General features: G+C 38.6%; 2 protein-coding genes across 2 annotated transcripts; one reads left to right on the top strand and one right to left on the bottom strand.

The window, feature by feature from the left end:
* Positions 1 to 30,908: 30,908 nt before the first annotated feature.
* Positions 30,909 to 33,134, top strand: LOC127132530 (putative GEM-like protein 8). The gene is made up of 4 exons (XM_051061494.1): positions 30,909 to 31,128; positions 31,202 to 31,270; positions 31,389 to 31,663; positions 32,746 to 33,134. The coding sequence occupies exons 1-4, from the start codon at positions 31,053 to 31,055 to the stop codon at positions 32,926 to 32,928; spliced, it is 603 nt and encodes a 200-aa protein (XP_050917451.1). The 5' UTR covers positions 30,909 to 31,052; the 3' UTR covers positions 32,929 to 33,134.
* Positions 33,135 to 33,251: 117 nt separating this feature from the next.
* Positions 33,252 to 34,261, bottom strand: LOC127132521 (kunitz trypsin inhibitor 5). The gene has a single exon (XM_051061484.1). The coding sequence runs from the start codon at positions 33,963 to 33,965 to the stop codon at positions 33,351 to 33,353; it is 615 nt and encodes a 204-aa protein (XP_050917441.1). The 5' UTR covers positions 33,966 to 34,261; the 3' UTR covers positions 33,252 to 33,350.
* Positions 34,262 to 72,089: the final 37,828 nt, after the last annotated feature.

The following is a 72,089-nucleotide window of genomic DNA, read 5'->3' as shown; positions in this document are numbered from 1 at the left end:
GCACAAGTTAATTTTCAGCTTAAAATTTAAGTGATTTTAGTTTAAGCAATTTTCTGACAAACATTGATTTAAGTTGAGAAAGTGTTGCAAACTGTTGTTGGAATACTAAGTACAATAACATATTGTACTAGGATAAATCGAAACACTTACTCAACTCAAAAATCACTCGGAGTGTTTGTGCACACCAAGTGTTTGCAAAATTGCCTAAGCTAAAGTTGCCTTAAGTTTGCATTGTGTTTCAATTTGGTATTTTGACTCATTGGAACTAGGCTTGCAAATAAGTGAACTATATAATTGATTGTGCTTTGTGTGTAGTGAATTGTATCTCTTTTAATCCAATATCCATTAGCTTAACGCATATCCGGTTTTCCAATAACGGTTCGTTTTAGACTAATTTTCCTCGGCCGCTTCCGCATCTAAAAACAATTTTAAAACCAATTTTTCTTTTAAATTGGTAGCGCCGACTAAAGTTTTTAATTGGGATCTATTCAACCCCCCCTTCTAGATCCGTGCCATAGTCTAACAAGTGGTATCAGGAGCTCCGGTTCACTCCGTGCTTCAAAAATACAACGTTGATAGAAAATGGCTAACGAACCTAAAGGGGCTTACAATAGAGCTCCCGTTTTCAATGGTGAAAATTATAGTTATTGGAAAGACTGTATGCGGGTGCACATAAATTCCATAGATAGAAAAATATGGAATGTTATTCTCAATGGTCCAATTGAAATAACCATGACCAATGAGAATAATGAAATAGTGCCTAAGCCTGAAGCACAATGGACCGATGATGATGAAAAGAAATACAACTATGATTGGAAAGCCAAAAACATCTTAATCTCCTCATTAGGGGTAGACGAATACTATCGTGTATCCCATTGTCCTACTGCTAAGGCCATGTGGGATTCACTTCAGATTGCCCATGAGGGGACGAACGATGTTAAATTGGCTAGAATCAATACACTAACGCAAGAGTTTGATCTCTTTTTCATGGAGCAAGGGGAAACCATTGCCGACATGCAAAAGAGATTCACTCATCTAATCAATCGATTACATTCACTAGGTAAACCTATTTCCAATGATGTTGCTACTAATAAAATCTTAAGATGTCTTAACAGGGAATGGCAGCCAAAAGTGACCGCCATCAAAGAGGCAAACGATCTTACCATTTTGGACTTAACAACATTGTTCGGCAAACTACAAGAGCACGAACAAGTTCTATTAAGCTTGGAACAACATGAAAGGAAAGATAAGAAAGACAAAGCCAAGGTGAGCGAAAAGAAATCAATTGCTCTAAAGACTTCCTCCTCAAAGTCTCAAGCAAAAGAGCAAAGTGATTATTCTACGAGTGACGAAGAAGAAGAGGACAAGAGTGAAGATATGGGGCTGTTCGTCAAACGCTACAACCGTTACGTGAGAAAGAACGGCATCCAACATTCCGAGAAGAACTTAGTTAACTTCCGGAAGCAATCTAGGTTCTCCAAAAATGATGACTCCAAAGGAAAAACAACTAGAGGGTCGTGCTACAAGTGTGGAAAGCCGGGTCACTACAAACCGGACTGTCCGATGAATAAAAAGGCAAAAGAAAGAGATTCATACAAATCACATAAGAAACCATCAAAGCCAAGGAGGGCATACATTGCTTGGGAAAGCGATAGCGACTCCTCCGATGATGAAAGCTCAAGTGATGAAGATGAAAATGCAAATCTATGTCTCTCAGCTCATCAAAAGAATAAGAAGAAACAGGTACGACATGCTAAGTATGAAAATTCCTCTAGTATGTCTCATCATGAACTGCAAACTGTTTTTGAAACTCTCCACTGTGAAGCAAAAGAAGCCTTTAAAAGGCTTGCCTCAAATAAGAAAATTTTCTCTCATTTAGAACAAAAAATTCAAGAATCCGAAAGGAAACTTGAGGCACTTAAGGCTTCTATAGTGGAAAGCACAAAAACTAGTTATGAGGACCTTAAAAGTAGAATGATGAACTTTGGGTGTGATACTTGTTACATTTGGCAAAGTGAAGTAAGGAACCTAAAAGCCAAACTTAACAAGGCTCTTGAGCCCAAGATTACTTTTGCTATTGATAAATCTAATTTTCGAACAAGTATGGTTAATCCATATCAAAAGTACAAATATATTATAAAGGATGAAGATAGCAAAAGTAATCAAAATGAAAAGTTCTCTTGTCTTTATTGTTGCAAGAAGGGTCATTCCATTGCTAAGTGTAGATTTAGGAGATTTCTAGTTCCTAAAGGCATGTATCAATGGATGCCCAAATGCAACCAATTTGCTTCTCACCACTCAGGACCCAATAAGCCATTGGGTACCTCCTTTTGTTAATTATCTTATCACAGGTACAATGCCTCGAGACTACCGAGAGAAGATGGGTTCTCGATAGTGGATGCTCAAGGCATATGTCAGGAGACATATCTCTCTTCATTGACTTCGTGGCTAAGAAGAAGGGATATGTAACTTATGGTGACAACAACCGAGGAGCAATACTTGGTAAAGGTAGTGTAGGTAATCCCTCTTCCACTACTATTTCTGACGTATTGCTTGTCGAAGGTCTTAAACATAACCTACTTAGCATCAGTCAGTTATGCGACAAAGGATACAATGTATCATTTTCAAAAGATTGTTGCAAAATTGTGCATACTGATGATAAGAAGAGTATGTTTAATGGGCTTCGTGTGAACAATGTATATATGCTTGACTTAAATGAAGTATCGTTAACAAGTGACAAATGTCTTGTAACAATGAATGAAGATTCATGGTTATGGCATAGACGTTTAGCACATGTTAATTTCGACTTACTTAACAAAATAGTCTCAAAAGATCTAGTCCTAGGTCTCCCCAAAATTAAATTCACCAAGGATCACCTTTGTGATGCTTGTCAAAAAGGGAAGCAAACGAGGATCTCTTTTAAATCCAAAAACATCGTTTCAACAACGAGACCTCTCGAGCTTCTCCACATGGATTTATTTGGGCCATCTAGGATTAAGAGTCTAGGAGGAAACTATTACGGTTTCGTAATAGTGGACGACTACTCTCGATTTTGTTGGACTATTTTCTTAGTAAGTAAGAGTGACACATTCGCCGCCTTTGAACGATTTGCTAAGCTTTCTCAAAATAAACTAAACACAAATATTGTTGCAATTAGAAGCGATCATGGAGGTGAATTTGAAAATCACCTATTTGAAGAATATTGCGGTAACCATGGCATTGATCATAACTTCTCCGCTCCACGTACTCCTCAACAAAATGGGGTTGTGGAGCGTAAAAATCGAATTTTGGAAGAATTGGGAAGAACAATGATCAATGAAAGTGGCTTACCAAAATATTTTTGGGCCGACGCCATTAGTACGGCTTGTTACGTTTTGAATAGGGTGCTCATTCGCCCCATTCTAAACAAAACACCGTATGAACTTTTAAAAGGGCGAAAGCCAAATGTTTCTCACCTTCATGTCTTTGGTTGCAAATGTTTTGTGTTAAACAATGGAAAAGAAAACTTAGGGAAATTCGATTCTAAAGCCGACGAAGGTATCTTCCTCGGATACTCTCAATCTAGCAAAGCATATAGAATTTACAACAAGCGATTACTTACAGTAGAAGAGTCTGTGCATGTTACCTTTGATGAATCCAATCCGAGAAACGTCGGAAAGGATAATGTTTTTCATGGTGCAGGTACATCTACCAAAGACATACTCAATGATGGCGAGCCGGGGATTGATCAACCCGACACAATCAAAATTGAGGAGGACAAAGATGTACACCATGATGAAACAGAAGTAGATCATCCGCCTTCAAACGATGATCTTCCTCAAGCTTGGAAGTCTTCCAAAGACCATCCAATCGACAACATTATCGGAGATATCTCAAAGGGTGTAACAACTCGGTCTAAGATAAGTAATTTCTGTTATCACTTCGCTTTCGTTTCGCAGATGGAACCTAAAAACCCTAAAGAAGCCCTACTCGATGAACACTGGTTTTTATCAATGCAGGAGGAACTTAATCAGTTCACCAGAAATGAGGTTTGGGACCTTGTCCCTCCTCCGCGAGATCATCGAGTAATCGGCACCCGATGGGTGTTTAGGAACAAGCTGGACGAAAACGGGGTAATAACCCGTAATAAGGCGCGTTTAGTCGCGCAAGGGTATAACCAAGAGGAAGGCATCGACTATGAGGAAACTTATGCGCCGGTTGCCCGACTCGAGGCTATACGCCTTCTCCTTGCCTTCGCTTGTGCAAAGGATTTTAAGCTATTCCAAATGGATGTTAAGAGCGCTTTCCTTAACGGTCACATTAATGAAGAAGTTTATGTCGCACAACCTCCGGGTTTCGAATCCCATGAGCATCCTGATCATGTTTATAAACTAAAAAGGGCCTTGTATGGTCTCAAACAAGCTCCTAGAGCTTGGTATGAGAGACTAAGCAAGTTCCTACTAGATCAAGGTTACTCAAGAGGAAAGGTTGACACAACCCTCTTCATTAAACGTCAAGGAAAGCACTTGATACTAGTGCAAATTTATGTGGATGATATCATTTTTGGATCTACTAACATGAAACTTGTGAGAGAGTTTTCTGACCTTATGCAGGGTGAGTTCGAGATGAGTATGATGGGGGAGCTCACATACTTCCTCGGTCTACAAATCAAACAGCTCAAAGAAGGAACCTTCGTGAGCCAGACAAAGTATTGTTTGGACCTTATCAAGAGATTTGACATGGCAAAAGCTAAAGCCATAGACACCCCCATGCCTACGTGTACCAACTTGAACAAAGACGAAGACGGTAAGGAAGTAGATGTAAAACGGTATAGAGGTATGATTGGTTCACTCCTTTATCTTACTGCTTCTCGTCCCGATATTATGTTTAGTGTTTGCATGTGTGCAAGATACCAATCATGTCCCAAGGAATCCCATTTAAAAGCCGTTAAACGGATACTTCGATATTTATCCGGTACTCCGAAGTACGGACTATGGTATTCCAAAGGTAATGATTGTTCTTTGGTAGGTTTTTTCGATTCCGACTTTGCCGGTTGCAAATCGGATAGGAAAAGCACAAGTGGCACTTGTCATCTATTCTCAAACTCTTTGGTTAGTTGGCATAGCAAGAAACAAGTTTCTGTCGCTTTGTCAACCGCCGAAGCTGAATACGTTGCAGCCGGTAGTTGCTGTGCCCAAATCTTATGGATTAAGCAACAACTATTGGATTTTAACTTAAAACTGGAACGTATTCCCATATTTTGTGACAACACGAGTGCTATTAACCTAACCAAAAATCCTGTGCTACACTCTCGCACTAAGCATATCGAAATTCGACACCACTTTCTTCGGGATCATGTAGAGAAAGGTGACATCGTGTTTGAACACGTAAACACTGAAAATCAACTAGCGGACATTTTCACTAAGCCGCTAGCAAATGAACCTTTCTTTCATATTCGCCGAGAACTTGGCATCCTCGATATTTCGGAACGGGCAGTCTAAACTGCTGTTTACATTCTCACATCTTAAGCCTTAATACTGTACTTCTAACAAATCTCTGTTGTTGCAAGCACATGTCTAATGTTCACTAAGTCACTGTGGTATTAAGGTGATATCGTTCCTTTCTCTATATCTATGCTAAAGCTCATGACTTCAAAATTTCATCTCAAAATGATGTGGTTTATATATATATTCCCTTAATATATCCATTTGGTTGTGTATTGCTGTATATACTGTTGCTTATGCATCAAACTAGTCATTGCATGTGGTAAACAGTGGAAAATGAAAACTTGTACAGTATGAGTCGACCGCACCAGGGTTATGGTCGACGCATGAAAATTAATTTCTGCATATTTTCAAAAATCAAACAGTATGCGTCGACGCATACAGGGGTATGGTCGACGCATCGCTCGAAAATTCCGTTTTTCTGCAGAAAAATTTGAATCATCACTCATGCATTTCATCATTAAATGTGCAATTACATTCCATTACCTTTCAAACTACCCACTACTTTGTAACTTGCACCTACCTAGTGGCTTTTGCTCTTTGATCTTCCATCTTCCCAAAACCCTAAACCTTTACACTATAAATTGGGAAAAACCCCTCTCTTGAAAAATCACTATCAAAACCCTCATTAAACCTTCTCTATACATCCAAACACTTGGCTTCAAAACCCTCTCAAATGGCTTCTTCATCACGCAGACCTTCCGGCAAGAGACCACGTGAATCATCCGGTGTATCTCTTCCCATATCTGCCGTATCTCTCGTTCCACCTGCTCGTGTTGAAATCTTCAACAAAGACATAGGTAAACGAGGAGTTGTGCCACAACATGCGTTCTACAAGCTTACCGCTGAACGCATGCAACTCGCTCGAATCGTGGGCCTATTGCAGCATCAAGGCTTCCTAAATTTCTTGGAGTGCAATTCTCAATATAGTGAAGACCTTGTGCGAGTCTTCTACTCCGGTCTTCATGAGAACTTTCGGGGACACAAACTCTCCTCCAAAGTTGGCTCTGCTAAGGTATCAGTTAAATCAAACTTTTGGAATAGATATTTTGATTTGTCTGTGGATGATGCTGGAAACCCCCTGCCTGAGGTGACTGATTCTCACCACATTGATGGCTATGAGTTTAAGACTGCATTAAATGACATGTTGGAAGAGCCATATCCTGACGAGTTTGTGCAGAGTGACCTGTTCCCACGAACCGTCACTGCAGGCAAACTGGGCGCCGGGGAAAGGATTCTCCACTGGATTGTCTCACGCATCCTGCGGCCCAAGAAGGGCGGTCTCTCTAGAGTCGAACAGCCCGAAGTTCATTTGCTTTACATTCTGAAAAATAAGATAAAAATTAACTGGCCATACTACATTGCCAGTAGAATGTATGGCCTTCGGGATTCCGGACGAGGAACCGCTCTTACCTACGGATCCTTCATCCAAGAAGTCCTCACATCTGCCAATGTTAGTCATCCATCCTTCGCGCTCAAATCAATCTCACCTGACAAAGAGTTTAGCACAAAAACCATGTCTATGATGGGCTATCTATGGTGCAAGGAGCAGAAGAAATACAAGTTTGTTAGAAGAGGATATGTTTCTCCAAGGGTTGATAGTGATGAAAGTGAAGAACAAGATGATGAAGTGGAAAGAGAACAAGAAGACGAAGAAGAGGAAGAAGAAATAAGGCACAATGATGCTTACATTGGTGGAGACGCAAGTCCTTCACCAGTTGGCTTGCATGATTACTCCGGCTCTGCTTGGGTTCAGCAGCCGGATACATATGAAGAAGATGCTCCAAAATGGGGTGGCTGGGGTGAATGGCAACATTCAGGTTGGACAACACAACGTGAATTTTACCAGCCATATCACCAGGTTGAGGAAGAACTTCCTCCATCCCCTCCACATCAAGCTGATTCTTCAGAGCTGTTGGAGATGATGCAAAGCATGCAACTTGCCCAACAAACATTCATGCAATCCCAAGATGACCGACTTGCTCAAATCAACAGTCAACTTCAAACCCAAAATGAGCGGCTCGAAAATCTCTCCACAAGCTTAAATGAACGATATGCAGATTTGGATCGGCAAGTCACCGGGAGTCTTAGGCATCTGGAAGGTGTCACCGATTACCTAGAAACTCTGGCTGACCCCAGCAGAAATCCAGGCGTATGCTACCATCCTGGACACCGTCACTTAAGACAATAGCCACTCATATGCACTTTACATCTTGCTTGTTGTTTTTGCATGTATCTTGTTGTTGTTTTGCCTGTCTATGCACCACAACTTCTTTATGTATTCTCTCATTCTTAATTAATGACTACTGCTAAGAAATGATATTTGTGTGATATTATTTCGTTGGTATCTACTACTGCCTGTGAATTTATCGTTGCAACCTTGAATAGTTACTCTGTCTCTCTTTTTGATGTTGTCAAGGGGGAGAAAAATGCTGACATTGCTGACAAACTAACAGTCTGACAAACTGCAAATGGCCTTAGATTACAAAAGAAAGGGGGAGTGTGCAAAATGTGTTAATACTGCATGATGTTCGTCACGCTGAGTTATACGGGTTGTCATCATCAAAAAGGGGGAGTATGTAAAGACAAAGTCTCATACAACATACGATGTCAAGTTTCGATGATGACAAAAGACCACCATGCAAGTCTACGAACAAATGCATCACATTACCCACCATATCCTTTTTCACGTTATCCTAAAGCTACTATAATCTTTAAAGACATATAAACAAAGCGTGATCATGACCAAATATGTGAAAATCACTAACCACAGCTTTTTTGCAGATTTAAAGGCTTTGAGTCGACCATAGGGGTCAGCTCAAAGCTCACGGGTCGGCGCAAAGGCTCTAGGCAAACTGGAGGAAGTCAGCGCAAGAACCCTTTGCGTCGACGCATAGGGTCGACGCTTAACTCACGGGTCGGCGCAAAAATCCCTTGCGTCGACGCATGCAGTCAGCGCGTACCCCACGGGTCAGCGTGCGCTGACCCTATGGTCGACCGCTCGCGCGCAAACTCAGTTTTCTGAGTTATTTCAAAGTTTAAATTTCTGTTCTGTCTGTTTGGTTTTGTCTGCTACTATAAATAGAAGTAAAAACACTTCTATTAACTAACATTTGAATTTTTGAGTACAAGTGTTCAAGGAAACAAGAAAGAGTGAAATAGTTGTCAAAGATTCATCATCTTCATCTTCAACAGTCCAAAATTCATCAACTGCACACAATAACTTTTGATGCGATTTGTGACAGTTTGAAGGTGATAAGGTTCGAGGTAGCGATTGAAGAATCGGGTTCGAGTTGAAGTCTTGACAGGTTCTTTCTTGAATAAAACCATTAGGGTTTTATCCTCCAATACCGGTTTGCGTTTGGGGGTTTTTGGACGGATTGCTTCCTTATCATTCAGCTGAGCGAAGGTAACTGATAAGAGAGAGTCTTCATCAGTTTAGTAGCGGAGTCGGTGATTGAGCAGTGAAGAATCCGGGTTTGATTGTTCTTGTTCGTGATCAGCCGGGCCAAGGGATTGAAGAACGGAAGGTTCATCAACGAGCGGCAGGAAACGGAGGTCAAACATCAACAATCAAAGGTCTTGATTCATCTTGAATCAAGGGGAAAGGAGAAGAAGTATCATTCAACATATTGCGAAATTCTGTTGTTTACATACTCTGCACTCCTTGTAAAAACGATTAAACATCACAGGTTATATCTATTGATCAGCTCAATTCTATTTTTAGAATTGAGGGCAGACGTACCCCGAAGCGAGGACAGCGGGGGAACTGCCTCATCAAATCTCTGTCTTCTTTAAATTTTCTGCACAAGTTAATTTTCAGCTTAAAATTTAAGTGATTTTAGTTTAAGCAATTTTCTGACAAACATTGATTTAAGTTGAGAAAGTGTTGCAAACTGTTGTTGGAATACTAAGTACAATAACATATTGTACTAGGATAAATCGAAACACTTACTCAACTCAAAAATCACTCGGAGTGTTTGTGCACACCAAGTGTTTGCAAAATTGCCTAAGCTAAAGTTGCCTTAAGTTTGCATTGTGTTTCAATTTGGTATTTTGACTCATTGGAACTAGGCTTGCAAATAAGTGAACTATATAATTGATTGTGCTTTGTGTGTAGTGAATTGTATCTCTTTTAATCCAATATCCATTAGCTTAACGCATATCCGGTTTTCCAATAACGGTTCGTTTTAGACTAATTTTCCTCGGCCGCTTCCGCATCTAAAAACAATTTTAAAACCAATTTTTCTTTTAAATTGGTAGCGCCGACTAAAGTTTTTAATTGGGATCTATTCAACCCCCCCTTCTAGATCCGTGCCATAGTCTAACAAGTGGTATCAGGAGCTCCGGTTCACTCCGTGCTTCAAAAATACAACGTTGATAGAAAATGGCTAACGAACCTAAAGGGGCTTACAATAGAGCTCCCGTTTTCAATGGTGAAAATTATAGTTATTGGAAAGACTGTATGCGGGTGCACATAAATTCCATAGATAGAAAAATATGGAATGTTATTCTCAATGGTCCAATTGAAATAACCATGACCAATGAGAATAATGAAATAGTGCCTAAGCCTGAAGCACAATGGACCGATGATGATGAAAAGAAATACAACTATGATTGGAAAGCCAAAAACATCTTAATCTCCTCATTAGGGGTAGACGAATACTATCGTGTATCCCATTGTCCTACTGCTAAGGCCATGTGGGATTCACTTCAGATTGCCCATGAGGGGACGAACGATGTTAAATTGGCTAGAATCAATACACTAACGCAAGAGTTTGATCTCTTTTTCATGGAGCAAGGGGAAACCATTGCCGACATGCAAAAGAGATTCACTCATCTAATCAATCGATTACATTCACTAGGTAAACCTATTTCCAATGATGTTGCTACTAATAAAATCTTAAGATGTCTTAACAGGGAATGGCAGCCAAAAGTGACCGCCATCAAAGAGGCAAACGATCTTACCATTTTGGACTTAACAACATTGTTCGGCAAACTACAAGAGCACGAACAAGTTCTATTAAGCTTGGAACAACATGAAAGGAAAGATAAGAAAGACAAAGCCAAGGTGAGCGAAAAGAAATCAATTGCTCTAAAGACTTCCTCCTCAAAGTCTCAAGCAAAAGAGCAAAGTGATTATTCTACGAGTGACGAAGAAGAAGAGGACAAGAGTGAAGATATGGGGCTGTTCGTCAAACGCTACAACCGTTACGTGAGAAAGAACGGCATCCAACATTCCGAGAAGAACTTAGTTAACTTCCGGAAGCAATCTAGGTTCTCCAAAAATGATGACTCCAAAGGAAAAACAACTAGAGGGTCGTGCTACAAGTGTGGAAAGCCGGGTCACTACAAACCGGACTGTCCGATGAATAAAAAGGCAAAAGAAAGAGATTCATACAAATCACATAAGAAACCATCAAAGCCAAGGAGGGCATACATTGCTTGGGAAAGCGATAGCGACTCCTCCGATGATGAAAGCTCAAGTGATGAAGATGAAAATGCAAATCTATGTCTCTCAGCTCATCAAAAGAATAAGAAGAAACAGGTACGACATGCTAAGTATGAAAATTCCTCTAGTATGTCTCATCATGAACTGCAAACTGTTTTTGAAACTCTCCACTGTGAAGCAAAAGAAGCCTTTAAAAGGCTTGCCTCAAATAAGAAAATTTTCTCTCATTTAGAACAAAAAATTCAAGAATCCGAAAGGAAACTTGAGGCACTTAAGGCTTCTATAGTGGAAAGCACAAAAACTAGTTATGAGGACCTTAAAAGTAGAATGATGAACTTTGGGTGTGATACTTGTTACATTTGGCAAAGTGAAGTAAGGAACCTAAAAGCCAAACTTAACAAGGCTCTTGAGCCCAAGATTACTTTTGCTATTGATAAATCTAATTTTCGAACAAGTATGGTTAATCCATATCAAAAGTACAAATATATTATAAAGGATGAAGATAGCAAAAGTAATCAAAATGAAAAGTTCTCTTGTCTTTATTGTTGCAAGAAGGGTCATTCCATTGCTAAGTGTAGATTTAGGAGATTTCTAGTTCCTAAAGGCATGTATCAATGGATGCCCAAATGCAACCAATTTGCTTCTCACCACTCAGGACCCAATAAGCCATTGGGTACCTCCTTTTGTTAATTATCTTATCACAGGTACAATGCCTCGAGACTACCGAGAGAAGATGGGTTCTCGATAGTGGATGCTCAAGGCATATGTCAGGAGACATATCTCTCTTCATTGACTTCGTGGCTAAGAAGAAGGGATATGTAACTTATGGTGACAACAACCGAGGAGCAATACTTGGTAAAGGTAGTGTAGGTAATCCCTCTTCCACTACTATTTCTGACGTATTGCTTGTCGAAGGTCTTAAACATAACCTACTTAGCATCAGTCAGTTATGCGACAAAGGATACAATGTATCATTTTCAAAAGATTGTTGCAAAATTGTGCATACTGATGATAAGAAGAGTATGTTTAATGGGCTTCGTGTGAACAATGTATATATGCTTGACTTAAATGAAGTATCGTTAACAAGTGACAAATGTCTTGTAACAATGAATGAAGATTCATGGTTATGGCATAGACGTTTAGCACATGTTAATTTCGACTTACTTAACAAAATAGTCTCAAAAGATCTAGTCCTAGGTCTCCCCAAAATTAAATTCACCAAGGATCACCTTTGTGATGCTTGTCAAAAAGGGAAGCAAACGAGGATCTCTTTTAAATCCAAAAACATCGTTTCAACAACGAGACCTCTCGAGCTTCTCCACATGGATTTATTTGGGCCATCTAGGATTAAGAGTCTAGGAGGAAACTATTACGGTTTCGTAATAGTGGACGACTACTCTCGATTTTGTTGGACTATTTTCTTAGTAAGTAAGAGTGACACATTCGCCGCCTTTGAACGATTTGCTAAGCTTTCTCAAAATAAACTAAACACAAATATTGTTGCAATTAGAAGCGATCATGGAGGTGAATTTGAAAATCACCTATTTGAAGAATATTGCGGTAACCATGGCATTGATCATAACTTCTCCGCTCCACGTACTCCTCAACAAAATGGGGTTGTGGAGCGTAAAAATCGAATTTTGGAAGAATTGGGAAGAACAATGATCAATGAAAGTGGCTTACCAAAATATTTTTGGGCCGACGCCATTAGTACGGCTTGTTACGTTTTGAATAGGGTGCTCATTCGCCCCATTCTAAACAAAACACCGTATGAACTTTTAAAAGGGCGAAAGCCAAATGTTTCTCACCTTCATGTCTTTGGTTGCAAATGTTTTGTGTTAAACAATGGAAAAGAAAACTTAGGGAAATTCGATTCTAAAGCCGACGAAGGTATCTTCCTCGGATACTCTCAATCTAGCAAAGCATATAGAATTTACAACAAGCGATTACTTACAGTAGAAGAGTCTGTGCATGTTACCTTTGATGAATCCAATCCGAGAAACGTCGGAAAGGATAATGTTTTTCATGGTGCAGGTACATCTACCAAAGACATACTCAATGATGGCGAGCCGGGGATTGATCAACCCGACACAATCAAAATTGAGGAGGACAAAGATGTACACCATGATGAAACAGAAGTAGATCATCCGCCTTCAAACGATGATCTTCCTCAAGCTTGGAAGTCTTCCAAAGACCATCCAATCGACAACATTATCGGAGATATCTCAAAGGGTGTAACAACTCGGTCTAAGATAAGTAATTTCTGTTATCACTTCGCTTTCGTTTCGCAGATGGAACCTAAAAACCCTAAAGAAGCCCTACTCGATGAACACTGGTTTTTATCAATGCAGGAGGAACTTAATCAGTTCACCAGAAATGAGGTTTGGGACCTTGTCCCTCCTCCGCGAGATCATCGAGTAATCGGCACCCGATGGGTGTTTAGGAACAAGCTGGACGAAAACGGGGTAATAACCCGTAATAAGGCGCGTTTAGTCGCGCAAGGGTATAACCAAGAGGAAGGCATCGACTATGAGGAAACTTATGCGCCGGTTGCCCGACTCGAGGCTATACGCCTTCTCCTTGCCTTCGCTTGTGCAAAGGATTTTAAGCTATTCCAAATGGATGTTAAGAGCGCTTTCCTTAACGGTCACATTAATGAAGAAGTTTATGTCGCACAACCTCCGGGTTTCGAATCCCATGAGCATCCTGATCATGTTTATAAACTAAAAAGGGCCTTGTATGGTCTCAAACAAGCTCCTAGAGCTTGGTATGAGAGACTAAGCAAGTTCCTACTAGATCAAGGTTACTCAAGAGGAAAGGTTGACACAACCCTCTTCATTAAACGTCAAGGAAAGCACTTGATACTAGTGCAAATTTATGTGGATGATATCATTTTTGGATCTACTAACATGAAACTTGTGAGAGAGTTTTCTGACCTTATGCAGGGTGAGTTCGAGATGAGTATGATGGGGGAGCTCACATACTTCCTCGGTCTACAAATCAAACAGCTCAAAGAAGGAACCTTCGTGAGCCAGACAAAGTATTGTTTGGACCTTATCAAGAGATTTGACATGGCAAAAGCTAAAGCCATAGACACCCCCATGCCTACGTGTACCAACTTGAACAAAGACGAAGACGGTAAGGAAGTAGATGTAAAACGGTATAGAGGTATGATTGGTTCACTCCTTTATCTTACTGCTTCTCGTCCCGATATTATGTTTAGTGTTTGCATGTGTGCAAGATACCAATCATGTCCCAAGGAATCCCATTTAAAAGCCGTTAAACGGATACTTCGATATTTATCCGGTACTCCGAAGTACGGACTATGGTATTCCAAAGGTAATGATTGTTCTTTGGTAGGTTTTTTCGATTCCGACTTTGCCGGTTGCAAATCGGATAGGAAAAGCACAAGTGGCACTTGTCATCTATTCTCAAACTCTTTGGTTAGTTGGCATAGCAAGAAACAAGTTTCTGTCGCTTTGTCAACCGCCGAAGCTGAATACGTTGCAGCCGGTAGTTGCTGTGCCCAAATCTTATGGATTAAGCAACAACTATTGGATTTTAACTTAAAACTGGAACGTATTCCCATATTTTGTGACAACACGAGTGCTATTAACCTAACCAAAAATCCTGTGCTACACTCTCGCACTAAGCATATCGAAATTCGACACCACTTTCTTCGGGATCATGTAGAAAAAGGTGACATCGTGTTTGAACACGTAAACACTGAAAATCAACTAGCGGACATTTTCACTAAGCCGCTAGCAAATGAACCTTTCTTTCATATTCGCCGAGAACTTGGCATCCTCGATATTTCGGAACGGGCAGTCTAAACTGCTGTTTACATTCTCACATCTTAAGCCTTAATACTGTACTTCTAACAAATCTCTGTTGTTGCAAGCACATGTCTAATGTTCACTAAGTCACTGTGGTATTAAGGTGATATCGTTCCTTTCTCTATATCTCTGCTAAAGCTCATGACTTCAAAATTTCATCTCAAAATGATGTGGTTTATATATATATTCCCTTAATATATCCATTTGGTTGTGTATTGCTGTATATACTGTTGCTTATGCATCAAACTAGTCATTGCATGTGGTAAACAGTGGAAAATGAAAACTTGTACAGTATGAGTCGACCGCACCAGGGTTATGGTCGACGCATGAAAATTAATTTCTGCATATTTTCAAAAATCAAACAGTATGCGTCGACGCATACAGGGGTATGGTCGACGCATCGCTCGAAAATTCCGTTTTTCTGCAGAAAAATTTGAATCATCACTCATGCATTTCATCATTAAATGTGCAATTACATTCCATTACCTTTCAAACTACCCACTACTTTGTAACTTGCACCTACCTAGTGGCTTTTGCTCTTTGATCTTCCATCTTCCCAAAACCCTAAACCTTTACACTATAAATTGGGAAAAACCCCTCTCTTGAAAAATCACTATCAAAACCCTCATTAAACCTTCTCTATACATCCAAACACTTGGCTTCAAAACCCTCTCAAATGGCTTCTTCATCACGCAGACCTTCCGGCAAGAGACCACGTGAATCATCCGGTGTATCTCTTCCCATATCTGCCGTATCTCTCGTTCCACCTGCTCGTGTTGAAATCTTCAACAAAGACATAGGTAAACGAGGAGTTGTGCCACAACATGCGTTCTACAAGCTTACCGCTGAACGCATGCAACTCGCTCGAATCGTGGGCCTATTGCAGCATCAAGGCTTCCTAAATTTCTTGGAGTGCAATTCTCAATATAGTGAAGACCTTGTGCGAGTCTTCTACTCCGGTCTTCATGAGAACTTTCGGGGACACAAACTCTCCTCCAAAGTTGGCTCTGCTAAGGTATCAGTTAAATCAAACTTTTGGAATAGATATTTTGATTTGTCTGTGGATGATGCTGGAAACCCCCTGCCTGAGGTGACTGATTCTCACCACATTGATGGCTATGAGTTTAAGACTGCATTAAATGACATGTTGGAAGAGCCATATCCTGACGAGTTTGTGCAGAGTGACCTGTTCCCACGAACCGTCACTGCAGGCAAACTGGGCGCCGGGGAAAGGATTCTCCACTGGATTGTCTCACGCATCCTGCGGCCCAAGAAGGGCGGTCTCTCTAGAGTCGAACAGCCCGAAGTTCATTTGCTTTACATTCTGAAAAATAAGATAAAAATTAACTGGCCATACTACATTGCCAGTAGAATGTATGGCCTTCGGGATTCCGGACGAGGAACCGCTCTTACCTACGGATCCTTCATCCAAGAAGTCCTCACATCTGCCAATGTTAGTCATCCATCCTTCGCGCTCAAATCAATCTCACCTGACAAAGAGTTTAGCACAAAAACCATGTCTATGATGGGCTATCTATGGTGCAAGGAGCAGAAGAAATACAAGTTTGTTAGAAGAGGATATGTTTCTCCAAGGGTTGATAGTGATGAAAGTGAAGAACAAGATGATGAAGTGGAAAGAGAACAAGAAGACGAAGAAGAGGAAGAAGAAATAAGGCACAATGATGCTTACATTGGTGGAGACGCAAGTCCTTCACCAGTTGGCTTGCATGATTACTCCGGCTCTGCTTGGGTTCAGCAGCCGGATACATATGAAGAAGATGCTCCAAAATGGGGTGGCTGGGGTGAATGGCAACATTCAGGTTGGACAACACAACGTGAATTTTACCAGCCATATCACCAGGTTGAGGAAGAATTTCCTCCATCCCCTCCACATCAAGCTGATTCTTCAGAGCTGTTGGAGATGATGCAAAGCATGCAACTTGCCCAACAAACATTCATGCAATCCCAAGATGACCGACTTGCTCAAATCAACAGTCAACTTCAAACCCAAAATGAGCGGCTCGAAAATCTCTCCACAAGCTTAAATGAACGATATGCAGATTTGGATCGGCAAGTCACCGGGAGTCTTAGGCATCTGGAAGGTGTCACCGATTACCTAGAAACTCTGGCTGACCCCAGCAGAAATCCAGGCGTATGCTACCATCCTGGACACCGTCACTTAAGACAATAGCCACTCATATGCACTTTACATCTTGCTTGTTGTTTTTGCATGTATCTTGTTGTTGTTTTGCCTGTCTATGCACCACAACTTCTTTATGTATTCTCTCATTCTTAATTAATGACTACTGCTAAGAAATGATATTTGTGTGATATTATTTCGTTGGTATCTACTACTGCCTGTGAATTTATCGTTGCAACCTTGAATAGTTACTCTGTCTCTCTTTTTGATGTTGTCAAAGGGGGAGAAAAATGCTGACATTGCTGACAAACTAACAGTCTGACAAACTGCAAATGGCCTTAGATTACAAAAGAAAGGGGGAGTGTGCAAAATGTGTTAATACTGCATGATGTTCGTCACGCTGAGTTATACGGGTTGTCATCATCAAAAAGGGGGAGTATGTAAAGACAAAGTCTCATACAACATACGATGTCAAGTTTCGATGATGACAAAAGACCACCATGCAAGTCTACGAACAAATGCATCACATTACCCACCATATCCTTTTTCACGTTATCCTAAAGCTACTATAATCTTTAAAGACATATAAACAAAGCGTGATCATGACCAAATATGTGAAAATCACTAACCACAGCTTTTTTGCAGATTTAAAGGCTTTGAGTCGACCATAGGGGTCAGCTCAAAGCTCACGGGTCGGCGCAAAGGCTCTAGGCAAACTGGAGGAAGTCAGCGCAAGAACCCTTTGCGTCGACGCATAGGGTCGACGCTTAACTCACGGGTCGGCGCAAAAATCCCTTGCGTCGACGCATGCAGTCAGCGCGTACCCCACGGGTCAGCGTGCGCTGACCCTATGGTCGACCGCTCGCGCGCAAACTCAGTTTTCTGAGTTATTTCAAAGTTTAAATTTCTGTTCTGTCTGTTTGGTTTTGTCTGCTACTATAAATAGAAGTAAAAACACTTCTATTAACTAACATTTGAATTTTTGAGTACAAGTGTTCAAGGAAACAAGAAAGAGTGAAATAGTTGTCAAAGATTCATCATCTTCATCTTCAACAGTCCAAAATTCATCAACTGCACACAATAACTTTTGATGCGATTTGTGACAGTTTGAAGGTGATAAGGTTCGAGGTAGCGATTGAAGAATCGGGTTCGAGTTGAAGTCTTGACAGGTTCTTTCTTGAATAAAACCATTAGGGTTTTATCCTCCAATACCGGTTTGCGTTTGGGGGTTTTTGGACGGATTGCTTCCTTATCATTCAGCTGAGCGAAGGTAACTGATAAGAGAGAGTCTTCATCAGTTTAGTAGCGGAGTCGGTGATTGAGCAGTGAAGAATCCGGGTTTGATTGTTCTTGTTCGTGATCAGCCGGGCCAAGGGATTGAAGAACGGAAGGTTCATCAACGAGCGGCAGGAAACGGAGGTCAAACATCAACAATCAAAGGTCTTGATTCATCTTGAATCAAGGGGAAAGGAGAAGAAGTATCATTCAACATATTGCGAAATTCTGTTGTTTACATACTCTGCACTCCTTGTAAAAACGATTAAACATCACAGGTTATATCTATTGATCAGCTCAATTCTATTTTTAGAATTGAGGGCAGACGTACCCCGAAGCGAGGACAGCGGGGGAACCGCCTCATCAAATCTCTGTCTTCTTTAAATTTTCTGCACAAGTTAATTTTCAGCTTAAAATTTAAGTGATTTTAGTTTAAGCAATTTTCTGACAAACATTGATTTAAGTTGAGAAAGTGTTGCAAACTGTTGTTGGAATACTAAGTACAATAACATATTGTACTAGGATAAATCGAAACACTTACTCAACTCAAAAATCACTCGGAGTGTTTGTGCACACCAAGTGTTTGCAAAATTGCCTAAGCTAAAGTTGCCTTAAGTTTGCATTGTGTTTCAATTTGGTATTTTGACTCATTGGAACTAGGCTTGCAAATAAGTGAACTATATAATTGATTGTGCTTTGTGTGTAGTGAATTGTATCTCTTTTAATCCAATATCCATTAGCTTAACGCATATCCGGTTTTCCAATAACGGTTCGTTTTAGACTAATTTTCCTCGGCCGCTTCCGCATCTAAAAACAATTTTAAAACCAATTTTTCTTTTAAATTGGTAGCGCCGACTAAAGTTTTTAATTGGGATCTATTCAACCCCCCCTTCTAGATCCGTGCCATAGTCTAACAAAGTTTACCCATAGCTTGATGGTCATGAATTTACCACTACATTGACAAGTGAAGCAGTACTTTCGAGTAAATGTGTGGTTAATCAATCGACCTCGATAATCAAGCAAAAACCAAAGGTATCAACAAATGAGGGTCATGGAAGATTTTAGAGGTATGATGGTACATGAAAAGTTTTTATTTCATTTGGGAGTGACATGAGTATTTGTACTTAAAGTTGCTTGAGGACAAGCAACAAGCTAAGTTTTGGGTTGTGATCAATCACCATTTGTGTTATAGTTATTATCATTTTAACAGGTGAAAGTAGGCGAGTTATTTGCATTTTTGATATAGTTTAAGTGGTTTTTACACCTTCTTTTACCATTAATGTCATTTAATCTTTTCACTGTTTTTCATCAATTTGTTTCTATTTTCTGCATTTTATACTTGTGTTGTGTGTTTTTACTGTTTCAGGATCAAATAAATATTCAATAAGGATTTCGGCTAAAAATTATGAAGAATCGCGAAGAGTCGAAAATTATGGCCCAAGGAACAGTGGTCTGCTACGGCCACCCGTAGTGCATACTACGGGTCATAGCAGAAGAGCAGTTGAAACCCCTATTTCAAAGGAAAAGGACAGAAACAATGGTCTGCTACGGCCACCCGTAGCACCTGCTACTCGCCGTAGCAGATATAACCCCCCATAACCATTGGCCTGCTACGACCACCCGTAGCACCTACTACTGTCCGCAGTAGACAAAAACCTCCAGCTTTGGTTGAAAATCCAGGTCCAGCGGCCTGTTACATCCACCTGTAGCACCTTCTATAATCGTAGCAGGCATGCGTGTGATTTTCAGAAACATTCCTTTTTAGGCCAGATTTGGAAATTATTATGGATTGGGCTATTTTCAGATGTGATCTTATGGTCCAGAAAAATCTGATTGACTAGGGGAATCTGAAAAATGGGTATTTCTCTATTTAACCGATATTATTATCACATTTGAAGGCACTTCTTCTTGGACAGAGAAAACACAGAGGGAAATATTAAAGAACACAAAATCTTTGGTGAAAAACGGATTTTCATGAACTCAAGCGATTGAAGATTCAATTTCATCTTAGTATCTGTAATGTCTAAACTTTGTATTTTGTTTTCATTGAATATTATGAGTAGCTAAACCCCCCAATGCTAGGGGGTTCCTGATTTGAATATGGAATAATTGTGATTTTATATTTGCAATAACAATGTTGTTTTTCATAATTATTCTATTCTATTGATATTCTTAATGCTTTCTCTTTCGGAATAATTGAGATCGATATATGATTATCAATTAGGTTGGACCACCATTGGTAAGGCTTTCATGAGAATATTTTATAGTAGATATCACTTAGGGCTAGGGATAACGTATAGAAACCAGATTGTTCTTGATATTATAAGGCTTAATTTCATCGGTAAATTTCTATGGACATAGAGATTAGGGATGAATTATTATAGGTTTTCTCAATAAGACATTAGGAGAAAACAACCTTAAGAACTAGTATTAATTAATTGATATTTGTTTTTGCAATATTGATTCAAAGTTATTACAGGAATAAAACACACATCTTCCCTAGCATAGTACTCATATCTGTCAAAACCGTTCCTTGCACCATTTACTCTATTCACAGTTATCTTTATAATTTGGCAAAACAATTCCAAACGTTAGTTTTTGTTTAATTGTATAACAATTAGAACTCAATATTTACAAGCAGTCATTAAGATCGGCATCCGAGGAACTTTCCTCATTATTACTACAGAGGCAAAAGAGTACACTTGTTATTTTTCCGATCATTAACGATTGTAAAAGGTTTGACCAAATGGTTTGAAAGATCGAAAATGGTTGAAGATAAAAGGTTTGAGAAATCAGGAATGGTAGAAATGGATTGAAAAGAAAGGTTTGTAAAGGTTGAATGGTTTGGTCTTTAAGAAAAGTACTCGGCATTGGATTGAGTTTTTATTTTTTGAAAAAGGGTTGATTTTATTCTTGTGTTAGAAATTACTTAAACAATAAGCAATAAAAAATAAAGCGATCAAATTATTACATGTCATGGGAATGGGGGTACATTTTTTCGAACGGGGATATGAGATGATGAAAGGATTAAAGTAAAACCAAATCAAGCAAACACAAGAAAGTAAATGTATATGAACAAAAAGGGTCCCATTGTAAGAAGGCCCAAGAGTAAGTCGGGAGATAGGAGATAATGACACACACGTCATATGCACAACACACGTTCATCTTAATTAAATCGAACGAAGTAAAAAAAAAGGAGGTTCACAGATCAAAATCATGATGCAAGAATGCGAATCAACGTCACATAACGCAAGGACGTGCATAGTAAACATAAATTAGAGTTCAGGTTCGATTGACATGCAACGACGTTGAATCGTTGTATATTATCATGAATAAAAAACATTGCTAACATAGAACGTATCATTGTAAGATGGAATGGAATGGGAAGGAATTCATACACTCAGAAAAATGAAATCGTAAAGTGAGGCTTAATTTACACAATGGTAAAGAAAATAGTATTAAACCGAGATGAAGTAAACCTTACAATCGACATTAAAAAAATGTATAACAAAGAAACACACGCAAAAATCATAAGTAATATGCTCAAAGTCAGTTTGTGCGTATTGACAACAAATGAAATGTCATATGCAAGTGCCATAACATGGCGAAATACAATTAATATATTGATAAAAAAAATCTCACGGTATAATGGCAGATGATTGACGTATCCACAGATTAAAAATTCAATTTGAATGTACTGAAATTAAATCAACAACAACCCCAACATTAAATTATTATTGCAACGGCATTAAAAAATTATTACCTCTCAATCCTTGTAATTGAAATGGTAAAAAAAAAACTTATCACAATCATAAAAAAAAACAAAAGAAAACATCATGGGGGTATGAATAACAAAAGCTAGATGGGCTTAATCAAATATTAGAAACAAGTCTAACAACAACAATAGTATTTGACATAAATCTCACACTATTAATAAAATAATAATAATAATAATAAAATAAATAAATACTAAAAAAAAAAAAACGAACTCAATCAGAGGGAGAAGTGCTCCAAACCTCAAACCAAATCCTTTTTTTTTGTTGAGATTTTTGAGACCAACAAAATCATCACGCGACATGCTAATTGAAGAAGAAAAAAACTCAATAATGTTTATTTTCCCGCCGTGATTCATATTGTTGGACTAAAAAACCTTTAAAAAAATCGAGATCTAACAAAAAAAACTCTCTTCCCTATTTTCTCAACCAAACTAAAGCAAACACAGAACGAAACAAAGAGAAACTTCCTTCGTTTCCAAACATACAACATAAATGATGGAAGCTTTAATGAATCAAAGAAAACAAAGAACCAAACAGTGAAAAACAAGGAAAAAGATGACTACCAGTAGAGCTACTATGTTCTCAGAATCCTATAGTAGTTGTTCCGTCGAAAATAGAAATGTGATGGTTGTTCAAACTCATTGCTTCTCAAGGTGACATGCGGTTTTGAGTTCCTTTACTTTTCCAATGACAGAGGTTCCGTTAGTGGGTGAAGGAGGAAGGACGATGGTTTTTTTGAAGGTTGTTTTCGTATGGTGGTGGATGGCTTGGTGCAACAAGTGATTTGTAAATGGAGGGAATATCAAAGTGCAATAGAAGTGAGGTGCGTTTGAAGGTTGTTTTATGGTGGTTTTGTTAAATATAGAGTTGTGGTTGCTTGAAGGAGGAGGCATTGTGGTGAGGCTGAGACGAGATGTGGGTGTGGTTTAGTGGTGTGCAAGGTGTTGTGGGTTGAGAGAAGTTGCTTGTGTGGGTATTGGAAGAGAAACGATTAAACCAAAGGAAATGAATAATGAACAGTCGATTAAAAAAGAGAAGAAGGCTTTTCTGAGTTTCCTTTCAGAGAGCCCTTTTAATTTTGAAAATCACCAAATGTCAATCAAAACGTAAAACGTGTTATTCATTTGTGGATCCGTTTCTTTTATGCAAGTGATACCCTTCCCTCAATTTGCATACTATCAGTCTTCTATTTGTTTCCTCACTCAATTATTATGTCTTGTGAATTTTTGAAAAACAAATAAAATCTTATCCAGTCGCATGAGTGTATCCTTGTCACAAAAATGGAGAGAGACCACCATCCCCCTCCAGCTGTCATGTGTATCCTATTTAGTGGTCCTCCAATTATTTCAAAATCAAAACCCACAGCTGGCCATTTGAGCGAGGATCCAATGTGAGGGTCATGAATGAGTGATTGCCAAGTGTCAAATCCTAGTTAGCAAATTAAATTCTGATTTTTTTTCTAATCCTTTTATTAATTTTTTAAATTATAAGAAATAGTTTAGTGATAATTAAATTAAAATAAAATACACAACATAAATTCTAACTAAATGATCGATTAATTCTAATTCATTATGCCAATCATTTTGATTTAAAAATAAAAATAAAACGATAAAAAATTAATAAAAATAGGGCACAAATATGCTCGAAAAATTAAAATGAACGCACCACAATGATCAACGCGTAATGAACTTCTCGAACATGTTTTTGTTAAATTTTGAAATAAAAAGTGATCAGTTAAAAGACTTAGACGGATCAAAATATGACCGAAAAAATAGTCAAAAAAATAATACGAGCACACCAGGTTAAACTAATAGAAACATAGATTAATAAAACTGATGTCTGCAAGCCCAATTTTGAAATTTTCCGTCCGCTAATTTGACAAACATTTGTAAATTGATTCAACTGATTTGCCTGTAGATCCAAAAATTTATTATGACTTCCATTTTAGGCATTATGCGAGATGAAATGCATGTTATGATATGCAGATGATGTGAATGCTATGATGAACATATTTATTCGGTGATTCAGAGTCAAAATTGGGGTGTGACACACATACCTTTGAAAATAAACAGGTAAAAGAAAGAACTTACTTACAAAGCAAGAAAAGGATTGAAACGACATTACCTCACCACACGAATGATGGGGGACGCACTTGTATTCTACAAGAAACTCTCAAAAAAAGTTGGAATAAATGCAAAACGTGCCACAAACTCTTTGAAAACAAAATCTCTGACCACTTTTCTCTTTGCAACAGTACTTGTAAGTGTGATTAATAATGTATCCACTAAGGTTATTTAATTGATGATCATCCTTCATGATTGGAGTTTCAATCTTGATCAATCATGATAGTTATCTTTCTCCTCCTTAAGTTTCATCGTCTTAGGATGATCAATCCCTAATTTGATGCACTTGAGTATTTATTTTTGAAGATAAACCTATATCATGAAACATAATACATTTTCCGATAATTCTTGGATAAAAAATATTAATAATAATAAACACACTTTTACCAATTAAAATAACACTAGATGTCGACCTCCTTGGTAACATTATCCTTCCTCATTGTCACAAAGTCAAATAAATAAGGAGATGTCACCCGTATCATGTCTTGAGCCTCCATAAATGAGATCACATACTCTTTTCATATAGCCAAGACATTTATCCTGCAAGATATATGAAAAGTGCTAGGTACCCAATCTTAATTTGGTCCTTGAGGATTAATGAAACTTTTGTTGCATTTAGGAAACCATTGATAAATGCCTTTAGGAACAAAAAGTCTCCTAAACTTACATTTTCAATAGTGTGACCTCTCTTGCAACAATAATGACAATATGAGTTGTGAGAAGATATGATTTTTCTATTAGAACCCTTTTCAACAAAACTATACCTTCTATAAGGATTATGAGAAGGCATCTCATATTTAGAAGTATCAATAGAAAAAGTAACATTTGGTTGTAATTCCTTATCCAACTTAGCTTTAAGAGTTTTTGCCTCTTTTTGCCAAATGTGACAAGTTTCACAACCATAAAGTTTTTTCATCCTTATTCTTATCTTTTAGAAAATCTACCATAAACTATTTAAGAGCTTCCATATTCTTTTCATTTTCCAAAATTTTATCTTCTAAATATGAAAAATATGTTTTGTTTGAAGCTAACTTTTTGAAAGCGTCTATGACTTGTCTTGGTAGATTTTTAAAAGATTTTTGTAACTGAGAATAAGATACGTCATGAGTAGATTCAAGCTTATAGTGACTTACAATCTTATTCTTCGTTTTGTTTTCAATGTAGCACATATTGGCTAATTCGACACTTGAATTCTAGCTTTCATCACTTGAAGAATCACTTTCTCTCTCCCAAGCAACATAGGCTCTTCTAGACTTGCTAGATTTCTTGTACCTTTCTCTTTATCTTTCTTGATCATAGGAGACTTCGGCCTATAATGACATGCTTTTTCACAATTGTAGCGTGCACTTCTAGGTTTACTCTTCTTATTCCCATCTTACTTTGAGAAGTTAGATAACCTTCTAGATTTGCTTTGGTTCTTATCGGAGTACTTATGTTTATGTTTCCACATGTATCTATTAAATGTTTTGATGAAAAACCCCATATCTTCTTCATCAGAATCATTGTCATCCCTTGTTTCACAATCACTTTGCTCATTGTATGAGGACTTTGAGCTTGAAATCTTTAGAGCACTTGAATTCTTCTCTACCTCCTTGTCCTTACCTTTCTCATTCTTTACCTTTTTTTCGTGCTCTTTTTCATGTTTTTTCAAGTAAGTGAGTTCTTGCTCATGTTCTTCCAATTTGACAAACAAAGTAGTGAGAACAAGTGTTTTAAGACCATTCGCCTCTTTGATTACGGTGACCTTGGGTTGCCATTCCCTATTAAGACACCTTAAAACTTTATTATTATAAATATCATTGGAAATAGGATCACCTAGAGCATTCAATCGATTTATAAGATGTGTGAACCTATTTTAAATGTCGAAAATGGTTTCACCATGCTTCATACGAAAGTGTTCAAACTCTTGATTCAATGTATTGATCATAGCTTGTTTAATCTCATTAGTTCCCTCACGGGAAACTTATAATGCATCCCAGATAGCTTTGGAATTTTTACAATGGGAAACACGATAATACCCATGAATACCTAATACAGATATGAGAATATTTTGTGCCTTCCAATCATGTGACAACAATTTCTTATCATTATTATTCCATTGATTTTCCAGTTTTTGTACGATGACGCCTTCACCATTGGTCATTGTAATTTGGTTTGGACCATTGATGATGACGTCTCATATACCCTTATCAAACAAGTCGATATGGATACGCATAGAAGCTTTCCAAAAGCCATATTTTTTACCGGTGAAAATTGATGCTCTATTGTACACCCCTTTAGGTTCGGTGGCCATTTTCTAATAAGCAAATATTTAAGCAAAAAATTAAGTGGAGCTCGTCATACCACTTGTTAGATGATAGGCTTAGATCTAAATGGGGTGAAGGGGTGAATAGATCACTAGTTAAAAAACTTTGACAAAAATAGTTTTGAAAAATTTATGGCGTGTAGAATCAAGCAGAAGTATCCCGAATCAAAATCGTCTGACTGAACCAACTACCAAAAAGCTCGAATATGTGTAATTGTAATCACGAAATGATAATGAATCACAAATCGATCAAACACAGTTAATCACAACCAGTTGAATGCAAAGAAACAAGGATAGTCTACTTCCAATGATAATTCACAAAAAAAATCTATTGAGACAATTTGTCGAACACCTAGTGTGCAATCGATATTGTTTGGAAATTTATGTGGTATTGTTGATCTTCAAATCCAATCACAACCTAAAGGGTTATGATCAACCCAACAACACTAGTTTCAAAATGTGATCAAAAATATTATCCAAACAAATTTATCGCATGATCAATGAAATCAATAATTTTTAAAATGAAAAATAAAAGAGAGATTGAGAGAGAGAGAGAGAGAGAGAGAGTACATAAGAATTTGTTTAGGCAGTTCCCCAATCGACCTTGCTATAGGTACGTATACCCTCAATTAAAACTATAATTGAGATAGTGAAATTAACCTTACTTTGAAAATGTATGTATACAAGAGAGATGTAGAAATCCAATCCTACAAACCCTAAGTTTGATATTGATTTTGAAACCTTCTCTTCCCTTGACCAAAGCTTGATTAAGTAACCCAACAATGTCACTTTGATTCACTGTCTCACGCTACTTCTTTGCAAGAAACCCCTTGTTCTTTAAAGCTTTAACTCGATCAAATCCAAAACGCACAATTTTTATAACCCAAGATTTACTAATGCGATCCACCGTCCCACGCTACTCCTTTGCATGAACCTCCCGTTGTTCAAAGACTTCACTCGATCGGATCCAGATTGCGTAGTCTTGTCCAAAACCTTCAAATCCCTAAACGATCTTGAAGGAATACCCCAACTCAATTTTATTATTTGAAACCCTCAAAGATCTCAAACTAATTTATAGTATAATCAACCTAAATTGAACGTTATCAACCCTAATTCTAGATGGCACCCAAACAAAGAATGATTATGTGTAGTTTGTTTGTGTGTATGCATAGAATGAGGTTGAAGATGATGAGAATGCTTTGAAATCCTGGTTTCATATAGGTTTTACTCTCTAAAAACCTTACTAGAAATGATGAATGTATCAAGTATATAAATGTAAACAAGTATGAAGCAAAAGGAATAGAAAAAAATGCAAAATTTTAAGATTTATAATGTATGTGTCGATCTATGCAAGTCATGTGTCGACCTGTATAGGCTATGTGTCGACCTGTAGAGGCGACACATCTAACATAACGTACAAGCTTTAAAAATGTAGCACATGAGCCGACCTATAAAATGTATGTTTTGACCTGTAGAGGAAAAATCTCTCTATTTGTCGACCTGTAATGCGTATGTGTCGACCTGTAGACTGTTTTTCACATAAATAAGAGTTTTTGATGCATGAATGTTTTCTAAACATATTCCAACATGTTGTCATGCTTACTAATGCTATAATGCACAACTAAACTCATATGATACCATCCAATATAAATAAACGCTAAAGTATCCTAGTTTTGACATCATATAAAATACATCTGATGGAAGGTTGCATTCACACTTGCTTGCTGGTTTCCTCTACCAGTCGAATTGTTTAGCATCCTCTATCTTTATTGTCGAACCACCTCCATTTTCCTTTCTTTTCTCTTGCTAATTGCATCTGTAAAGCCGCATCACTTTTCGAGTTGCTTGCAACTCTTTTAGCCATTCTTTATTCATGAGATTCAAGCGTCCCTTGAAGCTCTTCCTTGGTCAATGTCGATAAGTCTTTCTATTCTTCTATAGCTACTACCACATGATCGAATTTTGGAGCAAATGACCTCAAGATCTTTGCGACAACTAATCTTGATGTCAACACTTCTCCACATACCTTGATTTGATTCACCCGTTTTGTAACCCTAGTAAAAAAATCAGTCATGTTTTCACTTTCTTCCATCTGAAGCAATTCATATGTTCTTTTGTGAATTTGTAACCTCACATCTTTCACCTTCTCAACGCCTCCAAACGATTTCTCTAGAATTCCTCATGTTGCTTTCGCTGATTCAACATCACTCAGGTTTTTAAAATTATATGAATCGACACATTAATGAATTATAAATAGAGTTTTATAATCTTTCTTCTTCAATTCTTTGTGTGTAGACTTTTCTTCATCCGCCACATTTTCTTCAAGCGGTGTCACTTTCTACTTTACAAGGTCCCAAAGATCTTGACAACATAAAATAATCTTCATCTTCTTGTGTTAATTTTTGTAATTCTGATTCTTCAGAATTGGGTGACTCGTCGGAAAATGGTCGTTAGGATGATTCACCGCGCTATGCTTCCCAATAATCACACAACTAGTGCTCTAGATACCTGGTGTTGGAAATTCACCAAATTCTTAATGTGGAATTTCACAAAATCTTGGAGAATTCTGAATCAATCTTGATGAACAAGAATCAATATTTCTGATTGATTACTCATTTATTCTCCACTCTTCACTCGAGTGAATCATCCAATCATGATTGCAAGATGATATCACTGCACAATGATTATTGAAAGAAGAAAAGATGAATTGGGAAAAGGGAAATTAGGATTTTAGAGAAAAATGGAAGAAGAAGAATTATAAAATCTGCAGAGAAACTTTTGCTCTTTATTTCTATGCAACTACGTTCGTTGTTTACTACAATGATATGATATCTTTATATTTATAGATTAAGATTGCTTGCACACAAAACAATCTCCAACTAATCTAATTAAATAAGCTAAAATAACAAATAAAAACTAAGTCTGAAGTTCTGTCAAATATACGCCCCGTCTTCCTTTCAACAACTTTACAATTCGACATACTATGCATTTCGACAACATGCTTCGACACTATAAATTAAATTATATATAGTACTATTATAGCTAAGCCCAAGAAAAATGTGTACAAAGATTTATGACCATATTTAGCTAATATGATTTAATTTCCCTTAGAAAACGGAGGTTATATGAAAATCTAAAAAATAATACACAATTAATGTCAACAACGAAACACAATAACAAAATACACAAACTTATCATTTGAGAATCAGAGACAAACACTACCCAAAAACATGGTGGAGTGAGAACATGATATCTTTTTATGTGCATATCTTGTCTCAACGATACTAACAATGAAAGTGTAACATTGTGTTGCATTATTTTCTGTCTAAATATCATTTTGATCCAGCACTTAACGAATCTAGAATAGCTATTTCTTTTTTAAAACTTGATTTGAAAAAAAACAAAAATGAATTTTCTTTCACTCACCCTCTCTAGTTATATATTTGAACATTTCTCTACATCAAAAGAGATCCTTACACCTAACAAATTAAAGATTAGAGGATACATTTAGATTCAAATTTGTAGTCAAATATCTTATTTGAACTTAACAAAACAACACTTAAATTCCTAATTCAATATAAAATTCTTTTAATTGTGATCTACTAATAGAGATGTGTTAAATGCAAATTTGAACTAGACACATTTATTTTAATCAACATTCAAATTTGATTAACCATATAATAATCAAATCTATATATCTGTTACATCAAACTGTTGTAGATGTATTAAATAATATAATATTATAATCCAACACCCATTTATATTCTAGTATATTCTTGATTACAAGTTTCAAATGGGAACCCTATAAAATCTAAGTACATATACAAATTACATTATTACTTTATTTCTCAAAAACCTTTATAATACGGAACACTACTATACTTGATTTATTTTAAGGAAGTTTGCATGACATGAATTTGAATATTCTTTCCTTCCATATATTCATTGTACAAAAGTCAAGATTCAAGAATATTGCAATGTTTAGGTCAACTAATTTTTTGTTCACACATTAATTTTCAAATTTTTACTTTTTCTAGTTTTGATAAGTATCATATGCACGCAAACAGGTAGACTAAATTTTCAAGTTAGAAAAGACTATATTACCTCCGATTTTATAATTTTTTTATAAGAAAAAATTTATTAAATAATAAATATATTTTGATTATAATATAGATAAGATATATTGATTGTTCAATGAATTAAAAAAATCAATTTTTTATAATAAATAAGATTAAAAAAAATATTATATTTGTTCTTTTATATAAGAGACAAATCGGTCGATTTTAATCAATGTATCTAATTTACAAATTGATCAAATACATTAATTATTCAATGAACTTAAAAATTAAATTATCTTTTATATAATAATAAATATATAAAAAATCTTTTAAAAGATTTAACAATATTTAAAATTGTATTCGAATTCAAAACATTAAACTTGTTGAATAAAATACAAAATATTCATTATTTACAAATAGTTGTGAATATGATATATAGTTTAATGTGCAAGGTTTTCAAACAAGCAATGGTATCATTTTCTTCAATGCTTTCTTTGAATAGCAATGTAAACAATAACAATTAGAATATATACTATTTTGTTTCTTATAAAAAAATATTGTTCATCTTTTTGTAATAATAATATTTGAATTTCTTCAATTCCATATGAAGTCTTTTGCAAAATCTCCAAGTAGGTGTTTTTTTCTTGTTGATCCAGATGATAAATTCCTCCCAACTCCAAGTAAGAATCACATTTTTCCCTTAGTTTCTTTCATTACAAATTGATATGATGATTTTTTGTATGGTTATTGCAGACATAGAAGATTCAAAGAAGAACACAAAAAGGGAAAAAAACAGTTTTGTAAACAGGATTCATGAACATGGTAATTCAAAATTCATATATTGTGGTTGCAGTTATATCCTTATCATTGATTTTGTAGTTGACATGTGATTGCAGAAATAAAAAATCTTGCTCACAATGTGTTTGTGTTATTGTTGCAGTGAAATTGGGTCCTAAGTTTTCTGAGACTGTGAAGGGTAAGTTGAGTTTGGGAGCTAAAATTATTCAAGAAGGTGGGAGAAGGAATATTTTCAAGCATGTTTTTGGGATGCAAGAAGAAGAGAAACTGTTGAAAGCTTCTCAGTGTTATTTATATACTACAGCTGGTCCTATTGCTGGAATTCTCTTTGTTTCGACGGTAAAAGTTGCGTTTTGCAGTGAAAGGCACACAAGTTTCTCTTCTGCAAATGGGGAATTAGTTAAAGCGCCTTACAAAGTGAGCTTGAACTTGAAACCAACTTTGCACTTAAATGACTTAGCGTCTGTTTGGTGTTGTGTTACGTTTTGTAAACGCACGGCGAGTTTCTACATTGATGTAGAAGCTTGCTTTTGTTGCTTCTGCAAATCACGTTAGATATGGCATGGAACGTGAGATTGTATGAGAAAACACTGAACCAAACACGCTATTAGTCTCTTTTTCTATTTAACTTATTTGAATTTTCTATTGACATAATTACTTGTGACACTGTTTCGAAGATCTTATGTCAACAGTTTATGATATGTCTATAATATGTTTTCAACTTATTTTCATAAGTTTATCCCATGAAAACTATTTATTGCTCATATGAAAACAATCTAATATTTCATATATTTTGTTAGAGAAAAATCTTATATATAGGTACTTATATGATGAGCACTTATGACCTGTTTGTATTGATTTATTTCAACTTATCTACTAATATTATCACTTTTGAGACCGTTTGTGAAGGGTTACGGAAAAAGCTTACGACATGACAATAAATTGTTTTCAGCTTATTTCGATAAGCTCTTTAGGATATCGTACAAAGACAATTTATGACTTAAATGTAAACAGATTGACTTTTTTTATCCTTGTTATAGAAAAAACTTATGCATAAGTACTTATATGATACAACAATCCCGAGAACACTTGGATGAAAATGAATGGTAAGGTATCTCAGAGGTCCTGGGTTTGAACCCAGCTCTGGACATGCAACAGTTGCGCAGAGGATAACCAGTTTCTATCGGGAAAAAAAACGATATGATAAACACTTGTGTTATAAATGTTTAATTAAGTGGTTTATCAAACAGAGCCAGAGCCATATACTTGTAAGACTATTTGTGAGAGCTTATAAAAACTGTTTATGACATGTCGATACATTTTTTCAGTTTATTTCGATAAGTTCTCTAGGATATCTTATGAAAACAACTTATAACTTATATGAAAAAAATTTAATTGTTTTATTTTCTTAATATAGAAAAACTTATACCTGAGGATTTATAAAATAAACACTTATCTATATATATTTTTCTTCTGATATTTAGGTTTTTGTTATGCAGGTTTTGATACCAATAGAAAAGATAAAAGAGGTGAATGAAAGCATGAATGTGAACAAGTTAGAACAGAAGTATATAGAAGTAGTGACTAAAGATGACTCTGAATTTTGGTTCGTGGGATTTTTAAGGTATGAGAAAGCTATTAAGAATCTCAATAAAGCCATTTCCATGACCAATACATTCTAAAAGGGAAAACTCAACTTTAACTCTAAGTTATAGATTTTTTTTTAGCAAAAGTTTGATTATAAGAGAAGTTTTGTAGAGTGAACGGAATATTAAGCAGTCTTTACCTTTTATCTTATAGTTATTGCATGCACTTGTTCCCTTAATTCTTGGTGATGAGGAACTGATAACTAAGTTTCATGTCATGGTAAGAGACATCACTTGTAGTATATATATAGTTAACAACTTCTTTTTGCATCTTTGTTTGGGTATAATAAACAACTTAAATAAGTGCTTCTAGGTAAATTTGATCAATTCTAACAACATTTTCTGTGGCATATAGGGAATTAAAACAAAATCAAACTTTTATTATTGAAGTGAAATACAACCCATATGGTATGCATAAGTGCATAACATTTATGATATTCTAGTGTTGTTTGTTTCACTTAAGCCCTTTTAAATACAACCCTAAAAGATGGAACTTTATCACTAAGAGCTAAGTGCTTAATCCCATTATCATCAACATATAAACCTAACTCCCTACACAAAGTCTGACACTTACAAACTGAAGGACAAAAAGAAAAGACATAATCTTTATCAGCTTTCTCAATCTTGAACCAATTGAAAATTGTATTAATACCTGGATTACCTTCTTCACCCCAAGCACTCAAGAACCACACCCCTGACAAAACTTTAAGAAGCTTCCAAACTTGTGTTTGAGGACATGTAGTTGTTACATAGGATTTAATGTTGAGATCAGTTGAAGTTAGGATCACACCTTGTTTAGCATTATAAGGTGTGAAAGTAACTGCTCCACCATTCTTTACTTCAAGCTTCTCTTGAACAACATAAAGGGGGCATGTGTTATTGTTGCTGTTGAGGTTGCTTACATTTGCGACATTTAAACCACCACCACTGCCTCTTATGACTGGTAAAATGTAATATTTGACACCTGTTATCAGTTTCTTACCTGAGATGTCAAGAACTGGTTCAGGGGCTGCAATGGTTTTGCAAATGAAAGCTATATAAATAATGCAAAATGCTAAGATTGAAGCCTTCATGTTGTTCTCTACAGAATAGAAGAATAGGTTAGATGAATGTGTTTTATGTATTGATATAGAAAGATTATGTCTCTATTTATAGGGCTTAAAAAGGAACATGAGTTTTGTTTGTTTTGGATCAGATTGCATAAGGATGAGTGGATTGTTGGCCATGAAAAATCAAAAGCATTTATTAATATTTTATTTCTAAATAATTGAAGTGAGAAAATGGTTCAAGAAAGTCATCATTGTGCATTTGTATATTTTACACCGTCCACCCAACCTTGCAATGTGCAAGTGCTCTATGAGAGTTATTTAACACAAAGGAAAACGTTTTACATGTGATATATAAAAGCTTAAGCCATGTCCAAAGAAAATGGTGGTGGGCAAACAGTTGCAAGCAGTGCTATCCAGACATGATAGCCCATAAGCTTTGCGTGTACATGTCAGCCATGATTATTGACTAGGTGGGCGACAAAAATATTAGCTGTCAAATACCAATATTTTAAGGGGAAATTGCATTCACTACTATGTGGTCCTTCAAGTATGACAGTTTTGTTTTGTTAAAGACATTTTTTTCATTGAGTACAAGGAATGAGATTGAGATCTTTTCCATTTAAAGAGACTTTAGAAGGACATCAATGCATTTTCCCAATATTTTAACATAATATCATAAGAAAGTTAGAATGAGATTTATATGGTATATTGTTTATGTCGATAATGATTTAGGGGAACAAATTGCCACCTTTAACTTTTTAACAAATCACCACCTTTAACTTTTTAATCATTTGCTATGCATAGCCGGTCTCAAGCCCGAATAAAAAGAGAGAATTGTGTTAGGTTTTCGAAAGCCAACGTAAAACTTTGTTGAATCTCTATAACATGGATCAAATATAAAATAATTTGTATGCTAGGTCGTTGCTCGTAAGCCACATGATGTATGGCTCGAGTACAATGTCAAAAGAGTAAGAGCTGTTGTGTTGCTGTCTGAATGCGGTGAAAAATAAGCAAGGGTTCCCATATCTTTTGTGAACAAGTGTGGATAAAAAAGTTAGTTCATGAGAGTAGGATTCGTTTTGGATCTTGGAATATAGGTACGCTTATTGAAAAATCTATAGAAATAATTGATATTATGGTTAGGAGGAAGATCAATTTCGGAATTTAAGATTTGAGCTTTGGTACACCAGAAGAATTAGATCGAGAAGTAGAGTGAGGATTATTGTGGACAAGGAGTGGAAGAAGGATATCGAGGATGTGAAAAAGAGTAGGAGATATAATTATAGTTTTGAAATTGATAGTGGAACAAGACACCTTTAATATTATTAATGCTTACGCACCCCAGGTTGGGTCGGAAGAACACCTTAAGGTAAAATTTTGGGAGGATTTAGAAGGAGTACTTCAAGATATACCCCAAGGAGAGAAGTTATTTCTAGGAAGGGATCTAAATGGACATGTAGGGAGCGCAACAAGAGGTTTTGAGAGTGTACATGGGGTATGGTCTCAGGGAGGTAAATGCGGAGGATAAATTCATCTTGGAATTTTCATCGGTCTTTGATCTTACTATAGCTAATACATGTTTTAGAAAAAGAGAGAAGCATCTTATCACGTATAAGAGTGGGATGACATGTTCTCAGATAGATTTCTTCCTTATTCGGAAGACGGACATGAAGAATTTGTTTGGATCGTAAAGTTATTTTGGGAGAGAGTTTGACTATCCAATATAGAGTATTGATTATAAATGTAAGAATCAAGAGCAGTTCTAAGAGAAGAAATCACATGGGAGCGTCACTAATTAAATGGTGAAAAATAAGGAAGATTCCAACATAAGATCTTGGAGTGAGAATTTTTTTTTTGTGAATGACGAACACTATAAGTTTTTGAAAGTTTATTGTGTGGTTCATACAAAATTAGAGAGAAAGAGATCATCTATATATGCTTCAGATGAGATACAAAAATAGTGTAAAAGTGACCATTTGATTTGAGTCAAAGACAAAAGGAGTGATTCAAATATAGTAAGAGAATTATTTGAATAAAAAAAGAAAAACTTATAATTTTTCTTGGTGATTTGAATCACACTCGATCATGATTCGTATCATAGAACTAGAACTATTTTCAAAACCAAATATTTCACTCATCGTTCGAACCAAACTAGGCCATGATTCGAATCAAAACACCTCATGATCCGAGTCAAGTGATGGTGTCATTTGAATAGCAATTCCAATGCCAAAATAAAAAATTTCAAACTTGCTCATGATTCGAGTAAAATCTTTTATGATTCGAATTATGTTTGCTAGAGTTTTTTTATTCACGTCACAAACTATCTGATTCAAATCACCTGGCGTTGAATTTTAGTCAAAGGTATGATTTATGCATGCAAAATGCATTTTAACCCATCTGTGAGGGAGAGACTTGTTGTCACAAACTCAAAAATGATAAAATTGAAAGATAAAAAAAATCAAAACAGATAAATTAGTATTGTTACCAACAAAGAAATTTCAATCTTTCATTTTTTATGTTTGACTAATTTTAAGATTTAAGATCCTTAGAGCTCAGGCTTCACTGCATTCAACATTCACACGTGTAAAACTTTATTTCATAATCTCATAAACCTTCCCCCCTTTGACATAGTCAAAATAAGAGAGGAAAACATAAGATTAAAAAACATAACAAATAACAATTAAATATGCATTCACACAAATATTTGCATATATTTGATAAGCCTTAAAACTTGGTAACACACAACTAAATTCTAAAAATCGCAAACACACATTTTTAGAGGAAGATATCGACAAAAGGAGAAATCATTCATGATACACGAAATAGAAAGGAAAAACCAAATAATATGCGTGCACGCAGGGACATGCCCCCCTCCCGCGCGCACGCGCACACACACACACACACACGCACACACACAAACAAACCAACACCCTCCCCCATACACACACACACACACGCACACACACACATATTAGAATTGTTTTGGATAGGTCAAAGACCCAATAAGACTAGGCGCACTCATCTCGCTTGCTTCATTAAGCCCAATGTATAAATACAGTTCCAAAAGGGTTTTAGGTACACAATCTCTAATCTACTGTCTCACTACGATTATTTTGAATCCTAAACTGACTTTGGAGTTAGAGTGTTAACCATGTAGGTTTTCCTTGGGTCCTCCATACCAGAGATTCGTAATGCTAGTTCAAGATATATGTCTCTGATTCAAGATGTGTCATGATCACAACCTTCGGTTCAAGAAGCCATATTACTAAATCACTTACTAAGCTTCGTCCCACTATAGCTTCCACAATCTTCTCCATTGCTGGTTCTGCAATGGAATCATCACGCCGTCAATGGGAATCAACTTATGATTCCTATAATTTCCTAGAGAATCATGTTCGCTTCGCAAACGCCATCGAACAAGCTCAAAAATTATAGATCTGAATTGTTGTGGTTCAGATATAGATCTCTATTTTTCCAAGTTACAACCTCCTTAGGCCACCAAATAGAGAGTGAGTCAACCTTAGATTTCTATGTTTTCCTTCTTCACCTCTCGTGGCCTTCTCAGGTTCCAGAGTCAAAGAAATTCCCAAAGGCAAACAAGGAGATCTATCGCGGTTGATTCGATCGACTACTGCTTCCATCCTAACCCGTCGGAGACCAGATCTCTAATTTTCCTGAGAACTCCACAAATTAGAAAGAAGAAGACTCTCAGGCACATATTTAGGGTTGTGTCAGAGTCTAAAGGTAACTTCCATGAAGACCAAACTAGAAACTCGCAGTCCATCTCCTGACCTAACACCGCCTCTACGTTTCCTTTCAGTCGAAACTCTTACTAAGGCAACACTTTCATGATACCACAATTTTGTAGTTAATGGCGTCCGAATAATACAAGTTCATAGTTAATGTCGAGCACCAATCTAATATTTGGCTGCACCGTGGAGGTGCCATAGGATTTTCACGAGATGCACTAGGGTTTCCACCGACCAGATCACATAGAAGAGGTCTATAAAAAATGTCAGAAGAATGATACCACATGTTTTAGTTACAAGGAAGCCTTCCAGTAACAACCTTCAACTACCACCCTGCATCTCTATTCCTAAGGAAATACATGACAAATCGGTCGAGGAAAACCATCTCCATTCGATCCTGGATCCGAGAAAAGTCGACCAATAAGCCAGAGTCACAATAGGCAGACCTCGGTTCTGCTTGAAGTAGATACCCATTATGAAATTAGAAGGAAGTCAGGGAATGACAACCCTGGTGACCGAGAACCACCTCGTCAAAGCGTTGAAAAGAGCACCTCAACGGGACTAATAATCAATGGTCAGCCTCAAGTCGCCTCCCTGAGGCAGTCGATCCTTCAACATACATCAGCATGGAAATGCAAGGCAAAACACCTCAAATACATCCATCAAATTCTGACTGTCTCCTAAGACGAAGACCCCTTCCTCTAGATTAAATGATGGTCAAGTAACCCAGATAAAACTTTTGAGGGCAACCGATCAGTAACTACTTACGGTCGACCGTAATATTTAATAAATGTACTTGTAAATTTATTGCCTAGTTTTTTTTCCTGATATAATTGTTAAAATTATATATATATATATATATATATATATATATATATATATATATATATATATATATATATATATATATATATATATATATATATATATATATATATATATATATATATAATTCTTGCTGTTATACTTTCTGTCTTGTTCCTTCTTTAGGGCACCGAAGTGTGAATGCATGTAATAGCAAATCAGGATATCACAAACGCAATTGACACCCGAAACAAATATTCCAAGGGAGTTATCGAAGATTATTTGTACATCCGACTGCAACAACCAATTTCCCTATAAGTCTTGCCGGAGACGATTTTTATGCATGATTATAATAGTCAATACCCCACAGTGTCGAGCACACTCAAAGATTTCAAGGGAGTTTTCAAAGACACTTTGCACTTCCGACTACAACAACGAGTTCCCCTAAGGGTGATTTCAGAGATACTTTGTGCATCTAACTACAAAAATTAATTCCCCCTAGTAAAATATTATGTGCATTTCTATATCGTTGGTGCACCCTCTTCAGATCTATCTCATCCAAGGGACGTGAGTGATAGAGCCTAGAGACGTCCACCTCCATCCAAGCTTTACCTTAGTAGCAGGGACGGGGATCATCTACCCTTGGACGAGAAATAATCCTCCATGACGCGGAGCGCAATTCAAAGCATAACAGCATCTAACCACTCTCATTCCTTATCCCTATGGATATGATTTAAAGCGCAACCATATCTAGCCGATTACATGCAAAATCATTACATGGGCAACTCAAAGCAGAAGCATATCTAGCCAGACTTATGCCTCATAATTTCAAATTCAACATATGGTTGTGCCACGCCAGGTCAACATTTCGACGTTATAAGCGCAATTTAAAGATTGATCACATCAAGCTAAACTGATATATTATCAACATAAGCACATTTAAATTATTGTCGCATCTAGTCAGACAACATCTTACCAATAAAAAGCTTACATATTAATGAGACATACTATCGCATCTCGAAAAATACGATCTCTCGCAATAGTCGCGGAAAAAATTATTCAAATAGAGTCGCCACCAAACTTTATTTATTCCAATGGAGGAATAGGGAAATATCAATAAAACCTTTAAAAAACAGAATAATGGTCGTCGCAACCATATTCGGGTTCGGGAGTCGATTACGCAAGGGAAAAATATTAGCACCCCTCACGTCCATTGTACTCAACGGGAACCTTTTAGTTTAATTTGTGATTTAAATGTTAGTTAATGTTGTTTGTTTTCTTCGAGTGATAAAAATATTGAAAAGAGATGGATGGAAACCTCAAAAGGGGGAAAATGGAGGTTTTTATTAGTGTGCTCACAAAGATATAGCAATCTCCTGCCTACGTATCATTATGGTGCAATAGGGAAATCAGAGCATTCATAGTTCGGGGAACTACAGTTGGTTGGTGTCTTTTAATGAACGACTGTGTAGGTCGCGTTCTAAAGGCTAAACGTTGGCTTGTCTATTCTCGGCAGAGGCTTAAGCACTAGTTTGTTGTGCGCATTAGAAAGGATTAAATAGTGTTCTTTTTTAAAAGAGTTTTAATCGCACGGGGGCGAGAAATTAGGTTTAATATGTTTGGTATTTTGAAGAAGAACGACAAAAGATTGAGCAATATGGTACACACCAATCGTTCAATTCTTTCGAGGAATAACAAGACGAACGACTCCTATTTCCTTTTTCGTTCAAATTATTATTGAAAGCTGTTTGCGGAAATCGAATAATTATTGAACGACTCCTATTTCCTTTTTCTTTACAATAAGTAATGTGCCTAACATAAGTGACAAGAGCCCAATATTTAAATCAAATTCACTCTACGGTAATCATAAAAATGAGTTTCAACATCAAAGTTAACCTATCATCTAAATGACATTTAAGGCTAAATTAAAAAAAAATGACATCACGACTTAGAAAAACGCAGCAACCAAGATATGATGAACATGTTTTATTTTTGAATTTCTTGAAGATTCTATTATTCACCCCCACACATTCAAATAGTGAATCCCAAAATCAAATTCACTCTAAGTCAAAACCAATCCAATGATTTTATACTTCAGAAGAACAATAAAGCAACCACAAATCTATACAATATTTACAAAGTTATTCACAATGCTCAGCGATGAAGAAACAACGCGAATCGCGCATGTAAATCAAACTCGAATTGACTACATATTTGTAAATACGCTTATTTATATAGAATGTAGAATCACTCGAAAATCATCCATCCCTTTATTTAGTGAAAAAGCGGTCCTAGTTGTTGAAATTCCTTGAGTCAACTACTTCATCAAGATGACCCCCAAAAAATTAACAATTTGTAACATTAGTTAAAGATGATAACCAGACAACCTAAAATGCACAGTAGCTATGATATGTCGAAAATATTCCGGTTTGGATACTAAAAGAATAAACCAACAAAAACGCAACAGAGTGACATTTCATAATACATCCACCATTTCATAACATACATAAATATGAAGCATTACCAAAATGAAATAGCGATCCTTAGCGGAAATGTTCTTCCATGTGCGGCTGACTGAAAACAACTGTGAGATCGGCTGTTACAAACTATTGATGTTACGGAGATTGAATCCACTGTGTATCGAATGTGAAATGGCTATGTTGATAGTGGTGACTCCAGACCTCAATCTTTAACATTCTAAGCAAATGGGAATTATAAGTGAAGCTTTGAACAACGTTTACCAAAGATTGTCATCGTGTTGTTGTTAGTTTTAGAATAATAAATAGCCGAAAGGGATAATTATTCCTTAAGAGAATAGGGTTTATAAATAGCCTTACAACCAAAACAGAATCTACTGCTAACAAATTTGAAACGTGATAATAATCAAAAAGAAACAAATCTTACTCTTCCTAAAGAATAGGTCTTTCCTAAAAATTAGGAATTGCTAAACAAACAAATTACAACTAATATTTTAATAATAATAAACTTCCTAACAATCCCTCCCTTAAGCTAATTCATCTGAACTTAGCTTACTTCAGTAATATCCGTAACTCCAAGAATCCCACGAAGCTTTTCAAATTGTTCCAATTTCAATGGCTTCGTCATAATGTCCGCAGTTTGATTCTCAGAAGCACAATAGCTCAACTTGATAACTCCGTTGTTTACTAAGTTCCTAAGAAAGTGGAATTTCACATCGATATGTTTACTTTTTCCATGAAACACATGATTTTTGGATAGTTATATAGTAGAACTATTGTCGCACATGATCATAGTTGTTGTTTTTTCCTCGACTTCAATCTTTTCCAACACTCTTCTAAGCCAAACACATTGACACGCACATAAAGCTGCTGCCATGTATTCCGCCTCCGTGGTGGAGAGAGCGACAACCGACTGTTTCTTTGAGGCCCAAGAAATAGCTCCCGCTCCCAATTTAAACACAAATCCGGAAGTGCTTTTTCGATCGTCTAAGTCACTGGCATAATCACTATCAGTGAAGGCCACCAGTTTTAGATTGTATTCTTGCTTCCTGTAAAAGATACCCAGATTAATTGTACCTTTTAGGTACCTTAAAATCCTCTTTGCTGCCAGTCAATGTGCCATAGTAGGCCTAGCCATGAACCTGCTTATTAAACTAACACCAAACATCATGTCAGGTCTAGTTACAGTCAAATACATAAGGCTTCCAACCACTTGCTTATACAGAGTTTCATCAACGGTAACACCTCCCTCGTCTTTGCGTAATTTTGTACCCGGTACAATGGGATTTTTCACAGCATTACTGTCCTCCATACCAAATCTAGCTAAAACCTCATTTGCATATCTTCTTTGACAAATGAATATTCCACCTGCACATTGCTTCACTTCTACTCCAAGAAAATGCTTCATTTTCCCCAAATCATACATATCAAACTCCAACATCATTGAATTTTTAAACTCATCACACATGCTTCTATCATTCCCGGTAAAAATTAAATCATCAACATAAAGGCTTACAATTAAGCGTTTACCTCCTTTTGATTTTGTAAATAGAGTATGCTCGCTAGAACATCTTTCGAATTCTTCTCGTAAGAAATAAGATTTGATTCTGTTGTACCAAGCTCGCGGTGCTTGTTTAAGCCCATATAATGCCTTTTTTAGTTTGTAGACTTTCTCTTCTTCTCCTTTCTTTACGAACCCCTCGGGTTTCTCAACATAGACTTCTTCTTTCAGCTCACCATGAAGAAAAGCGCTTTTTACATCAAGTTGAAAGACCTCCCAACTATATTGTGCAGCTATTGCAAGAATTACACGGATAGTGTCGAGTCTTGCCATCGGAGCAAATACCTTAGTATAATCAATATCATGGCATTGTGCATACCCTTTTGCTACGAGACTCGCTTTGAACTTCTCCACAGTACCATCTTCATTTAACTTTGTTTTAAATACCCACTTGACTCCAATAGGTTTGATATCTTTAGGAATCACAGTAAGTTCCCAACTTTGGTTCCTCTCAATGGATTCAATTTCCGATGACATTGCTTCCCTCCATTTTTTGCATTGTACTGCTTCTTCAAACGTTGTAGGGTCATTCTCAGTTACCATCATCATTGCATTCAGATTTTCATCATCAGAGAGACCTTCCCCTGTTTCATAATCTGCCATCGATATTGGTTCTCTTCTTACTCGCATGCCCCTCCCTTCAACTAATTCGTTATCATCAGAACTTGGCTCATTTAGAGGTGAAGTTGTTAGGCTACTTGATTTGTTGGAGCTGCTGTTAGAGATGTTGGAATTGCTGAAAATTCCAGGACTGCCACTCAAGTTATTTGGGCTTGTTTCACCAAGTTCTTCATTTTGATCCGCCACAGTATCTCCTTCATCTTCACACTCTAATATATCTTGCTTTATTTCTTCAATAGATCTGCCCCAATCCCAACCTTTTTCTTCTTCAAAAACAACATCCTTGCTGACAATAATTTTCTTTGAGATTGGATCATAAAGCCTCCATGCTTTTGATTCATCGCTCACTCCTAGAAGAACATATCTTCTGCTTTTGTTGTCTAATTTGCTCCTATTTTGATCTGGTATATGAACATGTGCCACACATCCGAAAACTCGAAAGTAATCTACCACCGGATTTTCATTTCTTCATGCCTCTTCTGGGGTCTTATCTTCAACTGCTGCTGTCGGGCATTGATTCTGAATATGAACGCACCATTTTGCAGCCTCGGACCAGAAAGTTTTGGGAACTTTTCTTTCATTTAGCATGGATCGGACAACATTCATAATTGTCCGATTCTTTCTCTCGGCAACTCCGTTCTGCTGCCGTGTATAGGCTGTTGTCAATTGCCTACTAATGCCCTATGATTTACAGAATTCTCCAAACTCATTTGAGGTGAACTCGCCACCCCTGTCAGTCCTCAAACATGTTATGAATGCACCTATCTCTTTCTCAACATTAGCTTTAAAATGTTTGAAAGTAATAAAAGCTTCTGATTTTTCATGTAAGAAATAAATCCAAGTTTTACGAGAATAATCATCGATAAAACTTAGAATGTACCTCTTGCCACTGTGGGATGCTGGTTTGATAGGGCCACATATATCTGAATGTACTAGCTGGAGTTGTTTTGATGCCTTCCACAAACTCCTCCTTGGCATTGTATCTCTGTGTTGTTTTCCAGTTAGGCAGGTTGTACATAACTCATTAGGAGATTTGAGAACAGGTAAGCCAATCACCATCTTTTTGAAGGCCAATGTTCTTAATCCCTTGTGATTCAGGTGCCCAAATCGATTGTGCCACATGCGTGCCTCTTTCTCTGATACATCTTCAGTTTGCAAACACATGGAATTTCTCTGTGGCATGTAAGCTAACACAAAAAACATTCTGTTTCCACTCATATTAGTTTTCATAATCAATCCCCTCTTAGAATGATACACTTTACAAGTTCCATCCCAAATTAAAATGGTCAATCCTTTCTCTTGAAGCTGCCCTATACTTAATAGATTGTTTTTAAGCTCGGGAATATAATAGACATCAGATATTACCTGGATTATGCCATTTATTTGCACCTTTATACTCCCTTTTGCTACTACCGCCATTCTCGTATCATTTCCAAGCTTCACTGTTCGATTGAAATTTTCTTCCGATTCAAAGAACCACTCTTTGTTTCCCGTCATGTGGTTGCTGCACCCTGAATCCAGGAACCACATCTCTTCTTTCTTTTCTTGATGAATATCTGCATATGACATCAACAAAAGTTCCTCTTCTTCTAATTCAGCATAGTTAGCTTTCTTTTCCCAGTCAGGACATTGATATTGGAAATGTCCTAATTTGTGGCATTTGAAACATTCAATGACTGCTTTGTTTATAGGTTGTCTCCCTCTACCTCTGCCACGTCCTCCTCTGAACATGCCTCGACCTCTACCTCTGTTTGATTGATCATCATGAGCCACTTTTAACACATGTTCCTCCTCTTGGTACCCTTGCATTCTTTGTTCATGAACTAGTAAACTTCCATGTAATTCATCAATACTCAAAGTACTTAGATCATTTGATTCCTCTATTGAACATAAAACATAGTTAAATTTGATAGTTAAAGATCTAAGTATCTTACTCACCACGATACTCTGCTCCATTGTCTCACCGTTTGACTTCATTTTGTTCACTAAGGTCAAGGTTCGCCCCAAGAAAGTGTCTACTTTCTCTCCTTCTTTCATGGCCAGCAACTCGAACTCCCTCCTTAATGCCTGCAGTTGTGCCCTTTTCACCTTTGTAGACCCTTGATATTTCCGCTTCATTGAGTCCCAAATTGCTTTTGAGGTTCCCTTGTCAAGAATTGTTTCAAGAACTTCTCTGTCAATGGCCTGAAACAGAAAATTCTTGACCTTCAGATCTTTGAGTTTGGCTTCTTCCACCGTCTTTCTCTACGCCTCGCTTGCCGATGATGTCCCAATTGCTGCTGCAGGGATTCCTTCATCAACCAGATTCCACATTTCCTTACTCCTTAGAAAGTTCTCCATCATCATTGACCAATAATCATAATGGCCATCGAACTTGGGAATGGACGGCTGCACAAACTTTTCTGAAGTTGTGATTCTGCTCACACACTTTTAATTTGGCCCCTTGCACAGCTCTGATACCAAATGTTAGTTTTAGAATAACAAATAGCTGGAAGGGATAATTATTCATTAAGAGAATAGGGCTTATAAATAGCCTTACAAGCAAAACAGAATCTACTGCTAACAAACTTGAAACGTGGTAATAATAAAAAAAGAAACAAACCCTATTCTTCCTAAAGAATAGGTCTTTCCTAAAAAATAGGAATTGCTAAACAAACAAATTACAGCTAATATTTTAATAATAATAAACTTCCTAACAGTTGTAACTATTGGAAACGTGAATCAGCTCATGGAGCTATGAGTCGAGCGATGGACATGCTGGGTCCAAGAGGTCAATCGAAGATTTTCTCATACGTTGCTGGGATTTTCGATCGGCTACTGTTGGCGGTGATTTGGTTTTGCTTGACTGGAGGTGGAAGAAGATGACGGCGAATATGGTCGGTGGTTGTTTTCGATTTGGCGTTGTTGTGAGGATTTAACGGCGAGAGTAGCGGTGAAGGGTGGATGAGCAATGGCGGGTTGGATGATGAGAGAAGATCGGGGTTGGAGTTAGATGAAAGGGTGAAGGTGTGGTGAAGGAAGGGGAAAGGATTCCTTTCCGTCAAAACACATAGAGAGAGTATTTATCTTTCTTTTTCGTTGGAAGAGAGATGGTGTATTTTGTAGGGTTTTTTTCTCTTTCATCTTTTTCTTTGAAAGACGTTGAGAGGGAGTCTTTAATCCTAGAGAGATAGAGTGTGGTGTCAGGAAGAGAAAGAAGACGAGATATGGAGTTTGTCCTAGGAGGATTTGGTGGTGGGTGCGCGTGTCATCACGCCATCCGAAAAATGGGGATTTTCTGTTTTTTTTTTATCCTCCCTCAATGCCAGCTTGTTGCCACTTTAAAATAAACCAATTTTCATTTTAGCGGATAAGGAGGACACGTGTCTCCCTGTTATTGGTGGTTGGGAGATATTTGTATTCCTTTGAATATGTTAGTTGGACACACGTTGATTGCTGAGAGAGAATTGAGACATCTTTTTTGATTTTGTTTTTTAGATTTTACTTATTGAATAATTCAAAAAAGAAAAAATTATTAGTTAACAAAAATGCATATGGATCACTAATATGGGCTTTTGACTAATCCCGATTTAACGGTTGAGATCAAACTAAACAAACACAAATTGTAACTGACTTTTAAAAAAAACCTAAAATGCCCCTTATAGATGATCTAATTGATTTAAAATAAATTAAATCAATTGAATCAAATAAAATTCACATCTTTCTAAATAAGTACGAATAAAATAAAGATATGGAAATTTTTATTTAAATATCCTGATTATTTTGACAAAAGAACAAAATTAAAACGACTAAAAATGAACAAAAGTTGGGCGAAAATTTGCTCAAAAAATTTAAACTGAATGCACTAAAATGATCAGTGCGAAATAAACTTATTGGAAAAATACAACGTTTCTTTTAATTTTGAAATATTTTTTTACCAGTTGAAAGGCTCAGACGGATCAAAATGCAACTGAAAAAGTCATCGAAAAATATAACCAGCACACCAGGCTAAACTACGCGAACCGTATATTAATAATACTGACGTCTGCAAGCTTGATTTCAAAACTTTTTACCCGCTGATTTTGCACGTACTTTTAATCAATTTGTCTATACATTCGAGAATTTTATTCCAACTGATATTTTAGGTATTATTCATGATGAAATGCATGTCATGATATACAAACTATGCAAACTGAAATTAAAGTCGAATATATGCAAGTTTTAAAAATGCCCGGACAAAATTGGGGTATGACACATACTCGTGAACAAAGCATCGAAACATGGCCTCACAAAGAACTTAAGATTATTTACACTTTATGCAAATATTATTTACCACTCTTTGTAGAAAACCGAGTTTTATAAATTGTAGGGGTCTGAATCGAACCCTAACACTCCTCAGCTCTTAGTCAGTTGAAAATTACGATTAAAATGAATTCAATATGAAACCAAAAGGACAAGCATGCAAAATTTAATGATATAAATAAATATTATTTGCAAGTTGAGCTGCAAAAACCCGACAAAAGTCTTATAGGAACCAAGCAAAAATAAAAGAGAAAGGGGAGTAAAAATATCCTCAAACGTCAGCGTCTAACTCTAATACACTCGGACCACCTCTAAAATTCTCTCTAGGAACAACTTGGAAAGGATCTAGTTGGTCGGAAGTGACATAAGTCCCGAGACAAAATCCTTGCGCCCGCTCTAAGAGCTGATCATAGACCTCATACACGGATTCCATAGTCCGCTTAAGGGACTTTTGAGATTTCCTCCATGTAGCAGTCATGTCCTCCTCAGGGCCTTTAAGATCTTTTGACCCGATCATCTTTCTTATGCTGAACTAATTTTGGTTATGTTTCCAACTCACAGCACGCCTTTGCCGCATCTTCAAAAGCATTCTCCCAATGTTTCTCTCCCTTGGAAAGAGAATACCACCTTTAATTCTTCTATCTGAGCAGCCAAAGCTGAAAAATAACAATATCGCTTCACCTTCTCTTGTAGAGTTTTAACAAGCTCAACCTTTCTTCGTAGCTCAACCAATTACTTCTCAACCTTGGAATTCTCTCGCTTAAGGGTCTCACACTTATCCTTTAGTTCATGTCACTCCCTAGTAAGGTCACCAGAACCCAATGCATCATCCTGTCTAGAAGCTACCATAGGAAATATAGATCCGACCCTGAACATGGTGCCATAAGCATCCTCAATAGATCCCGCCTGTCAGCCAAAGATAGGTTATAGACGAAATTTAAGTCCTTAGTGGCAATAGCAGCAGTAAATTCCTTTGGGGTGTTGGGTACCCGAGAAGGAAGAATGTAAGGGAGTTGGAAGAAAGGATTAAGAGCCTCCGACTCAACGTCCTTGAATAAACGAGCTTATTGGAGGATACCCTTTCAACATGAATGGATGGGTAGTCACCACGATTCCTCTTGGTAGGAGAAGGGGATGGTCAACGCTCACGAATAGAGAGGTTGGACGTCACAGCAGTAAATTGGTTTGTCTCAGAAGTTGTACCCAAGAAATTAGTCGCAACTATTGTCAGGGAATTAATTATAACTGGTGTATGAAACCACCATAACAAGAGTAGCCGCAACCGTAGTTGTAGAAGTCTCCACCACTTTGTCGCATTACGCGAAAAACCGGCGGGAAAACAAAACAACAGAGCCGCCACCGTGCGTTATTTATCCCAAAAGAGGGAAAGGAAACGCTCAGAGTAAACCTGGAAAGAACATGGTCTCGCGACCAAAGAGAATGGGATCGGGAGTCGGTTATGCGAAGGGAAGGTATTAGCACCCCTACGCATCTGTCGTACTCGACGGGATCCACGCACCAAAGGAAGGAATATGGTTGCTAAAACACTGCTCAAACACACACACACACTGGCTGAAAGAGACACAAGAAAACAAACAAGACTGAAACTGACTCGGTAGGATATCGCATCCTGGGCCTACTTAGTCTATCAGGCATAGACATCAGAGTCGAAGTAGTTCGGACTGGGGAAACGACACATGCTCGCTAGGATATCGCATCCTATGCATACGTATCTCCTCGGACGAAGGAGAATCAGAGCATTCGTAGCTCGGCTAACACGCACACAAGCAAACACAGGCAAAGGCAAACATGGAGCCCGAATGCCAATCACTGGACTTACATCAGCATCCGAACCGAACACACACAAAGAGTGTGGTGACACAAAGGTTAAAAAGAAAAGAAAAGGCGCCCGGAGAGATTAGCTCATCTCCTGCCTACGTACCTCATCTGGTATGAGGATCAGGGCGACGTAGTTCCCCTACGGAGGGACACAAGACTAGCCTAACCAGATAACAGAGGGAGACACAACTAGGGAGACTACGACTCGAGCCTAGATGTTATCATGCAAAATCATCCCTAAGTTAAGGTTTCTAGCTAACTTGCACAGGGAGCAAGCCTATCCTAAACCTAACTTGCACAGGAAGCAAGCCAAACTAAACCTAACTTGCACAGGAAGCAAGCTAAAGCAAACACACAAACACAAGTAGCACACACTATATGCAAGCAATGGGCTCAAACAAGGTTAGGTTTTAGTCGAGGGGTCATATCAACCTCAACAAACAAACCACTGTAACTGGGTAGTGTTAGCTCTTAACCCTAACATTGAGAGTTAGGGTGAAGCTGATGAAAGGTGAGTGAAGATGAGACTTCACAACTCTTATCCCTGGCCTGGGAGAGCTTAAGACAAGAATGTGTGGGTTCAGAAAGGGGGAACCCTTCTACACATTTGATACTGACTCAACTGTACAACTGTACAAGATCTTGGGTTTGTGTCTGCAATGCATCAACACAGTGGTGTGAGCAAAGCAGATGACACACAGAATAGCAGGGGATAGATTGCATATCCCTTGGGTTCTGCCAATTGCCTCTTCACTTAGGAGGTCTTTGAATATATACAAGGACAAAGGTAAACAGTCACAAACATTGCCTCTTAAGGAGGACTTCAGACAGGTGCCTGGCCAAGTAACAGGCCAGGTCTTCCAGACTACATGAAGTAAGGAAGTTATACCTCAATGCAAATTGCTTATTAAGCAAAGCAAAGCAAAGTTCACAAGGAACTAATAGCAACTAAAGTACCTGAAATCAGTCAAGCACAGTTAGTATACCAGACACAAAGTTAAAATAAACAGCATAAGAATCAAACAGATAACACAGTCAATCAGATGTGCACAGCACAAGCTCAAAGCAAGTGAGCTAAGCAACCTACAAAACACACAAGTTAGTTCATGATAAACAATCAAACTTAATCAACTTGTATTGATCTCTTTGAAGCATTTGTTGCTTAACCTGAAACACCAAGCTTAAACATGAGCAACAGGACCACTAGGACAAGCCTAGGGTCAAAAGGGGATAAAAAATTTAAAACAGCAAGGGATAAGTGTCCAAAGTCAAGCCAAATCAATCAAGAAGCAAACCCAAGTGGTTTCACATTCATATCATTCATCAATATCATTTCACAAGCAGATTAGGTCAAAGCATGGCATATGGAACCTCAAAGAAGTCAACAGAATGACTCAACTCAAATTCAATCATAAACATTTCAAAAATTCCTCAAATAAATCATGATCAAACATCATCCACAACATGATAGGCATACCAAATTTCAGCTCATTTGGATCAAAGGAAGTAGGGAAATTAAATTCAGAAATGCAAAGCAAGTTCAAGCATACTCATACAAAGCATCAAAACATGCACCAACTTCAATTAATCATAAAACAGAACCAAATCATGATAAATGAATGAGACTAAAGCCATGGTGTACTTCAAGATGTTCACAATGCACATGTCAAATTTCAAGTTCATCCAATAATGTATGAGAATTTCACAAATCATATGGTATCATGTGTCACAAAAGTCAACATTTTGGTCAAATAGGGGAGAAATTGTCAATCAAATAGGAAATGCATTCAAAAATTCCAGAAAAACTTCACACACATTCTCAACATGTACAAGTGTATTCATGCAAAAATCCAAACCATTTTGAGTTCAATAAGCATGGTAATTAAAATCATGAAGTTGGACATACATGGTGTGACACAAATTGTCACACCCCTATTCAAAGAATCATAACTCCACGACCAGCAATGATAAATTCACAAACTCTACACCAAAATCACCATGAACATGTCTAGTTTAAACACAAAATATTTGAGAAGCATTGGATAAAGTATCACCATTTCACAATCAATTTGGCAAAGCACGCACAAAATGGTCAACATGAACAAACCCTAGCACCTTTTAAAATCCACACATGCAAAAAATCTGGAAAAAATATCATAAAGAACTAGAGGTCAAGAAGATCAATCCACAAAAAAACCCATAAAAATTGGATAAGAAATGATCAACTTAGGAATTTTGGAAGATTGGCCATGCAAATGAAAGAAAAATTGAAATAGAAAATGATTTAATTAAATAATTAAAATGGCAGTGGCAAAGTCGTAAATAAGGGATCCCTTAAGTGAAACTCTGCGTTTCACTTAAGGATGTGTCACGCAGGGAATGGCTACATGGGAATGGAATAGTGACTTCATGCAAGGAAACGACAAAACACGATCGAAACACGATTTCTGGGCAATGTTCTAGGGTTTTTCGCTATAGTGTCGTGTTCTTCATCAATGATGAACAAATTTCCCAGATTTGGGAATCGAGCATGCCAATCAACTCGTCTAACAATGCACAAACCAAATCTAACCCTAATTTCTATCAATTCAAATCAACAACCAAGAAATAAGCAAGAACATAATTGACAATCAGACTTAAGATCCACGTTTCTCACTCAATACCTAGCCATTTTCCTCGATTTAAAGCTCAGTACACTCACGGTGAAAAGATATACAAGATGCACTACATGATTTCATCAAAGGTTAAGTTCGAATTTCACCTGATCTTGAAGAGCAGTGGTGATTTGATGGTTTTCTGGCCGTGATTGGTTGAAACAGATGCACATGAAGGTCCCAGATGATGAATGGAGAATGAACTTTAGCTCAACAATCTTCGAAACAGCTCCAATTAAAATCTGCCATGGATGAAGCTCAATAAAACAATCCACGAGAACAGCTTTACAGTTGTATGTTGTTGCTTGCAAGGGGCTCAAAAATGATGGTGGATGATGGAACAACTAACCAAGGCTCGTGCTCTTTGAAGGTTTTCAATAAAAAGTTCAAATGAGCAAAAGTGAGAATTTGAGAGAGAGTGAAATTTTGATCTGTTTTTCTGAATGGTGGCTAGGGTTTTCCAACAGAAAATGAAGTATATGTACTCTGATTAATGAAGCTTAAGTGTGGTTAGTGTAATGGTAAGTGGAATTGGCTTAATTGAAGTGTTTTGACAATTGCTAAAAATTACTCCAAAATGCATGGGGGTGCATGTATATGCACGAAATTGGGCTCAAACAAACCCCAAATGTGATTTCTGAACCTATGTAATTGGCACAAATCATTGGAAATGTTTTATTTAAAAGTCCAGTTTTCAACTCACCTCTTTTTTAATTCATGCCACTTGAAAAAGGCCCATTTTGCTTGGAAGATTTTTGGTGAATTGTGATGAAAGATTTGGATAGAGAACATCAAATATGACTTGTAGCAAAAAACCCCACCCAATTTGGCCAAATGGTTTGGAAGATATGCCACTTTGAAGTTCAAAAATATTTGAGAATGATTTGATCATAACTTGCCAACCATAAATGATAAATGAGTGTTCTTGGACTTTTTGGAAAGGTGAGATCAAGATCTTCAACTTTCATGTTGGACAAAATTTCATTTGAAGCTTGTAGGATGATGTAAATTTGAGGAGAAAAACTTTCTATTTTTGGCAGTTGAAAATTACAGGTCATCTGCCATTTTTGGAAACTTCTTGTCTGACTTCAAATTCTTCAATCTTGACCTTTGAAATGTTGAATGAGACTTGTATGGACATGAATGAACCCTTTCAAACCATCTCCCACCTTGAAATCCATAAAATCAGGCACAGTTGACCACAGTTGACCATAGTTGACTTTCTAGGGTTTCTGGTGAACTGAACACTGACTGATGACTTCTGAGCAATCAAACCTTGACCAAAACACTTCAAAAGGACCCCTAGGTCATGTGAACATGTTGGACCAACCCTAGGGCCTTGTCTCATTGGAAATTGTACTTGCTTGCTTGATTGACTGATCTCCTGACCAGTTTGACCTAATTCTTCTAAATGGCTTGCACTTGGGCAAAGGGACAATGCAATGTTATGCAGTGGACTATGTTAATGCTATGAACTAATATGAGAATGTATGTACAAAAGGTAGGTGCAAATTTGAGGTGCTACAGCTGCCCCTATTCAATCAGCTGGGAACCCGAACGGATGATAGCAACGGCTGTCAGACTTTCAGGGTACACAGGGATTGAATACCAAAGAACCGTAGAAATTTGCACTCTGCGGGATATGATACAAGAAGAACCACGTCATTTACCGATGACGACTGCAAGTGACAACTTCAGAAAAGCGAAACCATTTACCGATGGTTAGAAACTGGAAACTTGATATTTACCGATATCAACTTCAGCGAAGCCATTTACCGATGGCTGCCGGGAAACAACTTGATGTAAAAGGAAGCAAGACCATTTACCGATGGTGGCTTCAAAGAAACTTGACATTTACCGATATCAACTTCAACAAGAACATTTACCGATGGCTGCTGCAACTAGGAATTCGATATTTACCGATATCGAAGAAAACGGGGCCATTTACCGATGGCATCTCTGCTTGGGGAGGAACAAAATATATTTGTAACGGAGTCAGACAAGACGTTTACTGACGACTCTTGGGGATCTTGATTTATCAATAAGAAAATAAAACACGACCAGACATTTACCGATGACTGGGATGAAACTCGATGTTTACCGACATCGAAAGATGATGTTTACCGACATCAAAGAAAATGACCAGACATTTACCGATGACTGGGAAATACTTGAGAGGCTCGACGTTTATCGACACCAACGGAGAGGTGAACACTTCACTGGGGAAGGAAAAACAGATATTTGCAACTGGAAACCAGACAGGACGTTTACCGACGCCTCTACTGGGGATCTCTAGCTGGGGAATTACCAGACATTTATTGATGACTGGAAAAACTCGACGTTTACCGACATCGAAAGATGATGTTTACTGACATCAAACAAAGACGACCAGACATTTACCGATGACTGGAGTGAGACTCGATGTTTACCGACACCGAAACAATGGTGTTTACCGACACAAAAAAATGACCAGACATTTACCGATGACTGGGGTGAGACTCGATGTTTACCGACACCGAAACAATGGTGTTTACCGACACCAAAAAATGAACACACGCGGGTGCTGACACGACACTTACCGGTATCACAAGAACGACATCTTAAATACGTCAAGGCAAGGCTGACCACTTGCCGAGGAGGTCTCACTGAGGAGAAACAAACTTTCCGTTCGCGGACGGGTGAGGAAATAAACCTCTGTGGGGATATCAATTCTGAATGCTGTCAAAGCAACTGGTAGTAGACGTGTTGTACCGATGTTGAACAAAATGATCCGCCTCTGCCGGGGATATGGTCTGGTAGGTTTTGAACACATGAATGCCTATGTTTGAATTTTTCTATGGCGTAATGCTCCATATGGAATGGGAATGCTACGCAGTTTGAGGATGCAATGATCACTACATGCAAGATGCAAAATGATGAAAATCCGCCGGGGAATACACAAGACGACTGTGCTGAGAAACCATCAATCCGACTCTGCTAGGGGAAAGAACAAGGCAACTGCCGGGGAACCATCAATACAACTCCGCTAGGGGAAGACAAGGCAACTCGCTGGGGAGTAATAAAGCAACTTGCTATGGGTAAACCGGCAGCCTTGCTGGGGATATCCCAATCAATCCACAAGTAGGATGAACTCTGCTTGGGGAAATAACTGTTCCGCTGGGGACGACCTAGCCAATCCATAGCTAGGAGAAAAGCTTCGTTCTGGGAAATAACTGCTGGAGAATGCTCACAAGTGACGACCTGCAAAACGGAAATAACAGATGCTCCCAGGGGATACATGGACAAGATACGCTCAAGTGTCCTCAACATTCAAAATGATTTTCAAATGTTTTGATCTTTCTGCACGTTATTGTTTAGCCTTCACGTTTTTATATGCAATGTTTATCAAAAATCGGACGTTTTTGCAAACAAAACAGTAAAATAAAAACAAAAGAGCAATTTATCTGAATAACGACTTTTTATTGATTGAAAATGTGCCTGAAAGGGCAAATACATTGGGAAGCAATTCCTAGGAAGAGGTAATTGCGCACAAAAGGAAAATAAACTATCCTAATGGCAATCTGAACACGGCATCCACTGTTTCCCAATTCTGTTATAACTCATAGATCATCAATTTTCCTTGCTTTCTGAGAAGACTGACTGGACCGATCACATCTTTCGAGATGGCAGACGAATGAAGCGTGATGAAGTACAGATAACTCAGACTGTAGTCTTCGCTTTAATCCCTCTTTTGGCTGGATCGCCCTTTCGGGTTTTCAATCCACCGGGATACCCATTTTTGCCTAAGCCGCCCTTGCGGGTTTTCGACTTACTGGGTGTACAAATTCTTTTCATTTTTATCCCTAATTTTTGCCCGAACCTTTTCTTTCTGTTTTTTGGTTCGCCGGGATGCCCTTTTTTGCCTGGACTCTTTTATTCTTTTTGTCCAGCGGGTCAATTTATGCGAAGTATTTTTTGACTACATCTGAGTTAACAGGGGACGGAAAATCTTCACCATCCATAGTTGTAAGCATCAAGGCCCCACCGGAGAATACCTTCTTCACAACATATGGACCTTCATAATTAGGAGTCCACTTGCCCCTGTTGTCTGTACCGGGAGGAAGGATCCTCTTCAAAACCAGATCACCAGCTTGAAATGTCCGAGGACGCACTTTCTGATCAAAGGCTCGCTTCATCCTTCTCTGGTACAACTGCCCATGGCACACAGCTGCTATCTGTCTCTCTTCGATAAGGCTTAACTCATTAAACCTTGTCCGAATCCACTCGGCTTCGTCCAACTTGACATCCAATAATACCCTCAGAGAAGGGATCTCCACTTCAACAGGTAGGACTGCTTCCATACCATACACAAGGGAGTACGGGGTTGCCCCGGTCGACGTACGCACAGAGGTACGGTACCCATGCAAAGCAAAAGGCAGCATCTCATGCCAATCCTTGTACGTAACGACCATCTTCTGCACAATCTTCTTGATATTCTTGTTAGCCGCCTCTATAGCACCATTCATCTTCGGTCTGTAAGGAGAAGAATTGTGATGTTCAATCTTGAAGTCTCTGCAAAGCTCTTTCATCATCTTGTTGTTGAGGTTTGAACCATTGTCAGTGATGATTCTCTCAGGGACTCCATAACGACAGATGATTTCTTTCTTGATGAACCTGGCAACCACTTGTTTGGTGACGTTGGCAAAGGAAGCTGCTTCTAGCCATTTGGTGAAGTAATCGATCGCGACCAAAATGAAGCGATGTCCATTAGAAGCAGTAGGCTCAATCTTCCCAATCATATCAATGCCCCACATGGCGAACGGCCAAGGCGAGTTCATGACATTCAACGGGCTTGGTGGTACATGCACCTTATCAGCATAAATCTGGCATTTATGGCACTTCCGAGCATACTTGAAGCAATCGGATTCCATAGTCATCCAGTAATAACCGGCTCTCAACAGTTTCTTCGACATAGCATGACCACCAGCATGTGTACCAAACGAACCTTCATGCACTTCCTGCATCAACATGTCTGCTTCGTGTCTATCCACGCATCTGAGCAAGACCATGTCAAAGTTCCTCTTGTACAACACATCATCCTGATTCAAATAAAAGCTTCCAGCTAGCCTTCTCAGGGTTTTCTTGTCATTCTTTGACGCGCCTTCAGGATACTCTTGAGTTTTGAGGAAGTTCTTGATATCATAATACCACAGCTTCTCATCAATCGCAACAGACGCGGCTGCAAACACATACGCAGGCCTCTCGAGTCGATTTACTGCAACATGTGGCACATGATTCCACCAATGAACTTTTATCATGGACGATAAAGTAGCCAAAGCATCAGCCATCTGATTCTCATCCTGGGGGACATGGTACAGCTTCACCTTCTTGAAGAACGTCAGTATTCTTCTGGTGTAATCTCTATACGGAATCAGATGCGGCTGGTTTGTATTCCAATCTCCATTGACCTGATTGATCACTAGGGCGGAATCTCCATAAATGTCAAGAGTCTTGATTCTCAGGTCGATGGCTTCTTCTATCCCCATGATACAAGCCTCGTACTCAGCTTCATTGTTGGTGACGTCAAAAGTCAATCTGGCAGAGAAAGGTATATGAGCCCCTTTAGGATTGATCAGCACTGCCCCAACACCATTACCGTTCATATTCACAGCCCCATCAAACATCAGCGTCCACTTGTCATCAGGATCCGGTCTTTCCTCGACAAGTGGTTCTTCGCAATCTTTCATCTTCAGATACATGATGTCCTCATCAGGGAATTCAAACATCATTGGCTGATAGTCATCAATTGGTTGCTCGGCAAGGTAGTCCGACAGAATACTGCCTTTGATGGCCTTCTGTGACGTGTACTGAATGTCATATTCTGTTAAAATCATCTGCCATCGAGCAACGCGCCCGGTGAGAGTCGGCTTCTCAAAGATGTACTTTACTGGATCCATCTTAGAAATCAATAGGGTAGTATGGTTCAACATATACTGTCTTAGTCGGCGAGCAGCCCAGGCCAAAGCACAACAAGTTTTCTCGAGCAGTGAATATCTTGTTTCACAGTCGGTAAACTTTTTACTAAGGTAGTATATGGCATGCTCTTTTCGACCAGACTCGTCATGCTGTCCCAATACACACCCCATCGAGTTCTCGGTAACTGATAGGTACATTATCAACGGTCTCCCTGGAACTGGAGGAATCAGGATTGGAGGTTTCTGTAAATACTCTTTTATCTTGTCAAAAGCTTTCTGACAGTCATCATTCCACCTGATTGCTTGATTCTTTCTAAGCAGTTTGAAAATTGGTTCGCACGTGGCTGTTAGATGAGATATGAACCTTGCAATGTAGTTCAACCTCCCTAAAAACCCGCGGACTTGCTTTTCCGTTTTCGGTTCAGGCATCTCTTGAATAGCTTTGACTTTAGCCGGATCAACCTCAATCCCTTTCTCACTGAAAATGAAGCCTAACAGCTTCCCGGATCGCACACCAAACGTACACTTGTTTGGATTCAGCCTCAGTTTGAACTTGACCAATCTGTCGAACAACTTCTGCAAATTAACCAGGTGCTCCTCTTCTGTCTGCGACTTCGCAATCATATCATCCACGTACACTTCAATCTCTTTGTGCATCATGTCATGAAAGAGAGTCGTCATTGCCCTCTGATAGGTAGCACCGGCGTTCTTCAGCCCAAATGGCATCACTTTGTAGCAGAACGTGCCCCAAGGTGTAATGAATGTCGTCTTTTCCATGTCCTCCGGCGCCATCTTGATCTGATTATAGCCCGAGAAACCATCCATGAAAGAGAATACCGAGGATTGAGCCGTATTATCCACCAATACATCGATGTGAGGTAATGGGAAATCATCTTTCGGACTCGCTCTGTTCAAATCCCGATAGTCGACACACATTCTGACTTTGCCATCCTTCTTCGGCACAGGAACGATGTTGGCTACCCACGGTGGATAACTGGTAACAGCCAGAAAACCCGCATCGCACTGCTTCTGAACCTCTTCCTTGATCTTGACAGCCATATCAGGACTAGTTCTCCGAAGCTTCTGCTTGACTGACGGACACTCTTCTCTGAGGGGTAGACGATGCACCACAATGTCTGTATCCAACCCAGGCATATCTTGATATGACCAGGCAAATATTTCCACATATTCTCTCAGCATCTCAATCAGCCTCCTCTTGACAGAGTCCTCTAAAGCAGCCCCAATCTTGATCTCTCTTCTGGCGTCCTCAATACCCAGATTAACAATCTCCAACTCCTCCTGATGAGGTTGGATGACCCTTTCCTCCTACTTCAGTAATCTGACCAATTCTGCAGGGAGTTCACAATCTTCCTCACTCTCCTCTTCGGCTTGGTAGATGGGATTATCAAAATCATACTGAGCCATAACAGGATTGTTCATAGTGGATGCCATAAGGTCACTTCTGCATGTTTTAATGTTTTGTTTTAGAAAAAGAGTTCAATAAAGTCACAAAAAACAAAAACATTTCCATTTTTATTGTTTTTTTAGAAAAAGTGAAAACAAAAAATAGAAAGACAGGGATCACAAAATTTGATTGCAAAACGTCCTTTATTTATGATAATCATTAAAACATGATGAGGCCCTACAATGAACCACTACGCCTTGGGCAGAATGTAGGGTTTTCATGCAAAATGAAAAAACAAAGGAAAATTACTCTGTCAGAAGAGTAACTTTGACCACTTCTTCAGCCGTCCAGTTGTTGATAGACTCCCCTGGTGCACACGGGCGAACCCAGATGTCTAAATCACAGTCGTTGCCACAGTCTTCACCACCAGTTGCAAAGACATCGCCATGATTCATCAGCCCAGCGCTGGTGAAGGTACTTGGACCCACTTGACCCTCTTGCTCTGCTTGGAGAGGCTCATAACCGATACCAAACTTGTCTTCCTTGACAGGCAAGTCTACCATTTTTCCCCAGCCCTCAGCTTTGCCGGAATCAACGACCTCCTTGGCTTGCTTGTATGAAGCAATCGAAGCACCCGGCTTCCTCTGATCAGCATAGGCTACCTTCTCCAGAGCCACAGTCTCGAACGCCTGGCATAATGTTTCGTGGATCTCGCCATCTACCTCGACATACTTGAACGAGGATAAATGACTCACCAGAATCTCTTCTTCGCCACACACGGTCACAATTTGGCCGTTCCAGACATACTTGAGTTTTTGGTAGAGAGTTGACGAGACTGCTCCTGCTACGTGAATCCACGGACGCCCCAACAGACAGCTGTAGGCGGGTTGAATGTCCATAACATAAAAAACAATGTCGAAAACCTCGGGACCTATCTTTACTGGCAAGGTAACTTCACCAAACACAGAACGTTTGGATCCATCAAATGCGCGCACAATAAGGTCACTGGGAGTGAGCACGACTCCTTCAACATCAATCTTCTTTAGAATCTGCTTTGGTAAGACATTCAACGACGACCCGGTGTCTACCAACACGTGAGACAAAACTGCTCCCTTACATTCCATAGTGATATGCAAGGCTTTGTTATGATTGCGACCCTTAGGCGTTAAGTCTAGGTCAGTGAAACCTACACCATGCCTGGTGCTCACGTTGGCCAACACTCCCTCTAGTTGGTTGACGGAAATCTCTTGCGGTACGTAAGCCATGTTCAGCATCTTCAGCAAGGCATCACGATGCGCCTCAGAGCACAGCAGCAAAGAGAGAATTGAAATTTTGGACGGAGTCTGGTTGAGCTGATCTACGATATTGTAGTCACTCTTCTTTATAATCTTCATAAATTCCTCCACGTCCTTTTCAAATGAACCCTCAGCCTCCTTCTGATCCGGTTCTTCGTCAACGACAACTTGTTTGCCTTTCGCCTTAGCAGATGCCTCAGCATTAGCATCTCTCAACGGCTGAGGAGCAAACAGTCGTCCACTCCGAGTGAAACCTCCTGGTCCACCAACGTTGTCCACAACGGGACTCACAACCACAGGAGTTTTCACTGGTGCACCGATCGTCACAGGCGCTCGACTTGCTGGCCTCGTCTGATTATCAGCCCTTCGATTGCTGCGATAGGAATTATCATACCTCCAAGGGACAGCCCTACTATTCTCAACTGGTCTTCTTCCAGACGCAACGATAGTAGTTGGAGCACTGATGGTTACCGGAGCGGAAATGGTAACTGGAGTACCACTTGCTGCAGATGAACTAACAACCCCTTGTCCTCGTCCTTCAGCCGGTTTAAAGTAGATGGTGACAGTTGACACCGACCCATTATCTTTGGCAGCCCGATTGAACTGCACACAACCCTCGTCGATCAGCTTTTGAATACCAGCCTTCAACTGGTCACAACCATTATCAGCTTCAGCACAGCCCAAACAGTCTTTGCCACAGCCCGGGTAGACATCACCACCCAACAAACGGCCCTTTACAGTCAACAAAGGAGTCCGAATCTCATCCACTCTGACAACAAAATCTTCAGCTTCGGCCCCTTCAACACAATTCACCCTATGTCCTCCATGTTGAGGCATAGGATTGTTCACGACATTAGGCACGGGAGAAAAATTGATCGCCTTGGAGTCGATCAAATCCTAGACTTTGTGCTGGAAAGCCCGGCATTTTTCAGTGTGGTGCCCTGGTGCCCCAGAGTGAAAATCACAGCGGACGTTGGCGTCGTATCCAGGAGGCAACACTGTTGGTGGAGCCATTGTATGCAACTCAACAAACCCTAACCGGAGTAGTTCGGGCAACAGTTCGGCGTACGACATTGGTAGCGGATCAAAATGTCGATCAGCCATTCTTTGTCTGGGCTGATACGGACGTTGTTGTTGTTGTTGTTGTTGCGGTTGTTGAACCCTTTGTTGTTGTTGGCGAGGTTGTGGTGCAGGAATGGTCACTGCAGCAATCAGATGATATTGATCTCTGTTCACACTGCCTCTGTACACATTCCCTCGGTGTTGTACAGCATTGGTTTCACCTTCTCTACGGCGAGGTGCCCCAGAGAAAGGTTTCTTGGATGACGAAGAAGAACCCACATCATGAATCTTACCGGCCTTGATCAGACTTTCAGTTCTCTCGCCACAGATGACGACATCAGAAAAACTACCGAATGGGCAGCTTCCCATCCGGTCCATAAACACACATTGAAGAGTGCCAATGAACATGTCTGTCAACTCCCTTTCCAGCATAGGGGGTTGAACTCTTGCAGCAAGTTCACGCCACCTCTGGGCGTACTCTTTAAAGCTCTCGTTGTTTTTCTGGCACAGACTCTGCAGCTGAGTCCGGCTAGGTGCCATATCCATGTTATGCTTGTATTGTCTGATGAAAGCTTCACCCAAATCCCTCCAGCATCTGATCGAATCTCTTTTCAATTCCATATACCAATCCAAAGATGCCCCAGATAGGCTGTCTTGGAAAAAATACATCCACATTTTCTCGTCGTCAGTATACGCCGAGATCTTTCGATAGTATGCCTGCACATGAGTGCGAGGGCAAGAAGTGCCGTTGTATTTGTCAAAAATGGGTGCTTTGAACTTATACGGGATTCTCAAGCCTTCCACTAACCCCATATTAGTAACATCAAAACCGAGAGAATTTTGACACTCCATAGCACGGATCTTTTCAGCAAGGGCCTCAACTTTGCGATCTCTCTCATCAACCCTTCCCATAACGTCTTCGTCTTCACTGAGCATAGTGAAGATATCCTCTTGTCTGTCCACCATCGGAGCCTGATTACGGGCCGGAGCACGGACTACTCTGGCATTGGCGGTCTCTGGAGCAATCGGTTGACCGTTGACTCGAATACCTCTTAACTCATCCCCTACAGCATAGTTGTTGATGGGAACAGCAGCAGTAGGGTTGTCATTGATCAGGCCTCCCTCTGGCAGAGCTTGGTTGGGCGGCGGAATTACAGCTTCTTGCCTCTGAACTAGAGCTCGGAGTTCTTCTTGTCCTTGCGCAACCCCTTGCATCATGTGCATGAACTGGGCCATGTTAGCCCTCATCTCTGCTAACTCAGCTTGTATTTGATCCATGTTCCTTTGATGGTTGAGTCTTGTTGAGTAGCGATGCGGTCTCTGATCAGCTATCCTGCCTGAACACAGGAACCAAAGTGAGAAGTCGGCACAAGAACACCTGTTATGCAAATGAGATGAGTATGATGTTAATGATGTGTATGATGCACATGATATGCCCATTTCTCAGGCATTCAAAGAGCCTGATCCATCCTCAAAAGATGGCAACCTGCAGCAACAGGAGAACAACAAAATACAAGGTAAATGAGAACAACAGGGAACACCAATAACCTTATCTATAAATAAGGGCAAAAAGATCATACAACCAAGTCAACAAAATATTCGAATAAACGGAGTACAAACAAATGAATCCCATCCAACAAGCTTGGAGGTGATTCTTAAAATAAACATCAAAGGTACAATCTAAGACAAACGGTCTTCCGGAATGAGAGTCTTCAGGTACTGGCACTGGTCTATCAACAATGTGCATTCTGAACATTCTGGTAGAGGGGTGATCTTCTCCTTCAATTGTCTTCTAAGCTCCATGACTTCTCCTCCAAGATAGTCCTCTGATGCCTGTCTCAGGTCTACCTCCTTCTTCAACTGGACGTCTTTGTCTTTGAGTCGCTTCTCCAAGTCTCTGATCTTCTTCTGGTAGCTGGCTTCAGCTCTCTGCAGCCTCAAACACTCCCGATGTTCTGCGTCTAACATAGATTCCATCTCCTCGTAAGATCTCTTCTTGCTCCTTACTCTACTAGCATCCTCCACTTCCCTGAGTTGATGGGCCAAGTGCAACCTATCAGCTTTGGCTTTGTAGAGCTCCATCTGGGTATCTTGCTCCTTCTCTCTCAACCGACGATTCTCCATCAAGGCTTGCTTATAGTGCTCAGCAGGCACACTCTCAGCAAGGATCAAAGGTGGTTGCTCCTGCAACGGCTCCATCCTATCGTAGGGTAGCAATAAAGTTTCCACTCTCTTCTTTACCCAATCAGTGTAATCAGGCATAGCAATGGCAAACTTCTTCCCTAAGACAGCTCCATCCTTAACTCCAACAGACCTCCAAGCTCTTCCTATCTGCTCCAATCTAGTCGGGTCACTCTGCTTCTCAAAATACACACTTTCAGCTATCTCAGCCTCAAGCGGTTTTCCCTTCATTACAAACCCTAACTGGCGAAGAGAAAGATCTGGATTATAATTTATGCAACCTTTGGTCCCCACGAGTGGCACATTCCGGAATTCTCCACAACTCAAAATAACATTCTTCACATCTATCCGGTAAGACTGCCATCTGATGTCATAGGAGGTAAGCGACATGACCCTCTGAGTCCACTTAAGAGTGCTCTGAGCATCCATAAAGGGTCCACTGGCCGGCAGAAGGGACATGAACCATCTGAGTAGGAGAGGTAGACAACATCTGATAGCTCCACCCTTACCATGCCTACTGTGAATAGCATAGTAAGTGTCAGCTAACAGAGTGGGAACTGGATTCCCTCCAATGAAGATACAAACCGCAGCATAGTCAATGAAATTGGGCATGCTCGGGAATAGGACGATCCCATAGATCATGGCAGCAAACTGGGCATGAAAAGCTTCCCAATTCCCCTTCTCGGCTTCATCTCTGGCAACTCTCAGCAGAAACTTCAACGGCAGACCCACAACATCCCCACTGGGCTTCCAATTATCACAGACTTCTTTGACACTTAACTGGAGAGCTCTGGCAACAATTCTGAAATCAACTTCCTTCGGTACGTCCAAGAAAGGAACCTGATGCTGGATCGGGACACTCAACAGAATAGAATACTCCTCGAGAGTAGGCGCTAACTGATAGTCTTGGAAAGTGAAACATCTAAGCTCCGGGTCGTAGAACTGAAGAAGAGTCTGCAGCGGCACCGGATCAACTACCGTCTTCAACAACGTCAGAATATCCCCAAACTGGTCAACAAATCCCTTCAGACGATCACTAGTCACAAAGCTACCCAACTCTATCAATGAAGTCAACGGCTCACGATGAAAGCTGTAGGAACAGGTCTTCCGCTTCGGCTCTGGGACTGTTGCCATCTTTATCAGTGAACAAGCTCTGTAATGTACCTGAGAAATGATATGCATGCAGAGATTAGTTTTTTTTTCTGTTTTTTTTATCATTTTTTTTATATTGCGTTTCTTTTGAAAATAAATATGCTATGATGCACATGATGCAGACAGGACTGACTGGTTGCATCTCTGAATCACAAGGTCGAAGCTTCGGTCTAAACTCAAAACCCAAATCCAATTTGAAAACCCAAGGTCAATTGAGACACTGTCGTCTGAACCCAAAGTCACCAACAGAACCACAAGTCACCAACGGTACCTGTAATAATGATCAAACCCTTCCCCACTCACGGGTGTCGTCTAGGTCAGGGTAAAGTCGAGAGAAACGCAGCATAAATAACCTTTCGCAGAATACCATCATATACACACCTGAAGTATGCAACGACAATATCCCACCAGGGTCTGAACTGCTCGTGATATCAATGTTCCGCTAAGTGGCACAATACCACCCGCTTCCCATGAATCACTCTATTCCTAAGCATCCTAGATTTCACTCATCGTCTGGGTATTGGACCTTTTACCTCAAGTGACTCCCACCCCAACAGAGAGAAACAGACAACCAGCCAAATGAATAATGAATGTGAATGAATGCAAACATAAGTGCAAACATAAATGCAAACAATAAATGAAATGAATGCAATAAATAAACACAACACAAAGAAACCAAAACCCTAACCTAGAGAGCGCTAGGAGAGACTCGCTTAGGGAAGATGGACCAGCACAGGTCAACTTCTCAAGTCCCCAGCGGAGTCGCCAGCTGTCGCATTACGCGAAAAACCGGCGGGAAAACAAAACAACAGAGCCGCCACCGTGCGTTATTTATCCCAAAAGAGGGAAAGGAAACGCTCAGAGTAAACCTGGAAAGAACATGGTCTCGCGACCAAAGAGAATGGGATCGGGAGTCGGTTATGCAAAGGGAAGGTATTAGCACCCCTACGCATCCGTCGTACTCGACGGGATCCACGCACCAAAGGAAGGAATATGGTTGCTAAAACACTGCTCAAACACACACACACTGGCTGAAAGAGACACAAGAAAACAAACAAGACTGAAACTGACTCGGCAGGACATCGCATCCTGGGCCTACTTAGTCTATCAGGCATAGACATCAGAGTCGAAGTAGTTCGGACTGGGGAAATGACACATGCTCGCTAGGATATCGCATCCTATGCATACGTATCTCCTCGGACGAAGGAGAATCAGAGCATTCGTAGCTCGGCTAACACGCACACAAGCAAACACAGGCAAAGGCAAACATGGAGCCCGAATGCCAATCACTGGACTTACATCAGCATCCGAACCGAACACACACAAAGAGTGTGGTGACACAAAGGTTAAAAAGAAAAGAAAAGGCTCCCGGAGAGATCAGCTCATCTCCTGCCTACGTACCTCATCTGGTATGAGGATCAGGGCGACGTAGTTCCCCTACGGAGGGACACAGGACTAGCCTAACCAGATAACAGAGGGAGACACAACTAGGGAGACTACGACTCGAGCCTAGATGTTATCATGCAAAATCATCCCTAAGTTAAGGTTTCTAGCTAACTTGCACAGGGAGCAAGCCTATCCTAAACCTAACTTGCACAGGAAACAAGCCAAACTAAACCTAACTTGCATAGGAAGCAAGCTAAAGCAAACACACAAACACAAGTAGCACACACTATTGCAAGCAATGGGCTCAAACAAGGTTAGGTTTTAGTCGAGGGGTCATATCAACCTCAACAAACAAACCACTGTAACTGGGTAGTGTTAGCTCTTAACCCTAACATTGAGAGTTAGGGTGAAGCTGATGAAAGGTGAGTGAAGATGAGACTTCACAACTCTTATCCCTGGCCTGGGAGAGCTTAAGACAAGAATGTGTGGGTTCAGAAAGGGGGAACCCTTCTACACATTTGATACTGACTCAACTGTACAACTGTACAAGATCTTGGGTTTGTGTCTGCAATGCATCAACACAGTGGTGTGAGCAAAGCAGATGACACACAGAATAGCAGGGGATAGATTGCATATCCCTTGGGTTCTGCCAATTGCCTCTTCACTTAGGAGGTCTTTGAATATATACAAGGACAAAGGTAAACAGTCACAAACATTGCCTCTTAAGGAGGACTTCAGACAGGTGCCTGGCCAAGTAACAGGCCAGGTCTTCCAGACTACATGAAGTAAGGAAGTTATACCTCAATGCAAATTGCTTATTAAGCAAAGCAAAGCAAAGTTCACAAGGAACTAATAGCAACTAAAGTACCTGAAATCAGTCAAGCACAGTTAGTATACCAGACACAAAGTTAAAATAAACAGCATAAGAATCAAACAGATAACACAGTCAATCAGATGTGCACAGCACAAGCTCAAAGCAAGTGAGCTAAGCAACCTACAAAACACACAAGTTAGTTCATGATAAACAATCAAACTTAATCAACTTGTATTGATCTCTTTGAAGCATTTGTTGCTTAACCTGAAACACCAAGCTTAAACATGAGCAACAGGACCACTAGGACAAGCCTAGGGTCAAAAGGGGATAAAAAATTTAAAACAGCAAGGGATAAGTGTCCAAAGTCAAGCCAAATCAATCAAGAAGCAAACCCAAGTGGTTTCACATTCATATCATTCATCAATATCATTTCACAAGCAGATTAGGTCAAAGCATGGCATATGGAACCTCAAAGAAGTCAACAGAATGACTCAACTCAAATTCAATCATAAACATTTCAAAAATTCCTCAAATAAATCATGATCAAACATCATCCACAACATGATAGGCATACCAAATTTCAGCTCATTTGGATCAAAGGAAGTAGGAAAATTAAATTCAGAAATGCAAAGCAAGTTCAAGCATACTCATACAAAGCATCAAAACATGCACCAACTTCAATTAATCATAAAACAGAACCAAATCATGATAAATGAATGAGACTAAAGCCATGGTGTACTTCAAGATGTTCACAATGCACATGTCAAATTTCAAGTTCATCCAATAATGTATGAGAATTTCACAAATCATATGGTATCATGTGTCACAAAAGTCAACATTTTGGTCAAATAGGGGAGAAATTGTCAATCAAATAGGAAATGCATTCAAAAATTCCAGAAAAAATTCACACACATTCTCAACATGCACAAGTGTATTCATGCAAAAATCCAAACCATTTTGAGTTCAATAAGCATGGTAATTAAAATCATGAAGTTGGACATACATGGTGTGACACAAATTGTCACACCCCTATTCAAAAAATCATAACTCCACGACCAGCAATGATAAATTCACAAACTCTACACCAAAATCACCATGAACATGTCTAGTTTAAACACAAAAAGTTTGAGAAGCATTGGATAAAGTATCACCATTTCACAATCAATTTGGCAAAGCACGCACAAAATGGTCAACATGAACAAACCCTAGCACCTTTTAAAATCCACACATGCAAAAAATCTGGAAAAAATATCATAAAGAACTAGAGGTCAAGAAGATCAATCCACAAAAAACCCCATAAAAATTAGATAAGAAATGATCAACTTATGAATTTTGGAAGATTGGCCATGCAAATGAAATAAAAATTGAAATAGAAAATGATTTAATTAAATAATTAAAATGGCAGTGGCAAAGTCGTAAATAAGGGATCCCTTAAGTGAAACTCTGCGTTTCACTTAAGGATGTGTCACGCAGGGAATGGCTACATGGGAATGGAATAGTGACTTCATGCAAGGAAACGACAAAACACGATCAAAACACGATTTCTGGGCAATGTTCTAGGGTTTTTCGCTACAGTGTCGTGTTCTTCATCAATGATGAACAAATTTCCCAGATTTGGGAATCGAGCATGCCAATCAACTCGTCTAACAATGCACAAACCAAATCTAACCCTAATTTCTATCAATTCAAATCAACAACCAAGAAATAAGCAAGAACATAATTGACAATCAGACTTAAGATCCACGTTTCTCACTCAATACCTAGCCATTTTCCTCGATTTAAAGCTCAGTACACTCACGGTGAAAAGATATACAAGATGCACTACATGATTTCATCAAAGGTTAAGTTCGAATTTCACCTGATCTTGAAGAGCAGTGGTGATTTGATGGTTTTCTGGCCGTGATTGGTTGAAACAGATGCACATGAAGGTCCCAGATGATGAATGGAGAATGAACTTTAGCTCAACAATCTTCGAAACAGCTCCAATTAAAATCTGCCATGGATGAAGCTCAATAAAACAATCCACGAGAACAGCTTTACAGTTGTATGTTGTTGCTTGCAAGGGGCTCAAAAATGATGGTGGATGATGGAACAACTAACCAAGGCTCGTGCTCTTTGAAGGTTTTCAATAAAAAGTTCAAATGAGCAAAAGTGAGAATTTGAGAGAGAGTGAAATTTTGATCTGTTTTTCTGAATGGTGGCTAGGGTTTTCCAACAGAAAATGAAGTATATGTACTCTGATTAATGAAGCTTAAGTGTGGTTAGTGTAATGGTAAGTGGAATTGGCTTAATTGAAGTGTTTTGACAATTGCTAAAAATTACTCCAAAATGCATGGGGGTGCATGTATATGCACGAAATTGGGCTCAAACAAACCCCAAATGTGATTTCTGAACCTATGTAATTGGCACAAATCATTGGAAATGTTTTATTTAAAAGTCCATTTTTCAACTCACCTCTTTTTTAATTCATGCCACTTGAAAAAGGCCCATTTTGCTTGGAAGATTTTTGGTGAATTGTGATGAAAGATTTGGATAGAGCACATCAAATATGACTTGTAGCAAAAAACCCCACCCAATTTGGCCAAATGGTTTGGAAGATATGCCACTTTGAAGTTCAAAACTTTTTGAGAATGATTTGATCATAACTTGCCAACCATACATGATAAATGAGTGTTCTTGGACTTTTTGGAAAGGTGAGAGCAAGATCTTCAACTTTCATGTTGGACAAAATTTCATTTGAAGCTTGTAGGATGATGTAAATTTGAGGAGAAAAACTTTTTATTTTTGGCAGTTGAAAATTACAGGTCATCTGCCATTTTTGGAAACTTCTTGTCTGACTTCAAATTCTTCAATCTTGACCTTTGAAATGTTGAATGAGACTTGTATGGACATGAATGAACCCTTTCAAACCATCTCCCACCTTGAAATCCATAAAATCAGGCACAGTTGACCACATTTGACCATAGTTAACTTTCTAGGGTTTCTGGTGAACTGAACACTGACTGATGACTTCTGAGCAATCAAACCTTGACCAAAACACTTCAAAAGGACCCCTAGGTCATGTGAACATGTTGGACCAACCCTAGGGCCTTGTCTCATTGGAAATTGTACTTGCTTGCTTGATTGACTGATCTCCTGACCAGTTTGACCTAATTCTTCTGAATGGCTTGCACTTGGGCAAAGGGACAATGCAATGTTATGCAGTGGACTATGTTAATGCTATGACCTAATATGAGAATGTATGTACAAAAGGTAGGTGCAAATTTGAGGTGCTACACACTTGACCCGATGAATCGGTTGTATTACCCTGGTCCTTGGAAAGCATGAGAAGCTTCTGCAACTGATTCATGTTATTTGAAAGATACAAGTTACACTTGTTAAAAAAAATTCATGAGGTTCCCCGGGGTCCCATCTTTATAGTGAGTTCATACTAAATGTCATCATATGTGATCTATATCTTTTTCCAACTCATGCTTATTCTTATGTTTGCATGTTAATTGCTTTCATACCGTTAAATCATTGCATATGCATAGTCTCTTATTCATTAGTCATGTGTAAGTCATTATGAGTCATCAAAAATCATTTCATAGGTCATAAATGTGAGTTTTGTCAAGTTTTATCCATAATGCATCGACACATGGTCACATAGGTCGACGCATAATTTGATTTTGTTTGTATCTGTCAAAATGCTTCAGGATGTGTCGACACATCCATGGATAGGTCGACCTATGGATTTAATTTTTCTATTCTTGATTAAACGTTTTAGTATGTCCCGACACATAACCTTAACAGTTCGGAACATTAACTCAGAGGTCGACTCATATTCCATCCTTTTGGTCAAAAAAATTCATTTCATATCCATGCACTAAAATCTCTCAAGTTTTCAAGTTTTATCTCATCTCATAAAAAGTCATTCATTTTCGTCAAATGTTTTTTGTCTCTCTCAACCCGTTTCATCTTCCTTCACATTTTCATCAAATCTTCTTCACTCATCTTATTTCTCCGCTTACTCTTTCAATTTTTTTACCCTAACTCACAAAAATTCCAGATTCTCACTTTTTTTTGGATTAGTTTCTCATTATGGTGTGTTGTTGTGGTTGTGTGTCTTGGTTGAGTGCGTGAGCATTCTTAAATATCTCATTCTCCATCTTAGTTCATTTAAACAATCTATCAAAAATTTGGTGTGCACATCTTATCTCATCTTTTTTCAATGGCTCATAAGCTAGCAAAGACTAAGGATGGTTCTAAACATAAAGGAAATGATAGTTCCTCATCTACTGCTATAGAAACTCCCCTCTCATTGGTATCTCGAATGTGTATTAAGGAGTTTGAAGAAAAGTACAAGGATAGGCTAGTGTTAAAACAATATATGTGGAAAGCCAAATTTGTTGCTCAATTGGCTCTTCCTAGTGTTGCTGAGTTGGTCTCTCATCAGAAGATTGACTACTTTTTGCAACTTGCACAAGATTACAATGAGGATCTTATTCGTGTGTTTTATTCCGGGATACATGCAAAGGATGGTTCTCGTTTCAAATTTACCATTGTAAATGTGATTTATGAGTTTACAGATGAATTGTTGAATTCGTTGTTTGGGATAACTATTATTGATCCCGATGTGGGAGATGAACCAAATATGTTGGTGAAAGATGTTTATACCCATGTTGATTATAAAGGGAGTAATACGGTAAACTAATTTCTTAGATCTCCTCGTCCTGAAGGTAACTTTGAACCTATTACTACTGGACAACTAAAGACGGTTCCAAGGATTTTGCTTTGGCATGTTTCTCATGTTCTCCGTCCCAAAAATGGTGGTTTATCAAGAATTGATTATTCTAAAGTTCACTTGATCTATATTCTACTCAGCAAAGTTAAGATAAATTGGCCTCATTCCATTGTTTTGAGGATGTTTTCTA

The sequence above is a fragment of the Lathyrus oleraceus genome, chromosome 1 (genome assembly GCF_024323335.1).
Source record: "Lathyrus oleraceus cultivar Zhongwan6 chromosome 1, CAAS_Psat_ZW6_1.0, whole genome shotgun sequence".
NCBI classification, from domain to species: Eukaryota; Viridiplantae; Streptophyta; class Magnoliopsida; order Fabales; family Fabaceae; genus Lathyrus; species Lathyrus oleraceus.
Note: the sequence above shows the minus strand (reverse complement) of the source record. Positions and strands in the feature narration are given on the sequence as shown.

Coding starts and splice junctions, on each gene's coding strand:
- LOC127132530 (XM_051061494.1), top strand. CDS start 31,053: ATGAAGTCTTTTGCAAAATCTCCAAGTAGGTGTTTTTTTCTTGTTGAT. Junction 31,129..31,201: donor TAAATTCCTCCCAACTCCAA/GTAAGAATCACA, acceptor TGGTTATTGCAG/ACATAGAAGATTCAAAGAAG. Junction 31,664..32,745: donor TAGTTAAAGCGCCTTACAAA/GTGAGCTTGAAC, acceptor TTTGTTATGCAG/GTTTTGATACCAATAGAAAA.
- LOC127132521 (XM_051061484.1), bottom strand. CDS start 33,965: ATGAAGGCTTCAATCTTAGCATTTTGCATTATTTATATAGCTTTCATT.